Source organism: Castor canadensis, chromosome 16, assembly GCF_047511655.1.
Source record: "Castor canadensis chromosome 16, mCasCan1.hap1v2, whole genome shotgun sequence".
NCBI lineage: Eukaryota > Metazoa > Chordata > Mammalia > Rodentia > Castoridae > Castor > Castor canadensis.
In genome coordinates, this window is record NC_133401.1 from 12,822,946 (window position 1) to 12,895,034 (window position 72,089).

At 41.5% G+C, this 72,089-nt stretch overlaps 1 protein-coding gene across 1 annotated transcript; it reads left to right on the top strand.

Moving 5' to 3' along the window:
• Positions 1 to 42,080: 42,080 nt before the first annotated feature.
• Positions 42,081 to 51,459, top strand: LOC109680162 (cytochrome P450 2G1). The gene is made up of 9 exons (XM_074058855.1): positions 42,081 to 42,260; positions 42,810 to 42,972; positions 44,690 to 44,839; positions 46,356 to 46,516; positions 46,742 to 46,918; positions 48,037 to 48,178; positions 49,343 to 49,530; positions 49,641 to 49,782; positions 50,889 to 51,459. Exons 1-9 carry the CDS (start codon positions 42,081 to 42,083, stop codon positions 51,068 to 51,070), a joined length of 1,485 nt encoding a protein of 494 aa, XP_073914956.1. The 3' UTR covers positions 51,071 to 51,459.
• The last annotated feature ends 20,630 nt before the right edge of the window (positions 51,460 to 72,089 follow it).

Here is a 72,089-nt window from a genome sequence, read left to right on the forward strand (position 1 = left end):
ATAGCCAAGCCAGGGAATCTGCCTAGGTGCCTATCACTGGGTGAATGGGTACATAAAATGTATCATTCAGTCATAAAGAAGAATGAAATCATATCATTTGCAGGAAAATGGATGTAACTAGAGACCATCAAGTTAAGTGAAATAAGGCAGACTGAGAAAGACAAATATTACATGTTTCCTCTCATATGCACAACCTAGAGCTAAAAATACATATATATCATGATTAAAAAAGTGGGACTACTTAGGGAGAAAGCAGTGGGAGGAGGAAGGGGGAAAAGAGAAGGTGATGAAGGACGAATCAGGGGGCATGAGAAAGAATAACAGAGGGGGTGAATGACCAGAGTGCATTACTGAAATATCACAGTGAAACCCCTTTGTAGAATTAAAATATGCTAATAACAAAAAGAAAGGAAGGAGAAGGTGAAGAAGAAGGAGGAGGAGGACGAAGAGGAAGAGCCAATCAAAGGCTTCACCCTTGCTGTGTTAGCATTGTTTTTACAAATAAGAGATCAATCAACTTTAAGAGGAAAGGTTTATTCTGGCTCACAGTTTTGGAGCTTTCAGTCCAGGATAGATTGATAGGATCAATAGCTTTGGGGCCTGTAGTGAGTTACCACATAATGGCAGAGGAATGTAGAGTGAAGAAAACTGCTCACTTCACAGATTGGAAGCAAAAAAGAGGAAGAAGAGCCTGGGGTCCCTTCCAGGGACCACTCCTAATGACCTGAAACCTCCCACTAATCCCTACCTCTTAAAATTTCTCCCACCATCCAATATCACTCAGCTGGGGACCAAGCCTTTCACACATTAACCTTTGGGGGATACTCAATCCAAACTATAGTACCTGCCCACCTCTCCAGCCCCAACTCAGGTGAACCATCTCTCACCTGCAGTGTTGCAGCAGCCTGGAGTCTTCTAAATTAAGTTGTTGTTCAGTGATTATTTTTTGAGCGGGGGTTTTTTATTATTTTTCTTCTCCTTTTATTTGTTCTTCTCTCTTCTCTTATTATCATATTATTGTTGTACTGGGGATACATTGTGACATTTACAAAAGTTCTTACAATATATCATAGTTGAATTCACCCTCTCCATCATTCTTTATGAGATGCTTTTCAAGGAGTAAGGTCCCAGCAATAACTGAGATAGCCTGTGTCCCTATCCTCAAAGAATATGCAGTCCAGTAAGAGACAAACCTGTCCCTGAACAGTGACAGTAATGAGGAATGGAGAGGTGTAGGCAGCAGGTCAGGGACAGGCACCATTGGACAGGCCTGGGAGGCACAGGCAGAGGATGGGGGAGGGGATGGGGAGGTACAAGCAGAGGGTGGGGGGTGAATGGAGAGATGCAGGCAGAAGGTCAGGGATTGGTTGGAGAAATCGCAAGTGTTTTGATCAGGCATATCCTCTCTCTCCACCCCCCACCCTACTCTTTCCCTTCACCATTCTTTTCCTAAACTATTGACCTTACCCTGGCTTGTCTCTGTGGAAACCCCAGTAAAGTCTGTTGCTTTTCCCTTTGCCCCTTTCTGCCTCCTGAACTACATTGGTGTTTCCCTGTGGCACTGTGCATATGCCACTTCTCTCATTTCATGGGGGAATTGCAAACAGTATTAAACTTCACTGGTATTCTCATTTTTGTGCCATCACATTCACACATCACAATCTCTAGAAGCTTGTGAAGTTGATCTTGTTGTAGCCTTGAATGTGGCCCCATCATGCAAGGGCTAAGAATGGAGATTCCTCAGGGATGCACAAGTGTGAGTGACCAGCAGACCACAGTGCTGAAGAACAGGGGCCCAGCAGCCCTATGTCTGAGTTTAATTTATGACCCTGCCACTTTATATTTCTGTGAGTTTAAGTAAATTTTTAAGTTTTGTGCCTCACTTCCTCTACTTTGTTGGATCTGGGAATCCCAAGACAGAGAAATAAGTCAGTGCCCCCATCCCCCATGGGAGCACTGTGGGCCCTACATCCTGAGAAGGAGACATATGGTCTCACAAATCTGCCACAGGGTTGATAAACAAGATGCTCTTAAGATTGTTTCACCCTGATGAGGAGCAAACAGGCCAGCTCACTGGGGATTATTATGAGAGCCCACACATGCAAATCCACAACCAATGGAAAGATCCCACCTAACTCTTACCCTAACCCAGAATTAAAGCATCCATAAAAAGCTTCAATTTCCACTGCAGCAGAGAGCTATCAGTTTCCAGGCTCGACTGCACTACTTTAGCTGCAGCCTTTTCTAACCCTAATAAATCTACCTGTGTGTGCACTCTTTGTGTCTTGTGAGCTTATTCCCAAGCCCAGCAAAGACAAGAACCCTTGGAGCAACCCCCAACATTTGTGGCAACCCCAAAAAACAAAGGTTGGTACTGTAAGCGCCTAATCAGTGGGAGTCTGCTCAGGTCGCAGCCATAAGCATCCTGTGCCCCCATAGATTCCCTCATCAGACTCCCTGCACGCTTCCCCTCTCTTCTCTCCTCTCTTCCCTTCACTATTGTAGGGATTTTCCCCAACCATAGGTTGCCTCCTCTCGGTCTGAGCTCACTAAGGCTCATCAGCAAACTCTGATACATCCCTCTTTGAAGTGCAACTCATCAAGCTTGCTCGGGGTTTATATAAGACTGCCTACTGCCATGTGAGTGGCTGAGAGAGATAACTAAAAGTTGGATCTTTTAGTTGGCTGATGGGCCAATCTTTCTGTTCTCACCAGAAATGGCAGACATACTTTTGTGACATATGGACCTACTCACCTCCTCCTCCGTCCCACTATCTTATTCTCTATCTTATCTGTTGGCAATAAGAAAGAGACAGAAATAATGAAGATCCAGAAGGTAAGACAAAGGGTCATGGTCCTGCCTCAAGTCTAGCTTGAATACTCCTTCTGCCCCAACCTCCAATCAGCATGAACCATAAGATCCTAACCAATCAATCAGATCATGCTGAGTCTCACTGAGGGGTATTTAAGCCCCTGCCTCTCTCTCTCTCTCTCTCTCTCTCTCTCTCTCTCTCTCTCTCTCTCTCGGCTCTCTGCTCTCTCCCTCTCCCACCCAGCAATAAAGAATCTCTTGGCCAGATCACTCCTCTTCACGTGGTCACTTTTGGGGCCTATATTTCCTTACATTATCCACTTTCCTCTCCCTATGCTTATTGTGATCCCCGCTTCCTTTGGGGAACTCATCCCCTAGTTTCTTATAACTTCCTTGATTTACTCCCACACCTTGTTTGTCATGCTCTTTGGTCCTCATAAAGCACCAATGCAATCTTCCAGGAACAGCCAAAAGATATGGGCACTTCCATGGTCTCCAGACCTCTTATTTGGAACTTCTTAATTTTTGGCCTCAGGATAGAGAAAGTTTCCTCCAAATATGAGCACTGGTAGTCCCTCTGTGGGACTATGATGGCCCTGGGGCTCTCTGAGCACCTTTCTCTAATTTTACAGGTACTTCTCCAAGTAATCCACCCCTTTATTAAAGAGGTAGCCTTCCCAAAAAGCACATGAAAAAATCCTCACCATCTCTAGAAATAAAGGAAATGCAAATTAAAACCACACTAAGATTCCACCTCACCCCTGTTAGAATAGCCATTATTAGCAACACCACTAACAACAGGTATTGGTGAGGATGCAGGGAAAAAGGAACCCTCTTACACTGCTGGTGGCAATGTAAACTAGTACAACCACTCTGGAAAAAAATTTGTAGGCTACTTAAAAAGCTAAACATTGATCTACCATTTGATCCAGCAATACCACTCTTGGGGATATACCCAAAAGACTGTGACACAGCTTACTCCAGAGGCATCTGCACACCCATGTTTATTGCAGTACCATTCACAATAGCCAAGTTATGGAAACAGCCAAGATGCCCCACCACTGATAAATAGATTAAGAAAATGTGGTATTTATACACAATGGAATTTTATGCAGCCATGAAGAAGAACGAAATGTTATCATTCACAGGTAAATGGATGGAATTGAAGAACATCATTCTGAGTGAGGTTAGCCTGGCCCAAAAGACCAAAAATCATGTGTTCTCCCTCATATACGGACATTAGATCAAGGGCAAACACAACAAGGAGATTGGACTCTGAGCACATGATAAAGTGAGAGCACACAAGGAAGGTATGAGGATAGGTAAGACACCTAAAAAACTAGATTAGCATTTGTTGCCCTCAATGCAGAGAAACTAAAGCAGATACTTTAAAGCAACTGAGGCCAATAGGCAAAGGGGACCAGGAACTAGAGAAAAGGTTAGTTCAAGAAGAATTAACTTAGAAGGTAACACAAATGCACAGGAAATCAATGCGAGTCAACTGCCTGTATAGCTATCCTCATACCAACCAGCAAAAACCCTTGGTCCTTCCTATTATTGCTTATACTCCCTCTTCAACAAAATTAGAGATAAGGGCAGAATAGTTTCTGCCGGGAAGCAAGGGGTAAAGAGGGGTAAGGGAGGGAGTGGGGGGGGGGGTTGGAGGGGGAGGGTAAGACAGGGGACGGGGGAAAGGGGGGAGAAATGACCCAAACATTGTGTGTACATATGAATAAAATAAAAATTTTTTAAAAAAGAGGTAGCCTTCCATTTGGCTGCCTACTTTTGGTGAAGACACTTAAAAATACCTAGAATACAAGGCTAATGGGCAGGGTCTTAAATGTCCTCATCCTGTCAGTAGGTGGTCTCAGTCCAACCAATTACTTCATTTCCTTCAGTCCTGGCCACAGACAGCAGAAGGGAATCATGGGACATGGTCTTGTGATCCAAACCTTTGAATTGGCATGGAAGAATAATATCATGCTCCTATTAGACCAAACTCTTTCCTCACTAGAAAAGCAATGGGTCCTGAACCAGGCCACCCAGGTGGGAGATGATTTCCACCTATAACATGCCCTGATACCTATGGCATCAGGAAATGAAGGGATAGAAATTCCCATGCCCACAGGGGCACAAGTGGTTCCCTTGGTGGACCCCCACTGGAACAAAAATGATGGAAGAGATGAATGGATGAGATGCCACCTTATCCATCTAATAGTGAAAGGGCTAAAAATGGCCAAGGTTAAGCCTCTAAATTACTCCCAGGTAACTGCAGTACAACAAGGCCCTGATGAAACCCCCTTACCTTTCTACAGATTTTCAAGGATGCTAAAATCCTAAAACATATCACAGTGGACCCAGAGTCACAGGTGGGAGACATTCTCCTCAAGGTTAAATTTCTAACTTAGTCAGCCCCAGAAGTCTGTAGAAAACTCCAAAAGTTCGTGGCTAAAAGAGAGAAGCCATTGGACCAATTAATGCAACTAGCCAAGTCTGTATACTATAATTGGGACCTCACTAAAAAGAGAGAAAAAATGAAAAACATCATGACCTAACAGAAGCTCTCAGGGAGTACCCCACTAAATGGGGCCTTACATCCTGAGTTTGCTATCACAGGGAATGCCCAAAAGCGGGACAGCCTAAGAGACAGCCCTGGCCCCCACCAAAACTTTGCCCCATCTGCAAGGGCAACCACTGGAAGTCTAAGTGCCCCCATCACCAGGCAGAAGGTAGGATGCCACCTCTTATGTATTGATGGGTTCCAAGGCCTCCTGTCCAAACTCCACTTCTTGACATCAATATGTTGAGGAGCCTCATTTAGCTATAACAATAGAGAAATGAAAGGTTATCTTTCTCCTAGACAATGGAGCCCATTTCTCTATCTTACCATTTTCTCCTGGTCCCTGGTCCAATAACAAGGTTATCATTCAGGCCATATCTGGCCAGTCCCTAGAGTGCCATTTCACACAGCCTCTGGCCTGCTTTTGGGGAGATCTCCAATTCTGTCATTCTTTTCTTATAGTCCCTAAGACACCAGTGTCCTTGCTGGGGAGGGATTTACTATCTCCACTACAGGCTCAAATTTTATTGCCCCAGGAGGACTATCTCTGTTGCCCCCTTCTTCAGGAACAAGTAGTTCTTATGGTATGGAATGATGGAATGACTGCAGTGCAAGCAAAAATGGCCCTTCTGCTTCAGATAAGACTTAGAGATCCCTCACAGTTTCCACACCAAAAGCAGTATCCTCTAAAGCCCAAAGGGTCACAAAGCTTCTTACCCATTATTAGTTCCCTATAAAAAACAAGGATTATTAATCAGTTGCTCTAGCCCTTACAATACTCCTTGCTGCCTGAAAAGGACCAGATAAATGGAGACTTGTTCAAGATCTCTGTCTCATTAATGAAGTAATCATTCCTCTCCACCTTATGGTTCCCAATTCTTACACTCTATTGGCTCAAATACCCTCAACAGCTCAATATTATTCAGTACTAGATCTAAAAGACACTTTCTTCTGCATTCCCCTACATCCAGACAGTCAGCCTCTATTTACCTTTGAAGACCCTATGAACCTCTCACAACAACTGATCTGGACTGTTCTGCCGCAGGAGTTTAGAGACAGCCCTCATTTTGGACAGGCTCTAACTAGAGATTTATTAGACAGGCACCACCCAGAAGTCACCCTTCTTCAATATGTTGATGACCCACTTTTGTGCAAAGCCACAGAGCTCCTCATCTCCAGGGTGACAGAGTCCTTTCTGGCCTCCCAGGGACACAAAGTTTCCAAGGAAAAGGCCCAATTATGCCTTCTCCAGGTCACCTATCTGACCATGGTCTTAAAGTGACAAATTCACTCCCTGAGTCCTGGACAGATTGACCCAATTCTCCGTTACCCACTGCCCCAGACAATGAGGCAACTTAGAGCCTTTTAGGGACTTACAGGCTTTTGCAGAATCTGGATTCTTAGATATGTGGCCCTTTCCAGGCCTTTATATCAGCTCTTCAAGGATACCCAGTGGGACTCCCAATCCTTTCTTGAATGGGACCCCAAGAGTGTAAAGGCCTTCCAAACCCTCAAATAGTTGCTCCAAATGGCCCCAGCATTGATCCTGCCCACCAAAAATTGCTTTCAGTCCTATGCATATGAAAAAAATGGTGTGGCCCTTGGAGCACTAACCCAGCTCCAGGGTCCCACTCCCCAACCAGTGGGATACCTGAGCAAAGAGACAGGCAATGTAGCTAAACGATGGCTTGGATGCCTAAGGGCCTTAGCAATGACCTGCTTCTTGAGCCCAGAGCCCAAAAACTGATTCTTGGATTGTCTTCAACCACATATACACCCCATGATCTAGGAGGGCACCTAGCAGCCAAAGGAGGAATATGGTTATCAGATAGCAGGCTGCTTAAATATCAGGCTCAATTATTAGAATGCCCAGATGTGAACCTCCAAGTGTGCTCTGCCCTAAATCCAGCATCACTCCTCACCACTGAGAGGGACCCACTCATGCATTCCTGTGAGGAGGTACTAGCTGAATGTTATTTGGCTAGGCCCAAACTCCTTGACCAGCTAGCTGCTCCCAGACCCAGACCTCACTCTTTTCACAGACAGAAGTTCATTCAACCAGGAAGGAACAAAGCTAGTGGGGGTGGCTGTTGTTTCCCTCTCTGAGACCCTATGGTCTGAGCCCCTGCCTCCTTCCACAAGTGCCCAATTGGTTGGGCTGACAGATCTCACCAAAGCATTACAACTATCTCAGGAAAAAATTGTCAACATCTACACAGACCCTAAGTATGGTTTTTTGATCACACGTGCACATGCAGCTCTCTGGAAGGAATGAGGACTGTTAACAACTAAAGGGTCCCCTATTAAACACTCTCAGGAGATCTTAAGCTTTTTAGAGGCAGCTTTACTTCCAAAGCAAGTTGCAGTGATCCACTGTCCCAGTCATCAGCCATCAGAAGACTAGGTCGCTAAGGTTAACCAGAGGGCTGACATGGCAGCAAAGGAGGCTGCCCAGAGACCTGATATCCAGGTTCCCCTCTTGTGGGAACAATCTCTCCTTCCTTCTGAATACCCCCAGTACTCCCCTACTGAGTATTCACAGGCTTCAGAGTGAGGATATCACTTAGATCATAGAAGATGGTGGACAACTCCTGATGACAAATTATTTGTTCCACAGAATAGCCAATGGAAAGTTCTAAAAACCCTACATCAAACCTATCACCCAGGGGTCCATAAGACACTCTTCTTGGCAGGCCAGCTATTCGAGGGGATAAAGCTCAAAGATACCCTCCAGGATATTATTAGAGGATATGAAATCTGTTGGCACAAAAATCTCTGCAACACTGCCCTGCCTGTCCCTGGAACACAAAGGTGGGTCACATATCCAAGGGAGGATGGGCAGCTTGACTTCATCCACCTTCCAGGAAGCCCAACCGCTAGATTGCTTCTGGTTTTGGTAGATACTGTTACTGGATGGGTTAAAGCATTTCCTTGCTCCTCTGAAAAAGCCCAAGAGGTAATTAAAATTCTAATTAATGAGATTATCCCTAGATTTGGACTTCCCCCTACTCTCTAAAGTGACAATGGGCCGGCCTTCTGAGCCAAAGTCACTCAGGGAGTCTCTAAGGCTTTGGGAAACCTATACCATCTCCACTGTGCCTGGAGACCCCAATCCTCAGGTAAGGTTGAACAGGCCAATGGACTACTCAAGAGATGTTTGTCTGGGGCTCAAGAAACCCACCGCCCCTAGCAAAAATTACTACCTCTAGCCTTACTCCTACTTAGAAATACCTCAAATAAAATGGGGCTTACTCCCTTTGAAGCCTTGTATGGGAGATCCTTTCTCCAAAAAGATCTAATCTTGGATCATGAAGTAGCAAACCTGGTCTCTCATAACACTCAACTAGCCAAGTTCCAACAGGTCCTCTCTGAGGTAGGGAGGGAGGAGTCCTGGGTCTCTCCCTGGCTGCCTTCTGTCCCAAATATTTAGTCCTCATCAAGCTTCCTCATGGATCCAGCAATACCACTCTTGGGGATATACCCAAAAGACTGTTACTCCAGAGGCACCTGCACATCCATGTTTATTGCGGCACTATTCACAATAGCCAAGTTATGGAAACAGCCAAGATGCCCCACCACTGACGAATGGATTAAGAAAATGTGGTATCTATACACAATGGAATTTTATGCAGCCATGAAGAAGAACGAAATGTTATCATTCGCTGGTAAATGGATGGAATTGGAGAACATCATTCTGAGTGAGGTTAGCCTGGCTCAAAAGACCAAAAATCGTATGTTCTCCCTCATATGTGGACATTAGATCAAGGGCAAACACAACAAGGGGATTGGACTATGAGCACATGATAAAAGCGAGAGCACACAAGGGAGGGGTGAGGATAGGTAAGACACCTAAAAAACTAGCTAGCATTTGTTGCCCTTAATGCAGAGAAACTAAAGCAGATACCTTAAAGCAACTGAGGCCAATAGGAAAAGGGGACCAGGAACTAGAGAAAAGGTTAGATTAAAAAGAATTAACCTAGAAGGTAACACCCACGCACAGGAAATCAATGTGAGTCAATGCCCTGTATAGCTATCCTTATCTCAACCAGCAAAACCCCTTGTTCCTTCCTATTATTGCTTATACTCTCTCTACAACAAAATTAGAGATAAGGGCAAAATAGTTTCTGCTGGGTATTGAGGGGGGGAGCGGGAGGGGGTGGAGTGGGTGGTAAGGGAGGGGGTGGGGGCAGGGGGGAGAAATAAACCAAGCCTTGTATGCACATATGAATAATAAAAGAAAAATGAAAAAAAAAAAAAAGCTTCCTCATGATCCTCAGGGCCTCTCTGAAGCCTTTTGGGAAGAGCCATACCTGGTCTTGTTATCTACCCCCACAGGAATTAAGGTCACTGGACTCGATTCCTGGATTCACACCTCCCAAGTCAAACACTGGACACTGGATCCTGGAGAGCCCACCCCAAAACCACATCCACCTCCACCAGACTACTCCTGTGAGCCAGTGGAAGACCTCAAATATCTTTTCAAAAGGAACACATCAGAAACTTATGGCCTCTTTCTCCCTTTTTGTGGGCTGTTTATATTCTTGTCCCCTTTATCTTGAGTATTGGTTTGTGGACAACCTCTCCTCATGAGTGGACATGGCTCCGGCAAGTAGCCTTAAGTGGCAGGTATCTCATCCTGTGTGCCCTGCTTCTTGTGCTCTCCTCACTCTTATAGCCTGTGCCTTTTCTGAGGATCTCCCTTCCTGCCCCTATGATTGCATTTATACCAGTGCTATATCTGGATTTTCCATCAGAAACTCTCACTGTTTAAGGAATGGTTAACTATATGGGAAGGCCCTAGATACAGGCTTCATTGGCACATACAGCCTCTCCCAATGCCCTGGGAGAGCAGGCCAATGGGTTTGTTAGCCACAGGAGGGGATGGGGAGAAAGAATTATAAAGACAAAAGAGAGTATAATAACAAAAGTCAAAACACTAGTTGACAGGCCACCCAAGGAACATGTAAATTATGTACATAAAAGACTTCCACTTCTCACTCCCCCTCCCCAAAAGAAAAAAAAAATAAGAATCCCATGGCCTAGGCCACTCAGGGATCTAGATCCCTAGCTGTACAGGCTACTCAGTTCCACCCATCAACTTTTAAACTCTACAAATCCCACTTTAGCTGAGGATTGCTGGCTTCGTCTCTCTTCAGGCCTCCTGCAGGTATTAACTATCCCAATAGACTCACTTGAGGCATTGCCAGATAATGAATTAAACCTTCCCCTGGTGAGACCTGATATTACCAATGTAAAACTAACCCATCCTGCTCCCCAATGCCTCCAAATCTTACAGGGGTCAATTCCACTGGGGGAAATTTCTAAGAGCCTTTGTGTCAATATCACACAATCAAAGAATAACACTCAATGCCTGTCCTCTCCTGGAACTTATTTCATTTGTGGGACCACTGCCTATGCTTGCCTACCTCCCAGTTGGAAGGGAATCTGCACTAAGGCCCTCCTAACCCCACAAATTGACATCATGCCTGGTAACCAGTCTCTTCCTATTCCTCTAGCAGCCTACATTTGATCAAAGAGAGCCATTCAGATCATTCTCCTGTTAGTAGCCATGAGGATCACTACTGGAATAGGTACTGGCTTTGGGAGTATCTCCTCATCCATCCATACTTATCACACATTATCACAACAACTTTCTGATAACATAGAACAAGTCACATAGTCCTTAGAGACTTTACAAGACCAGGTAGAGTCACTCACATCAGTAGAGCTTCAAAATAGATGTGCACTTGGCCTATTAACTGCTTAAAAGGGTGTAACATGGTTTTTCCTAGATGAGCAATGTTGCTTTTATACTAACAAATCTGGGGTAGTCAGAGTCATGGCCCGACAGTTAAGAGAACACATTACAAAAAGGAGACAGAAATTAGCCAACTCATGACCCTCCTACAATGATATATGGAGCTGGGCTCCTTGGGCACTACCTCTGGCTGGCCCCTCTTTATGCTTCTTCTGGCACTCCTATTTGGGCATTGTATAATAAATGCTTTCTCCAGGTTCATATCTCAACAGGTCCAACGGATCAAATTCCAGCTCTTACTCAAAGAATACTCACATCTGCCTATACATGAGACCTCTGTCCAGTTCTATCAGGGGCCCCTGGAGACCACATGGGTCAATCCCTGAGATGAGCACCACTGCACCTACCCTTCCCCCTCCTTTGCCCCACTGTCAGCAGGAATCAGCAAGATGGGTGCTTGTCTCAGAGGAGGATCTTGTTGGATCTGGGAATCCAAAGACAGAGAAGTAAGTCAGTGCCTCCATCCCCCATGGGAGCACTGTGAGCCCTACATCCTGAGAAGGAGACATATGGTCTCACAAATCTGCCACAGGGTTGATAAACAAGATGCTCTTAAAATGTTTTGCCCCAATAAGGGACAAACAGAAAAGCTCATCGGGGGTTATTACAAGAGCCTGCATGCACAAATCCATGATCAATGGAAAGATCCCACCTAACTCTTACCCTAACCCAGAGTTAAAGCATCCATAAAAATCTTCAATTTCCACTGCAGCAGAGAGCTATCAGTTTCTGGGCTCTGTTGCACTACTTTAACTGCAGCCTTTTCTATCCCTAATAAATCTACCTGTTGTGCATTCTTTGTGTCTTGTGAGCTTATTCCCAAGCCCAGCAAAGACAAGAACCCTCTGAGTGACCCCCAGCAACCTATATTCTCTACCTTCAAGGGCTGTTGGGAGTATTAAATGGATAAATTTTCCCTAAATATGTCTGTACTTGGGTGATAAAGTTTGGTCCCATATGACCTCCATGTATGGTACTCTAGCTTCATGAATAAATCAGTTGAACTTTAACCTAAGAGTATATACTGGTAACCAAGCAACTGAGTCTCTGCCAATCCCAGTAGATGAGCTTCAGCCAATCACACACTGCCAACTGATCAGACCATGTCCTGAAGCAAATGTTGACTGCAGCCAATCAAGTTGTTCCTATACATCACTTCCTTTTCTCTGGGTGTAAATATAACCTGTAGTGGAACATTTTGAAACATCTTGAAATATTGACCTATCCTAGAAGCTGCTTTTTCTTGATGAGATAAACTTTGTTAAGTGTAACTCAGAATGCCTACTCCTTCATGGAGAACATTATATTATACATTAATCAGTTGTCATTATTGATCAACAAGGGTTTAGTGAGCCTATACTACCTATGAGTGTAGGCATAGGGACTAGAGCAAATAATAAAAAAAAAAAAAATCAAAGTCCTTCCCCTTATGAAGTTTGTAAATTCTTTTAGGAGACACAGCCTAAATACAGGTGGAATCCTGAACAAACAACATGATCTCAGCTAACTATAAGTACCATGAAGAAAGCTGAACAAAGAAACAAGATGCATACTGTCTAGAAGTAATCCTTTAAGATTTGGTGATCAGGGAGGGCTTCTTTGAGGAGGTACCTCTAAAATTGGTTGATAGATTCATTGTCTCATTTGCTTTGGTCCCTGTGGACCCTTTGTTTTTTTTACAACAGTACCTGGGAAATAGTGGTGATCACATGAATATTTATAGAATAAATAACAGCTGTACTTTTAAGGAATCTAAAGATAGTTAATTGAACACAGTTTTTTTCTAGACAGTCCGTGGGGCCCAAGTTGTATGACCATCTCAGGGACTTCACAGGTTTTTTTGGAGGATCTTTGGAGTCCAGGCAAAGAAATCTCACTGCTCTAAATTTAGAGGTCACATTTCTAAATATTTTGGCTCTCTCTCGGGACAGAAGGAGTTAATAGGCCACATTGCCTGAGTGTTGAATCCTAGCTATTATCTGGTGACTTTGAGTGGTGACTAAACCCCTCTGCTTTATTTCTGCTTTTTTATAAAATGAAGATAATAGCAAGATTTACCATGGAAAGTTTGCTGTAGGGATTAGGTGAGATATGTACAAAGTATTCAGAACACATGTGGTACATAGCCAGTGCTCCTTAATATTAGCTATAATCATTATCTTGAGGTTTGTTGTTGGGGTTAGAAGAGATTAGCTCTGTCAGGACCTGGCACATGATGTCCCAGCCACTCACAAGGCTTTTCCAGGTCAAGCTGGCAGGTCTGCATTAAGTAACTTAATCCTTTGATTGGATGGTATTTCTCCTTCCTACTGCCACTCTCTGTTTCTGCCCCAGGCATGTCTCTGTTTCTTTAATAGGATTGTTGCTGCTTTTCCTATGTTCTTTGTCCTTCTCTCTGAACTTCTAGCTCAGTCACTCTGTAGTTCTGTGACTCTCCCCTTCTCCTCCTCCTCCTTCTCTTCCTTCTCCTCCCCCTCCTTTTGTTTAGGATTCTTTAATAGTACAAGGGGGTTTCATATGAAAATTCCATATATGCATACAAGGTATGTTGAGCAAGTTTACTCACTCTGCTATATTCATTTAACCCCCACCCTCCTCCCTCTCTTTTATTTGTTTTTTTAATAAATTTTTATTAGGATATATTCATGATACAGAGGGGATTTCATACTGACAATTCCAATTAGACTAGTATTGTACCTTAGTTACACTGCCCCCATGATCTCTCCTCTTCAGCCCCCTCCCCACCCCACTTAAAGCAATTGCAAGAGGTTTTCTAGTTCTGTTTCATAGAGGTGTATGAAGTCCATCTACCATCTACCATCACCTTAATCTCCTTCCTTCACCCTCCCCCTTCCCACTAGTACCCCTCCATGTGCACACACTGTGCTTATTTTACAATCCTGGTTTTCATAATTAATATTTGTGTTGATCTTCAAAGGGGTGTGTCATTGTATGTCCTCTGTGGGTGTGCTTTACTTTGGTCTGTTCAATCCTTTTGCTTACTCTCCTTACTGCTATACCTCCCACTCCCAGTTTTTCAACAACTTTCAGTAAACATCCTTATATCCTCTACTTTCACATCTTGTGGTATGTGACATTACTGTTGTTCTATCATTCTCTTTTCCTTTATCTCTTTCCCCAAGTTCCATAAAGTAGTTCCACTATTACAAATATGTTCTACAACTGAGTTTGTATATGATCATGCTTGTTTTTGTGTATATGTTTATCTTCAGATCTATCTTCCACGTGTGAGAGAAAACATGCATCCTTTGTGTTTCTGATCCTGGCTAACTTCACTTAACATGGTGTACTCCAATTGCATCCATTTATCTTGAAACCCCATATCATTATTCCTTGAGGCTGAGTAATATTCATTGTGTATATATGCCACAATTTCAAGATCCATTCATTAGTTGTAAGGCATATGGGTTGTTTCCATAGCTTAACTATTGTGAATAGTGCTGCAATGAACATCGGTGTACAGGTGTTTCTACTGTATCCTGTTTTATGTTCTTTTAGGTAGATGCCCAGAAGCAGTATCACTGGATCATATGGCAGTTCTAGCTCTAGTTTTTTGAGGAATCTCCATACTGTTTTCCATAATGGTTGTACTAATTTGCATTGCCACCAATAGTGTATAAAGATTCCTGTTTTGCCATATCCTCGCTACCACTTGTTGTTGTTATTACCCTTGATTCTGGCCATTCTAACTGGTTGTTTTGATTTGTATCATTTATAACCAGGGAAGTTGAACACTTCTTCACATATTTCCTGGCCATTTGTACCTCTTCCTTTGAGAATTCTCTGTTTAATTCATATGCCCATTCCTCCACTGTGTGTTGATTCTTTGGGGGCTGAGGTTTTTTTCTTTATTCCTTTTATTTTGTCATTTTTACTTTTACTTACATGTGTATAATTTGTTTCTGCCACCTACCCCAACCCTACACACTTTCAGGCAGTACCTGTTCCTCCCTCTTTTTCTCCAATTTTGTTGAAGAGAAAACATTAAGAAATAATAAGAAAGACATATAGTTTTTGCTAGTTTAGGACAAAGATAGCTATATAGAGAAATTCCTAGCGTTGCTTCCATGCACTTGTATATTACAATCCACATTGGTTTGTATCCACCAGACCTCTTCACTACTTTTTGGTCCCCTTCCCATAGTGACCTCTGCTGATTTAAGATTATTTTATTCACTCCTCACCAGGAAGCACATCAACAACATTCAACTTTTAGGCTTCCTTTCCTTTCCCTATTTCTCCCATGTGTGTTCTCCCCTTAGTGTGTGACCATGTCCAATAACATTACTGCATTTGTTTTGAGTCTAATCCACATATGAGGGAGAGCATGTGATATTTGGCCTTCTGAGCCTGGCTAACTTCACTTAAGATGGAGTTCTCTAGTTCCATCCCATTTACAAAATTTCAGTCTTCTTTGTGGCTGAGTAAAATTCCATTGTATATAAATACATTTTCTTGATCCTTTCGTCGGTTGTAGGGCTGAGTTTTTTTTAGTTCCTTGTAGATTCTGGATATTAGACCCTTGTCAGATGAGTAGCTGGCAAAAATTTCTCCCATTCTGTGGGCGGTCTTTTGAGTCTGGTGACTGTTTCATTTGCTGTGCAGAAGCTCTTTTTTTTGATGCAGTCCCATTTGTTTTTTTGTTTCTCTCACATGCTGAGCATTTAGAGTTCTGTTTAGGAAGTCATTCCCTATACCTATCTGTTCTACTGTATTTCCTGCTGCTTCTTGGAGTGTTTGCAAAGTTTTAGGCCTTATATTAAGGACTTTGATCCACTTTGAATTGATTTGGGTACAGGGTGAAAGACAGTGATCTAGTTTCATTCTACATGTGGCTATCCAGTTTTACCAGCAGCATTTGTTGAAGAGGCTGTCTTTTCAACATTGTGTGTTTTGGGCTATAAATGCATGGAATTATGTCTGGATCTTCTATGCTGGTCCATTGGTCTTCCTGTCTGTTTTTGTGACAATACCCTGCTGTTTTTAATGTTATGACTCTGTAGTATGGTTTGAGGTCAGGTGTTGTGATGCCTCCAGCATTGGACTTTTGGCTCAGAATTGCTTTCACTACTCGAGGTCTTTTGTGTTTCCATATGTATTTCACAATTGCTTTTTCTATTTCTATGCAGAATGTAATTGGAATTTTGATAGGGATTGTGTTGAACATGTAGATTGCTTTTGGTATTATAGTCATTTTCACAATGTTGATTCTACAAATCCACAAGCATGGAAAGTCTTTCCAAGTTCTGAAGTTTTCTTTGATTTCTTTCTTCAGTGGTTTTCATTTAAAAAGTCTTTGGTTCCTTTTGTTAAATTTATTCTGAGGTACTTTATTGTTTGGGGGGCTATTGTAAATGGGATTGTTTACCTGATTTCTTTCTCAGTCTGTGCATTGTCGGTATATAGAAAAGCTACTGATTTCTGTATGTTAATTCTGTATCCTGCTACTTTATGATTTCTAGAGTTTATGATTTCTAGTAGTTTTTGGTAAAGTTTTTGGGGTTTCTTAGGTATAGGATCCTACCATCTGCAAATAGAGATAGTCTGACTTCTTCCTTTCCTATTTGAATCCCTTTTATTTCTTGCTCTTGTCTTATTGCTCTGGCTAAGAATTCCAAAACTATATTGAATAGAACTAGAGAAAACAGACAGCCCTGTCTCACTCCTGACTTTAAGTGGAATGGTTTCAGTTGTTCTCCATTTAGTATGATGTTGGCTGTATGTTTCTCATATATATCCTTTATTATGTTAAGGAAGGTTCCTTCTATCCCTACTTTCTTCAGAGCGTTGTCATGAAAGGGTGTTGGATTTTGTCAAAGGCTTTTTCTGCATCTATTGAGAGGATCATGTGGTTTTTGTCCTTACAACTGTTTATGTACTGTATTACATTTATGAATTTATGTATGTTGAACCATCCTTACATCCCTGGACTGAAACAAACTTGGTCATGGTGTATGATCTTTTTGACATGTTGTTAAATTCTGTCTGCCAGTATTTTGTTGAGATCTTTGCGTCTATATTCATTAAAGATATTGGTCTATAATTCTCTTCTCTGGTTACATCTTTATTGGGTTTCAGAATGAGTGTAATGCTGGTTGCATAGAATGAGTTTGATAGTGTTCCTTCACTTTCTATTTCCTGGAAAAGTTTTAGGAGCATTAGTGTTAGGTCTTCTTTAAAGGTTTGTAAAATTTGGCCATGAATCCATCAGGTCCTGGGCTCTCCTTTGTAGGGAAACTCTTTATTACTGCTTCAATTTTATTGCATGGAATAGGACTATTTGGGTAGTTAATAGCTTCTTGGTTCAATTTTGGTTGGTTGCATGCATCTAGGAATTTATCCATTTCATCTAGATTTTCCAGTTTACCTGAATGTAAGTTTTCAAAGTACTCCCTAATGATTTTCTGGATTTTGTTGGTATTTGTGGTTATGTCCCCTTTTTCATCTCTGATTTTGGGTCTTTTCCCTCTTCCATTTTGTAATGTTGTCTAAGGGTTTGTTGATCATGTTAATCTTTTCAAAGAATGAACTTTTTGTTTCATTGATTCTTTGTATAGTTTGTTTGGTTTCAATTTCATTTATCTTGGCCCTGATCTTTGCTATTTCTCTATGTCTGCTGGTTTTAGGTTTGGTTTGTTCTTGTTTTTCTAGAAGCTTAAAGTGGATCACTAGATTGTTTATTTGAGAGGTCTCTGTTTTTATAATGTTGGCACTTAAAGCTATGAACTTTCCCCTTAGCATGGCTTTTGCTATGTCCCACAGATTCTCGTATGTTGTATTTTCATTTTTATAGGATTATAGGAATTTTTTGAATGCTTCCCTTATGACTTCGGTCAACCATTGGTTTTTTAGCAGTGTGTTGTTCAGTTTCCATGTGTTTGCATATTTTCAGGCTTTCTTTTTTTGTTGATATCTAGTTTTATTCCATTGTGAGCTGATATGATGCATGGGGTTATTTTGACTTTCTTGAATTTGTTGAAACATGCTTTGTGTCCTAAAATATGATCTATTTTGGAGAAAGTTCCATGAGCTGAAGAAAAGAATGTGTGTTGCTTAGTTGTTGAGTGCAATACTCTGTAGACATCAACAATGTCTATTTGGTCTAAGTGTGGAGTATCTCAAGTTTCTTTGTTTATGTTTTGTCTGGATGATCTATCTGTTGGTGAGAGTGGTTATTCAAGTCTCCCACTATCACTGTGTTAGTGTCTGTGCTCTTAAGGCCATTAAAGTTTTTTAATGTAGATGTGTGCCCCTGTGTTTGGTGCATATATGTTAAGGATTGCTATTTCCTCTTAATGAGTTGTTCCTTTCATCAGTATGAAGTGACCTTCATGGTCTCTTCTGATTGATTTTAGTTTGAAGACTACTTTGTAAGATAGGAATGTAGCTACTCCTGCTTGTTTATGGGGTCCATCTGCTTGGAAAAATTTTTCCAGCCTTTGACTTTAATCCAGTGTTTACTTTTTTCAGTTAGATGAGTCTTTTGTAAGCAACATATGATTGGTTCTTGTTTTTTAATCCAATTGGATATTCTATATCTGTTGATTGGAGCATTGAGGCCATTTACATTCAGTGTTAGTGTTAATATTTAGAGTTGCCTGTGTTTCCAGTTATTTTTGTTTTCCTGTTGTTTAATTTTAGTTATACCTTGTTTACTGGTCTGCTTGCTCAAAAGGGTTTATTTTTTCTTGAATTTATTTGTCTCACTCTAGCTCTCCTTCTCTATGTGAAATTCCCTTTTTAAGTATCTTCTGTGGTGCTGGCAAATTCTTTTAGCTTTTCCTCGTTGTAGAAGGTTTTAGTATCTCCTGCAATCAGGAAAGATAATTTTGCCAAGTAGACTAGTCTGGGTTGACAGCTGCTTTCTTCCATGGTCTAGGTTATGGCTTTCCATGACCTTCTTACATTTAGAGTTTGAGTTGGGAAATCTGCTGTTATTCTAATGGGTTTGTCTTTATATGTGACTTGTCTTTTCTCTTGTGAAGCTTTCAGAATTCTTTCTTTGTTCTGTGTGCTAAGTGTTTTGATTATGATGTCTCTGAGGGCGTTTCTCTTTTTGTCCTGATGGTTTGGTGTTCTGTAAGCTTCAGGCACCTGGATAACTCTTTCTCACAGTTAGGGAAGTTTTCTGCTATTATTCTATTGAATAAGTTGTCAATGCCTTTAGTTTGCATCTCCTCTCCTTCTTCTACACCCATGATTCATAAGTTTGGTCTTTTCTTGGTGTCCCAGATGTCTTGCATGTTCTGTACATATTTTCTTAGCATTTTTTCATGATCTTTTCCTATTTAGTCTAATGCCTCTACTTTGTTCCTGATATTCTATTTTCAACTTGCTCTGCTCTGTTTGCCAAGCTTTCAATTGTGATATATACTTGGGATATTGAGTTGTTTATTTTGGATTAATTATTTTTCAGGGTTTCTGTATCTTTATTGATTTCCTCTTTCATATCCTGGTTAGTTTTCTTAAGTTCATTTATCTGTTTGTATTTTCTTTGATTTCATTTAATTGTTTATTCACATTCTCTTTGAAGTCAAATACTAACTTTTGTGTTTCTTTTTTGAGGTCATTAATCATTTTTACTATGGTTTTTTGGAATCCATTATTTGATAGCTCTTCCTCTATGTAGTTGTTTGGATCCTTAGTGGCAGAATTGGCTTTTGATGGAAAGTGGTGGTCTTGCTGTTTCATTTCCACATCTGGAGTTGGTTTTGGTTATGATTTTAATCTCTTGTGCCCCTGTAGTTGGGGTTTTGAGATTTTTTTTCTCCTGGAGCACCAGCAGTGTTCCTCAGGGAAGGGTATGCTGGATATGTTATCCTTTGCAGGGTCCTTGTTGTGGTGCCAATTACTTCTTTTCTCCCCTCAATGAGGGGGCTGGAGGTCCCAGTTGTTGATGGGGGCATAGGGGATCTCCTGCAGTAACAGTGGGGAGTTCTGAGTCTCTGTGCTTTCTGGGGGTAAACCTCCTAGCACCAGCAGAGTAGCAGATTGCCACTCATTGAGGAGCTGGGATTCCAGCTCTTAGGAGAGGTGTGACTCTCATCCACTTATGTGCAGTGTGAAGTGTTGGGCTTCTGTGTATCTTGGGGGAACAGGGCTTCTCTTGTCACCTGCAGAGTAGCAGGTTATAACTTTCCTCCCCTCAATGAAGAATCTGACATTCTCACTCTTTGATAGAGGAACAAGGACTCCCTTGCTGTCAGGAATGGGTGGAGTGCAGGGTCTCCTTGATCTGTGGGGAAGGAAGCTTCCTGGTGCCAGCAGAATAGCAAGGTCTGAAGCCTGGTGTTCACTTGGGTGTGTGGTGGTAGGTCCTTGGCATTGTGTAGAAAGTTGATGGCAGCAAGGCCAGCAGGTTTGAATGGTCTGGTGCCCACCAGGCAGCAGAGACCTTGGGGTCTACTTGTGTTGGGGCATGGGCTACCAGGAGCCATGGCAGCTGCTGCTGGCTTAGAACAAAGCCTATAGGCAGTGTGTGTTCCCAGCCCTGATTTCCCTACAGGCCTCAGGAAGTGCAGTTTTGTGGGACTGCAGCACACTCAGGAGAACCAAGCCTGCAGGCAATAGGTGTTCCAGGGCCTGATTTCCTACATGGGCCTCAGGGTATACTGTTCTGCGGCACTGCTGCCTGCTCAGAAGAACCAAGCCTGCAGACAGCAGTTGTTTTGGAGCCCAATTTCCTACACAGGCTTCTGGAAGTGCAGTCTTATGGCGCTGCTGCAGGCTCAGGAGAACAAAGCCTGCAAGCATCTGGAGTTCCAGAGCTGGTCTCCCACACAGGCTTCAGAGAGCTTAGTTCTGTGATGATGCTGCTGGGGGAACAGAGCCTGCTGGCTTGCACCTTCTGTTGCCCTTGGAGCAATGGGAGTCTTGGGACCTGCTTACACAGGGGTATTGGTTTCCCTGTCATTTCCTCTACTTTCCTTGAAAGTAGCAGATCATGAATTGGGGGGAGCATGGAGCTCTGAATTCCTGTGTGTGGCAGTAGCGGGACTTACTGCCAAGTAATGAAGCCTGGAGCTGCATCGCAATTCAAGGGTGGGGGATTAGGAGTGTTGAGAGGCAGGTGGTTCTTTCCTTTCTTCCTGTGGTTAGTTGTTTCTCTATTTGAGGATTTGGAGAGGGTTTTGTCTCTCGCTGGTTATGAGACCTCATGGGAGACTTTTGGGGTTCTCTGATCTTTCTTTTATGGAGTAGGTGGTTGCCACTAGGCTATAGGAATGTCAACAATCTGCCATCTTGCCCCCACTTCCCCTCTCTTTTAAAAACCATACTTAGTGCATTTCTTTATATTGTCTCCATACACACATAAGTAACATACCTTGATTCTCTTCACTCCCCTCCACCTCTCATCTCCCCTCCCCATCCTAATGCATGGTTTTAATCAAGAAAACAAACAATAATGAATGCTGGCAAAGTTTCAGGGTGGGATTATGGGTAGGGATGTAAATTAGTCCAACTACTATGGACTATGACCTTGGGCATATATCTGAAGAGGTATAAGTCAACATACAAGAAGGATACCTGCACATCCATGTTTATTCACAATAGCCAAGTGGCAGAATCAGCCTAGGTACCTAACAATTGATGAACAGATTTTAAAAATGTGATGTATACATATACATGATGGAGTATTACTCAGCCATAAAGAAGAATGAACCTCTGTTTCTTGCTTGTCTAGGTCTTTTGGTGGCTCTAAGTCTCTCAGACTTCATCTGTGTCTACACATCTCTGGGTGAGCGTCTTTTCTTGGCTGTCCATTTTTTCCTTTTTCTGTATGTGACTCTTTCCATCTCTGTCTCTCCCTTTATCTGTGTCTTATGTCCTTCTTGAATAGCCTGATTCTCTTGATCCTGGTTATTTATTCCCTCCCTCACTTTCTTACTCCTTCCCTTCTTACCTCTGTCTTATGTCTTTTAGCTTCTGAGCTAAGAATTCTTTTTGTTCTCTCCCTCTCTGTCTCTGTCTCTCTCAGCCCCTTTTTATTTTTTCCCTTTCTGTCTCCTTCAAAGTTCTTTTTCCTGTTTTCTTCTGACTTACACATTCTCTTTGCCCAGATATATTCTCTTCTGGCTTACCGCCTATGAGAAGAACGGAAGTGGAGATCATTAAGGCATTGTTAGGAATCCAGGGTTGTGGGGTAGTGAAAGATGATAAGGAGCTCATGAAGGAACATTTTCTTCTTTCCCTTCATTCTTATCCTTCCCTCTTTTCCTCAGTCTATCATCCTGACCTCATAGAACCTCCTCCAACTCTGTGCTTCCTGAATTGGGTGGAGAGATTATAATAGATACTTAAACTATTTTTGCTGAAAAGCACTGATTCCTTACTTAGACTATGAATTAACTGTAGGCAGCATAAAAGCTAAGCATCCCAACCTCCATTTTCTATCTGTATTCTTTGCTCTGCAGTCACTTTGCAATCATCTTGGAATCCAAGAAAGACAGGACTCATTGATAACATCTTTACAAGAGAGAATGAACAGCAAAACCTCCTCAGGACAGGACAGACCATCCACCAGGCAAAAATAACTTGTTTACCTTGATCATATTGTTCCCCACAAGTGATGACAGTGCTAACAACTTCTCTGGGACCCCTTCCAAAACAAGGAATGAGCTAATTGGCCAACCAGGCCACTCCTGTGACTGAGACTGTCATATTTCTCACTCCCTACCTTAATTTTTGACTATTTAAACCTAAAGTTCATGTCTGTACCCTGAAGATGGGCTGAAGTGTTTACTTTGTCTCTACTTTTGGCTGCCTGTGCCACATAATAAATCTTCTTTCTTTGCCTTGTACAATTACCTGTCTATTTTGCATGTAGGGTAAGTGGCTGGACCTGGGTTTGGGCCTGGAACCCCTGGAGTTTGGGCCTGGAGCCTAAAACCCAGGTTTCAAGGTCAGATCACTGCCTCCTTTGCCTGGGATGGTCTGAAAATGAATAATACAGGACCAGAGGGTATGAGAGGTCCAGTCTGAGAGATAGAGAGCTTCCCAGATGAGAAAAAAAGGTACCAGCTTCTTCCCCAAGCCCCCCCTTTTCCCCCCAGGAAAAAAATAAAGCAACAGAATTAAGATGTCAGTGGAGATTTTAGGGAGTCTTCAGTTGGGACAAGACCTATAGAATCCAATTTCTAAGCACCAGAAGTGATGCATTTAAGAATAGAAGGAGGAATGCCTAAGTCTGGATAAAGGCCACTGGGTGTAGGTACCTGATGAGCACATCCAGGGCTTGAATTTAGACATACATATGAGATTTTTTAACCCAGTTAGCCAATGTAAAGTCACTGAATATGGGTTCTAACTATATTTGAGTAATCATCTTCAAAGTACAAATATGGCATTTATTCCTTTCAACAAAAAGTACATTTGGGGAGTTGAGGGTCCATGTTAATTTTGGGAGAGCACTGGCTCATGTCATTCATCTCTTGTTCCTTTGTCACCCATCTCAGATTATGAGACTTTTAATAATATGTATGTAAAGATTTTTCATATTGAAATTATACAAACATTTGATAAAAAATTTTTTAAAAAGAAGGAGGAATGCCTGGCTTCCTTCTCAGCCCACTGGTTCTGGATTTTTACCAGGAAGGAAGTGCCTTGCTGCATCACTGGGAGATAGTTCCTGAACATGTAAATTGGTTACCTAATCCTAACTGTACCCCTTAAAAGTCAAGCGTTCTTGGGCAAATCTCAGTCTGTTCTTGTATAAAATGAGAATCACACACAGACAGGAGGATCTGGTCAGAATGGGAAAGTCAGGAACTTAGCACAGTGCTGGCACACACATGGGAGGCTCCAGAACTTCCCTATTCTCCTGTAGATCCAGCACTTGATTGACAGTCCATGCTGAAGACTACCCAGTACCTACCATCTACCTCAGTTCAATCTTCAGCCTTCTACTCAGCCTCATTTCTGTAGTCATTGTCCCCCACTTATCATAATTCTTCTCTGAGATTAGATTTCAAAGGGCTACAAAACTAGAGTTAAAGAATAGATTGTTAAATAATAAAAATGGCACTGCACTAATGGCTTTAAATACATTTAATTCCATGCAGCAATCTTGCACAGGAGATACTATTATTGGTACTCTCATTTTACAGAAATGGAGACTGAGGGCTCAAAGAAATTAGGTATTCCATTCAAGATCACATACACCAAGAAACTAGCAGAGGAATGACTTGATCCTACCTCCTCTTTACCCCAGAATATAACCTTAGTTATGTTCTCAGGGGACACAAAATTAGTGGGTATGAATGTGAGTGAAAAAAGGGATAAAGGGATGAAGATAAGACAATGGCTCCAAGAGCTAAGCATTCCATGGTTATGTTCAAAGGAGAGACTAGAAGTTATATAACCCCACAACCATGCAAGTTCCCTTGTGGTATCCAGTTCCTAGGACATATAATCCAAAGGTATTCTAGTTACCTGAACCCCAGGGTCATTGTAACCATGGTCCATGGCCAAGGGCACTTCCTTCTTCCTGGTTCCATGAAGATGTGAGAGCTCCTTACCCTCTTCCTGTTGATACATGATCCCTGCCATCTGAGAGCATGTGAACATAAGCAGCAAGATGTTCCAAGGCATTTATTTCTGCTGTGTCTGGGAACTGTCTTGGACTCCATTTCCCCCACTCAATTTTTCATAATTATGAGTACATCAACCCCAATCTTTTCAGATGTTTCCCTTTTTTCTTATCCATCCATCCTCTCATCCTTATAGCAAACACTGTTGATTCCCACCCTCTATATTCATTTTCCCCTTCTTTCTTTAGTAATAGAAACTCTGATTCTGAGCTGAGCTCAAGACTTTTAAAAGAAAAACTATATTTCCCAGTGTCCTTTGTAGGTAGGTATGACTTTGAGACTGTGAATGAGATTTGAGGGGAAATGATATGTGCAACCTCCAGGTTGTGCTTACATCCCTGTTCCCTATTGTCCTGTTGGTTGGAATGCAGATACAGCATGGAGATGATAAGCCATCTTCAACTGTGAAGATTAGGACAATGTCTTGAGGAATGGTGGAGAAAAGACAGAAGAAACCTACATTCTTAGGAATGGAGCTTCCTTATCAGCCTTTGATGACTTATACTCAGACTGGCACATCTGAGATAAGCTGCTAACTTGCATAACTCACTGTCATTTTCAAGTCTCTGAACTAATAAATACAACATCCTTTTCTCTTATAACTTTCTAATTGAACACCCAAAGCCAAATTTATAGGGAATCATACCTCCAGATTCAGAGAGGCTTGTGGCTGTTAAGATCCATTCATTCATCCTTATCTGCCCTTCTACCAATTTCTTGTTTCTTACTGTGGGTCTCACTATGGGTCTTTCTACGTACCCCAGGCTGGTCTTGAATACATATAACTGGTCTCAAACTTATGCTCCTCCTACATCAGCCTTCTGTCTGCTGGGATTTCAGTGTGGCCCCATGTATCAATTTGTTCACTCAGCTTTACCTTCATTAGTCTTCCTATCATCCAGGTATTCTTTCATTCATTTACATCTAGCCAAGTAATTATCTCAAATTCAAACTATACCATTCCAACATTATCCATTCTTCTATATTTGTCTTCTGATATCCTCATCCTGTATTCATCATTCCTCCCTTGTACCATTTATCCATTTAATCATCCATCCACTCTTTCTTCCATCATTTCATCTAGTTCATCAATCAGTTATTTATGCATCCAATATTCCATGCATTCGCCATTCTGTGATTCATTTATTCACATCTAATGATTTGTTTTCTTCTTTTTGTTCATTCATACAGCTACTCACTCATTCATCCTCCCATCTACTCATCCTTTGTTCCATCATTCAATCACAATCCTTCCATCTAGTCCTTGCTTTTATCTACTTCTATTAGTTTTGAACCTTTTAAGCATTCAGTAACAGAGGTTTCATCCCCTCATATTCATGTTTTCCATATTAGGAAATTTTATTCTGATTGGTCCACTTTCCTTCCTTTCATGTCTAACTATCTCAGGGATCCCTGAGCTATCTTCTGCTGTTTTTTGTTTTGTTTTGTTTTTTTGGTTTTTTTTGAGTAGAGAAGTTGGGATCTGGTATTCTTGCCCAATTTTAGAAGAAAAGAGAAAGACAAGAAAAGAACACTGAGCTAGACTTGTGGGGAGAAGACTCAGCAGAACTGGGTCAAAAACTGGGTTTCTAGACAGTTCTGGGTGATGCAGGCTGGGCTCTTTGCCATTACTCATATACCAGTCTCCTTTCAACATGTATGCTTACTAGGAAGAGCCCTAACATGATCTGGCTAATACCTTATAAGAAGAGGAAATTTGGACATAAAGACACCACATAGAGGGAAAACCATGTGAAGGCATAATGAGAAGGCAACCATTTGCAGACTAGTAAGAGAGGTCCCAAAAGAAACTTAACCTGTAAACACTTTGATCTTGGACTTCTAGTCTCCAGGACTGTGATAAAATAATTTCTTTTGTACAAGCTCAAATGGACTTAGACAGCCCTAGCACCTTGTGATGGGACCCACCCCCATCACCTTGTGTCCACCATGAACCTCAGAAGGTAAACTTATTTAAAAAATAGTGTGTTTACAGATGTAATTACTCAAGGTGAGATCATGCTGTTATCAAATGAGTGGTGTCCTTAAAATAAAAGAAATAGAAAAATAGAGAGAACACCATGTGAAGACATAGATACACAGAGAGAACAGTGCATGATTATGGAGACAGAAATCGGAGTGACATGTCTATGAACTGAGGCACATCAAGGATTGCTGGCAGCCAGCTAGGAAGAGATGAAGTTTTCATGGTCACACTGACATCTTGATTTTGGATTTCTAGCCTCAATTTGTTGCCTTCTGAGAGTCAATAAATTTATACTGCTTTAAACCATCTAGTTTGTGGTTCTTTATTATGGTACCCTTAGGAAGCTAATATGGAAATTATGGGATCAGACCTAAAATATGGAAAGGATTCCATTGAGTGTGGAGTGGGTTGGGCTCCTTGGGAAGATCCAGCTTAGGTGGTCCCAGAAATCACCAGTTTGCCCAAGCTGATTCTTCCCCCTTCCCCTTTTAAAATTAGCACATATTAATTGTACAAAGGGGTTTCATTGTGATATTTCCACACATAAATACAATTTACTTTGGCCAGACTCACCACCTATATTATTCTTTCTTATCCCCACCTTCCCATTTTAAATAATTTTAATAGGTTTCATTATTTTATTTTCATGCATACATATGAAGTACTTTGCTCATATTCACCCCCCCCCTTCACCTTCTCCTTTTGCCCTCTCCCCTCCTTGTAGTTCCCACTCCCAAATTGTTATATTGTTTTATGTTCGTGTCTGGTTTTTTTTTTTGTTTTGGTTTTGTTTTTGTTTGGTCTAGATTCTGCATATGGGGAGAACATTCGATATTTGTCTTTCCTAGTCTAGCTTATTTCATTTAACATGATGGTTTCCAGTTCCTTTCATTTTCCAGGCTGATCCTTCATAGGCAGGGTCATTAAAATTCTTCTTCTTTGGCTGGAGGATGTAGCTGACTGGTAGAGTGTTTGCTTGGCATGCAAAAGACCTGGGTTTAATCCCTAGCAAACCAAACCAAACAGACCAAAACAAACCCAAATCAAAGCAACAAACAAAATGCAAAATTTCTTGCCCAGAAGATATGACCCAGGAACTATGGCTAGAATTAGAAGGTTCTGTGGATGTCCTGAATTTATATTCAAAACCCACTATGTACAAACACTCATGCAGTCCAGTTTGGAAGTTAAGTCATATTCAGTAAAGCAGAACTCTGCTTACACAATGAATTCATAAAATTACAAACTCCTATTTGATTTGGTATTAAGGCAGTAAAAGGGGATTGTGAAAATCAGATGCCAAAAGGGCATTGTGGTAGAGTCTGACTGGGTTTTCCCTAGTCCTGCTTCTTCCTCCTGATCACACAGGAAGTTACATTTCCCAACATCCTTTGTAGCTAGGTTAGGGCCAGAAACATCACCATGCTTTTGTTTTGTTTTTTCTTTTTGAGACAGGGTCTAGCTATGTAGCCCCAGGCTGGGCTACAACTCAATATCCTTCTTCCTCCACCTCCCAAATGTTGGGATTGCAGGTGCATGCCACCATGCCCAGCTGCATGGATTTTAGGTAAGACAGACATACATCTTTCTTGAATTCAGTCAATGTGATTTGGGGGATTGTTTGTTATAGCAGCTAGCTCACAAAGTTGAAGGTGCAAGCACATAGTGCTTGGCATCTTGCTGAAATATCCTCTCCTCAACTCACCAGCCTCGTCCCCATTCCATTCCCTCACTTCCATCTCTTCATTCTTCACATTTTCTTTCATTAATCACTCCTCCTACTTGTGTTTCTTCTACATACTGCACAAATGCCTAGTATTTCAGATAGAGTGGCCTTTGGAATTATCTTTCTTTTTCTTTTTTTCTCCTTAGGTTTATTTATTTTGAGACAGCATCTCATTCTGCAGCCGGGCCTTGAACCTGTGATCCTCCTGCCTCAGCCTTCCAAGTATCAGGTTTATAGGTGGGCATCACCATGCCCAGCACCTTTAGAATTATAAGTTGACGCATGCTCTCACTGTGTCCCCTGAGTCCAAGCACTCACAACTCTGCCTTTATTACTCTACTCTCTTCCAGTCCTCCCTTCTTCCTCAGTTTTTCAAGTGGAATTGACTGTTAAATCATTCCTTTTATGTGCATCACATAACCTAGTTATGTTGCTGCATCTACCAGTGGATGTGGCTGGGAGAAGGATATTATTTAACTCTAGAAGCCATACACCCAATGACAAGCTAGAGCTGGAAGTGGGGCTCAAGTGATGGAGGCACTTACCTAGCAAGCACAAGGCCCTGAATTCAAACCCTAGCACCACTGCTGGAAGAAAAAAATACCTTTTCCAAATGATAAACTAGAGTTTCTGTTTTATGGAAGAAGGAAAAACAGATTTTAGGGACTTGTTGGTGGCCTCCATCAGAGTGTACCTATGCTTTTGTTTTAGAGATAAAATCCATGATTTTTATTAGATTTCCAAATGTGAGGGATTAAAAACTGTCTATGAGCCACTGAAACAAAGGAGCAGAGACATGGAGCTAACCCTAGACAGAGACAGAGAAAATCACAGAAGTTTCTCTAATAGGAAATTGTGATTGAGTTTGATGGAGTGGTCTTGGAACTTCCTGAAATTTTATGCAAAATGATATGAATTACATGCATTTTTACCAGGGTCCATAATCTATCAAAACTGGGTAAGAACTATAAGAGTTCATCCTGTCTCCCCATTTTGCAGATGGAAAATCTGGGGCCCTAATGGCAGAAGGTTCTTGTTCAATGTCACTAAGTCAGCAGTATAAATGGAGTCAGGATTGCAGCCTCATTTGTTTGTGTGTCTTTCAACACTTGACAGTCAAAATAATAATAGTTGAGCCTACTTGTTGAATGCATAGTCCTTGGGACAACCCTGGGGAAGGTGTGGTAATAGTTGCTTCACATCTGAAGTAATTTTGGCTGTGACACGTGAGGTGACTTGTCACCTCACAATTGGTGAGTTGATTTGGTCTTAACCACTGTGAAATGGAGATGCTTCGCACAGTGTCAGTACTTGGAAACTGTGTTCAGCATTTTTGATTTTCACCTGACCCAGTTTCAGAAGGCAGTGGAAGAGGTGGAAGGAACTTGGGGGACAGGACTCTTATGCAAATGTTTGATCTTGGGTACTTAGAAACCCCAGGGTCACGCAGATTAAATTTGAAGTCAGAAACCAGAAATGTTTGCATTCTTTCTGTCTCTGTCTCTCTGTATCTCTCTCAGTCACACACACACACACACACACACACACACACACACACACAAGCAACTTGCATAAAAACATTCACAGCTTTATTCATAGTAATCAAAAGCTAGAAAAGTCTGTTTGGTCCCAGAGGATGAATGCTGACATGGATGCAGTTGGTGGAGGAAAAAACATGATTTATTAATCAAGTGTTGAAGACCTCTCTGCAAGAGTAGATGCAGTTAAGGAAGAAAATCTGAAGCTAAAATCAGAAAAGTCAGTTCTTGGACAATATATAGAAAACCTCAACTCTACTTCTGGTATTTTTGAAATGACTGACACAAAAAGCAAAAGAAAGTAAGGGATTGATTTCCCCTCTGTTTTATGGAATCGGTGCTTTCTTTTTTTCTTTAAAACTTGGATAGATTCCACAAGTCACAGTACCTTTGTTTTGCTTGTGGCATCATTGAATATTGATGAAGATAATGTCAGATCTCAGCAAAATTAACTAATAGCAGGAGACCTTCCATAAGTTTGCGAATTATGTTAGTCTATAAAAATAAGCAAATGTATTGTATAGACCTTACAATTAGAATCACATACACTTATGAAACTTGAAGATGAATGTTTTATTGAATTTTCTTTGATATATAGATTTAGCAATGTCATTTACCATAGGCTTACTTAGTAAGACATATAAGCAAATAAACATGTTATGAAAAAGTGATCAAAACCATATATATAATGTGCCCTATCCGCCATCTTGTGCCTCTTTTCCATTTGCCTCTTCCTCCCTGTTTTGCTTCCCCTGAAGAAAAAAACAGTTCTATATTTGTAAATGTAACTGTTAATAGTTATCACCTGTGAGAGTAACCTGAACTGTAATTGTTCAAACTTAAGCAAAATAAGGTACTTTCTTAGTTAAGGCTTGTTTTTGGTATTTAGTAATAAGATAGGATTTCTGGTTTCTCTTTAATCAATTGAAAATAGATTGAGACTATCAAAAATGAAGATCTTTTCTTTGAAACTGAATTGTCAAATTGAGAAGATTTGTTAAAAACTTCCTTTTGCACAAAATAACCCACTTGGTATCTGCACAGATAGGAATTCTGCTCAAAAGTCTTTAGAAACAGAAAGTTTTGAGGAAAATAACTTGGTAAAAGTAGTCACCAAGTCCAAATGTTTTCAGTCCAGCTTTGTATGATCTCCAGCTCAGAGCAGATCTTGTGGGGAATAGATACGAAAGTGGATGGGATTTCACTGACCTTATGTGTGTTTGTATACCCACCTAATTAACTTTTGAGAACATATTGGCATCAGAACCATGAGTACATGGAAGAGTTTTATATGTTATAATAATTGCTAATCGTGTATTTTATCTATTCTCCCAGAATTTTCTGTAAGTTCAACTACTTGGTTTGAGGAATTTTAGTTATTCTTTAACAATTTTTTTTAATTTAGTTTGTAGATTCCATTTGGTAAAGCAATGTAATATTAAAATGTTATAATAGAAAAAGAGATCCACTAAGATAGCTTATGATTATTAGATCTGAGCTACTTTTAATCGTGGAATAATGATTAAAATTATTAGTGTGAGATTCGATGAATGACTTCAGCGGGATGAAGATGTTATAGTCATCCTGCAAACATTTTGCATCCCTTTTGTGACCTAATTTACAAATATTTGAAATTGTGTTGCAATTCTGCTTTGTTGCTTAACAAAAAGCTGTTTCAGGAAGAAAAAAAGCTGGAGAAGTCCAGGTGTCCATCAATAGGAAAATGGATAAGTAAACTATAGTATATTCAGACAATGGACTCAGTAACTCAGTATTCATAAATACAACATGAATAAATCTCAAGTAATTATGCCATGCTAAAATAATAATAAAAGTTGTATGTTATGCTTATACAATGGGCTGGGGATGTAGCTTGCTAGTAGATGCTTCCCTAGCATCTTAAAGACCCTGAGTTTGGTCCCTAAAACTACCTTTAAAAAGCATTATTTTTGTACCCATATTTGTAGCGGCATTATTCACAATAGCTAAAATCAGAACCAACCCAATTGTGGATGAATGGAAACACTAAAATATGGTATGTACATACAGGGGAAATTATTTAGCCCTGAAAAGATACAATGTGGATGAATCTTGAGGACGGTTGGCTGAGCAAGATAAGCCAATCACAAAATAGATAAATGCTGTATGATTTCACTTATGTGAGGTACTAGGGTAATCAAAATCAGAGACACAGAAAGAGGAATGGTGCTTTCCAGGGCTGGAGGGAGGGAGGACTGGGAAGTTATTGTTCAATGGGTACAAAATTTTAGTTTCACAAGATAAAAAGAATTATGTAGATAGATGGTGGTGATGGTTACATATCTGAATTCACTTAATGCCACTGAACTGTGTACTTAAAAATTGCTGAGATAGCAAATATTATGTAAGTTGTATTTTATTGCTGTAAAAAAAATGAGGTCTTACATAATTGGGTGTGTTCTATAGGAACCCTAATACAGGAAATTCTAGAACACACACACACAAAAAAAATCTATAGTAGGAAAGGACTTTAGAACTTCTAATACTTTAAATACTACTACTAATAAAATTATATTATTCTGACAGAAGCTCAAAAATAATTTTTCTTTTTTGCAGTGCTGGGGATCAAACCCAGTGCCTTCTGTATGCTAGGTAAGCACTCTACCACTGAGCCATATCTCCAGCTCACAAATGCCTGAAGAATCCAAGTTAAATCACAGAGTCAGCATCTATTGTTGGCAAAAGAGACTAATTTAATAATTTAGGGTTAATAAAAATAGTCACATGTTCAAAATGTTAAGCTTGATAAAGGTGTGCACTTTACTCCTCTGAACTACTCAGGTGTACTCAACAAAAAAGTTCAATGTTAATTCTGTAAAACCTTTAATATACTAAAAACTATAAACTTTTGTTTAATGAGATTGCATCATTATTCTGACAAACTTTATGTCAATAGTAATTGGGTTTTATAGTACATCAGTTTGAAGATTGCCTCAAAGATTTTTAGGTTAGAACTTTGGACTTACATTAAAATTTAATGAGTAGTCATTGGGTGCCTATGTAGTTTCTAAATAAAGCAAAATCCTGCATCAGTGATTTCTGAGCATAATTTTAAGATTTTACAAATTTTCTTCTTATTTTTATATGAAATAGACACATTCTGAAGTGAAGTCCCATTAAATGAATGTGTTCAATTTGTCACTTTAAAAAGGTGTGAGAGTGATTTGCATAGCTATAGAAGCCATTAGCTTTCTTAGTCTTCTGGATGCTGGTGTGTGCCACACAGTTCTCAACTATTGACTTGACTGCCTTTTTCTGTGAAATAGAAATTAGTGACTTTGGTTAAAAGCTATAATTACTGTAAGTGGTTCACCTTACAACAGGATTAACAATATTAGAGAAATACATTGTGTAGGCATGCTTTTTTGGAGAAAAAGAAAAGAGTAAGTTTTGTTGTAAAGCAATGGTCTTATTTTGTTTTTCTTTTTAGCCTCTTAATAAGGACCCCCAAAGAAACTTTTTTAAAATTGTGCTGAGCCTATTTATATTTATAGTATTGGATGTTGGGAATGAGAAATCATGAAAATGTTTATGGATTCATTTGAAGATGCAGTGATGAATGTATTATACTTCTACATAAGTAACATGTTGGCATTAATATGAAAATTGTTTTAACCTTGTTGGTCCCAAGAGAGATGCTGTCTTCACGCAAGGTACCAGCTTGTTCTAGAATAGAAAAGAGCAAAATGAAGGAAAAAATTGGGAAAGTGCATCTAACTTACCTCTGTTTACAGTTCCTGAGTTTGAAGAGAAGCTATGAGATATGTTGAAATGTCAGCAAAGTTTGTTCAACTTTGAAGAGCTTGCCACTTAGGCTTAATCATTAATGACTTTGTCCTCAATAGAAAGTGTTTTTCTTCACTTTATGTAATCTGCCTAAACAGCAAAGATGCTGTTTCTTACCAGAATAATTTCCTGTGCTTTATGTTGAGTTTATTACAGAAGTGATTATTTAAGGAAGAAAACAATGTTCCCCACTTATGAAAGAGCTAAGATTCTTTCTAATTGTGTTATCATTTCTGTTTATTTTTAAATGTTTTATCACTTTAACTAGGTAATCAAGTATCATTTCTCAGATATGCTTGATTCTAACTGGTATCTGACTCCCCTGATTTTTGCCATCTCCCAATAACAAAATAAAATAAAAATTAGGGATATCTTTCACATTTGAAACTACCTTTCATTACTTCTTAGTGGGCCCCTAAAAAACCCCACAGATCAGTTCTTTCGCTCTGTAAAATAGATAGTAAAAAATAATTATGTTTGTTTGAAAGCTTGCATGCGAAGATTTGCTAAGAGTAGTCTTCCTTCATTTCAGTTCCAATGGCCAAAATGTTTTCATGAGTTAAGCATTTTGAAAATGTGTGCTTTATGGGAAGTTCCTGGATATTTGTCAATGTTCTTTCTGTCTATGATATGTTTTGCTCTCAGAAGAGCTCTGATTGATGGTCTTACCAAATAACTCTGACCTGGTAGTGTGTTGCCTGATTTTAGGCAACAAGAGTGTAGAGTTGAGATAGATGCTAGGGACCTATGTCTTCCTGGGGTACTGAGGCAGGAGCTAAGCATTGTTCAAGCACTGTTAAGTACTGTTAAGTCACTATATTAAGCACCCCCTTTAAGGTTTCATTTTCTTGGGTTTTTTGTTTGTTTGTTTTTCTTTTTCTTTTTGGCAGCACTGGAGTTTGAACTCAGGGCCTCATGCTTGCTAGGCAAGCATTCTACCACTTGAGCCACTCTGCCAGCTCCCTTTTAATGTTTATTTTTCCTTTAAATATGGTAAAACATTTTGATGCCCTAATTCATAGCTGTTAGACCCTTCCCTGGGGTGTTGGCTGCGCTGAGTGAAGGACTATCAGCCATGCAGCCAGCTGGACTACCCTCATGCAAGCACTAGCTGCTTTGAACACTCCACAGACACCTTAAAGAAGGTACAAGACAACCACAACTTGCTGCCAGAGTTCCTCTTGAAGGTATTGTCCCTGCAAACAGCTTATGCCAGAGTTTTTGCCATCATGACCATTGGCAAACTCTACATTTGATCTTAGCCAAAAGGCTGAGAAGTGATGCATTGGCAAACTTCAAATGACACTGCAGCCATTTCCACCCAAGCTGAAAGGGAAACACTTCCTTTGGTGGCCCAACAGAAAACCAGTGATTAGTATAAGCATAGTCTTTCATTTACATAAGGGACATGAGGGACTGTGACATGATTGGTATAAACACAGTACTTCATTTGCATGAAGGGATGCCATGATTGGTGCAGACACCCTTGCTATACCCCCTTTCTGGCTATATAAGCAGGTATTTAGCTTATTTTATGAGTCAGCCAGCAAACATCCTCCTGTGCTGCCCCTTGGTATTGCAACATGAGGCCCAATAAAGGCTTCACTAAAGTGGCCTTTTCTTTCCCACTTCTCACTTTCATTATTAGTAGAGTGAGCTGAGCTGGTAACCTGAAGAAGGGAGAAGAGGCAATGACAGAGTGATGGTGGTGGCAGAAGCAGCTATCACTCTGGCAGAGGCTATGGCAGCAGCCACAGTAGTGGCAGTGACAGCAACAGCAGCAGAAACTGGTGCTGGTGGTTGAGGTAGCCATCTCTTTGGTGGTAGTGGTATCACTTGTGGCAGGAGTTACAGCAAAAGCAGCAGCAGAGTCAGCTGTGGTAGTAGAGGAAGGCACCACTTTGGCAATAGTAGAAGTTAATAGTAGTGGCTGTGTGACTGTGGAGAGGGTAAAAGTAAGAAGGAGCAGGAGTGATAAAGACAATGAGAATGGAAAGAGTACAGAGAGCTGAGGCTGAAGAAAGTCAGAAGGCTGTCAGGAAACAGAGAGAAGAGAGACTGTGGGCCCTGGTCAGTGGAAGTTTCAGAGAACTGTAACATTGTCACTGTCAACCAACAGCAAGGGCTGACAATCCCACCGTTCCAAGATGCTGATATCCAAGATGCCTAATGCCTGTGAGATTCACCACTGCTGCCAAGGACTGAGGATACAAACTTCTAATGCCTAAGAGTCATAATACTTGTTGCTGTGGAGGGTTGAGATCTTGACATTTGAGGCCTAAGAGTTTTAGCAGTGGCCACCATTGCCAAGGACCGAGGATTCTGACACCCAGTGCCCAAGAGTTGCAACACTAATTGTTACAGGGCCAAGGGTTCCAGCACTCAAGGCCCACACAAGAGCTGTAACAGGAGGGAACTTGTTACTGCTTACTGCTGCCTGTTTCTACCACTCACTGCTGCCAGAAGTCAAGGATTACAAAAACCGCCAAAGGCCCAGGATTACTATCACTGGAAGAACTTCTCACCTACTCACAGTTCCTATCTGCGTAGAGCAAAAAGACCCCAGCCAGCTGATTGTCAACAGAGTTCCAGTCATAATTTCTGTTAGTATATGAAACATTTGGTTGGCCACAGTCTTTCCTTTCAGTCAGAATTAGCATTTTCTAGACCACTGGTTCTCAATTGGAAATGTGTTTTGAGTGGATTCATGGAACTTGGCCTTGCTCCAGATTTACTGAATCTCTTTGATATTCTTGATATAAAAAATTATGTCTCTGGATTATCATAGTTTATATCTTAAAATAGTTTTGTTTAAAAACTTATGTCTATCCATTTTACTAAGTCAGCTATAACCTTTCCTGACTTTTAAAAACCAACTTCCACAATCTCTGTAGTGGTATTTTGTGTAAAACTTTTTAGGAAAGGTCTTTGTTATTTTTGCTTTGCAAAAATAACCAGATTGCATTATGAGTTCCATTATTCTTCGAAACCCTCATCAAACCTGTCACTTTAAAAGTTATCAGTAATAAATGAACTATCATCATTTAAAAGCATATCCTATAAAGATATGTTCTTTACATTATAAAAATACTTACCTGAAAATTGTTCTATAAGCTACAGTTAGAATTTATTTTCAACAAGGAAGAACAGTACTAGTGTTGTAGGCTCATGCATCCTCTGATCAAAATATCCCCAATTCTTTGTGTCCCACATGGAAGAATCCAGACAGGACATGTGGGTGTAGGGAAGGAGTTTCAAAACGCCATGGTGGGGCCAGATGGAAGCCAGAAGCAGAGAGCACATCTTTCTCTATTTCAGGTACTTTAAAAACCTACACTAACCTATGGGAAGGGAAGGATCTGGTGATTTCCAACCACCAATAATCAGTGAGGGGCCTGGGTGGTCCCTGGGAGGAACTGGAGGAGGTTTGAGTAGTTCCCATGTCAGGGTGTAAATAACTTACACTCACTTACAATTGAAAAGAAGGCTCAAAGAAAGAAAAGAATGTTCAATCTGAAATACAGCCTTAAATCATACATATTTCAAGAGTCCCAAACTTTATCTGTCTTAGCCTGCCTCACCAGAGGCTCATGGAAAAGGCTGACCAGGTGCTTCAATACAAAGTTGAAGTGACAATGTTCAGACAACTTTTTTAAAAAAAAATATTTTCAGTACATTAAACATACTCATAAAAAAATTCTAAAATGTACAATCCTTCCTTTTTATTACAGTACAATAAGACTCCAAAGATGGAATTCTTGAAGTTTACAATTCAAAATCAAATTAGGACAATATTAAATATTTACAAAACTATCTTTTAAAAATATAAAGTTACATACGGTTTTGTAAAGTTGACAAAAGAATGGCCCAAAAAATGGGAGAATGTTCCTTCATTTTTAAAAGAAAATAATCCCAACAGGAGGTGTGAAGGTTTTCAGTACTGGTAGCCACGCAGCTAAAAACTAACCTTTCCATGGGATGACAGAGCTGGGACTGGGGCCATTGCCCCACCTCAGGTCAGATTTTGAACACCCAAAGAATTATGAAAAAAAAAATCACAAACTTTCAGTGTTGTCGATTCACTTTGGTTTTGTTTTTTTTAATTTCAGAATTGAAACAAGGGATTTTGGACTGCCAGCTAAAAATTATAACCCCTGGGTCTGGTATAATAGCTCATACCTGTAATCCCAGATATTCAGGAAGTGGAGGTTGAGAGGATCATGATGAGACCAGCCCAAGCAAAAAGTTAGTGAGACCCCATTTCAACAAACAAGCTGAGCATGGTGGTGCATCCTTGTTATCCTGGCTATACAGGAAGTACAGATAGGAGGATCGTGGTCCAAGGCCCACCCTGGGCAAAAGAAAAGCCACTATCTAAAAAGTAAAAGGAGCTGGGGGCATAGGCCAAGTGGCAGTGCACCCACCTACCAAGCACAGGGCCCTGAATTCAAATTCCAATACAGCCAATAAATAAATAAAAATAAAATGATAACCCTGGAGTAAAATTACCTGGTTAAACAATTTTTAGATCACACCAGAGGACTAAGACTCAAGTAAGATCAGATGATTTCAATCTCAGAACAAAAATGAATCACTAAAGACTGAACTAGTAAGGACTTTTTTGTAACTTCAAAAATCTGTTTAAAAAAATTAACAACACTGTGGACTTTGAATTTACAAGTTCCTTTTCCATTGATGACCCCTTTCTTTCTTTTTGGCAGTACTGGAGTTTGAACTTAGGGCTTCACGCTTGCTAGGCAAGTGCTCAAGCACTAGAGCAACTTCACCAGTCCTGTTTGTGTTGGATATTTTCAAGATAGGTCTTGTGAACTATTTGCCCTGGCTGTCTTCAAACTGCGATCCTCCTGATCTCTGTCTCCTGAGTAGCCAGGATTATAAGAGTGAGCCACCAGCGCCTGGCAGTGTCCCCTTTCTGTTTCAGAGCCCCATCCATATATTTATTGTCATATCTACAATCTCCTTTGATCTGTGATAGTTTTTCAGCCTTTATCATTTCTCATGGCCTTGACAGTCTGGAGGGGCCCTAGTCAGGTACTCTTCAGAATGCCGCCAATTTGAGTTTGTCTGATGTTTTCCGTGGATACACTTGGTGCGCGGTTTTTTGTTTGTTTGTTTGTTTGTTTGAAAAAGTGCCAGAGATGTGAAGTGCCTTTCTCATCACATCATATCACAGTACGTTTTACTCACGTGATATCATAGGAAGCTAGCCCTCATCACTTGGGTGAGGTAATGTTTGCTAGTTACTGTTTATTCTCTACTCCTTGGAAATAAGTAATTAAGTCTAGCTCACTCTGAGGGGAGGAGAAGGGAGATTAAACTCCACTCTCTAGAGGGCAAGAATCTACCTACATTAAATGGAATTCTTCTGTAGGAAAGATGTTTTTTTCTTGCTTATTTGTTAATTTACTTAATCATCTATTTGCACTAGTGTGTACCCACATGTATTTATTTTATTCTTTGAGTTAAAATCCAGTACTATATTTAACATAGGGCTCAAATTTTTCCATCTTTGGTCATTGAGAACTTTCAGGTTAGCTCTTGGGTATATAGCTTTTAAAAATAACTGATGGCTCATACCTATAATACTAGCTACTCAGGAGGCAGCGATAAGGATCGCAGTTTGAAGCCAGCCTGGGCAAATAGTTCTCAACCCTATCTCAAAAAAAAAACACACACAAAAGGGCTGGTGGAGTGGCTGAAGGTGAAGGCCCTGAGTTCAAGCCCCAGTACCACACACACACACACACACACACACAAAAACACTTTATTGAAATATATTGAAATGTGCCTGACATAATAATATATTGATATAATGTTGGCATAAAATACCATACATATTTAATGTATACATCTTATGAGTTTAGGAATAAGTATATACCCATGAAACCGTCACAACTATCAAGGCCATGAACATGTCCGTCATTTCCCAAACTTTCTTCCCATTCCATTCATTGTTTTATTATTATTATTATAGATATGATCACTTAACATAGATCTACTCTTTTAGCAAATTTTTTTTCATTTTTTTTTTATTATTCATATGTGCATACAAGACTTGGGTCATTTCTCCCCCCTCCCCCCACCCCCTCCCTTACCACCCCCTCCACCCCCTCCCTCTCCCCCCCTCAATACCCAGCAGAAACTATTTTGCCCTTATTTCTAATTTTGTTGTAGAGAGAGTATAGGCAATAATAGGAAGGAACAAGGGGTTTTGCTGGTTGAGATAAGGATAGCTATACAGGGCATTGACTCACATTGATTTCCTGTGCATGGGTGTTACCTTCTAGGTTAATTCTTTTTGATCTAACCTTTTCTCTAGTACCTGTTCCCCTTTTCCTATTGGCCTCAGTTGCTTTAAGGTATGTGCTTTAGTTTCTCTGCGTTAAGGGCAACAAATGCTAGCTTGTTTTTTAGGTGTCTTACCTATCCTCACCCCTCCCTTGTGTGCTCTCGCTTTTATCATGTGCTCAGAGTCCAATCCCCTTGTTGTGTTTGCCCTTGATCTAATGTCCACATATGAGGGAGAACATACAATTTTTGGTTTTTTGAGCCAGGCTAACCTCACTCAGAATGATGTTCTCCAATTCCATCCATTTACCAGCGAATGATAACATTTCGTTCTTCTTCGTGGCTGCATAAAATTCCATTGTGTATAGATACCACATTTTCTTAATCCATTCGTCAGTGGTGGGGCATCTTGGCTGTTTCCATAACTTGGCTATTGTGAATAGTGCCGCAATAAACATGGATGTGCAGGTGCCTCTGGAGTAACAGTCTTTTGAGTATATCCCCAAGAGAGGTATTGCTGATCAAATGGTAGATCGATGTCCAGCTTTTTAAGTAGCCTCCAAATTTTTTTCCAGAGTGGTTGTACTAGTCTACATTCCCATCAACAGTGTAAGAGGGTTCCTTTTTCCCCGCATCCTCGCCAACACCTTCCCAGAGCTCTCACCATTTCTAGACACAGGAATACCTCTGCTCAGCTACCCAAACCCTATTCTCAAAACCTGCAGGTCACCTAAGCAAGTCAAGTTCTAAGTCTGAGAATCCAAACATATGAGAAGAACATTGGATTTTGTTTCATTTTATATATATAATATACATATATTATATATAATATATAAATATATATTTACATAGTTATATGTTATATATTATATAATTATACATTAATATATCTTAATTATATTTGTTGCTTATACATTTAAGATATATATTATCTATATAACATGATATATGATATGTAATATATATTATTCAGTTTACAAATTGTCTACATTATGTATATACATTTATATATTTTAATATATAAAACTTAGTATGTAAAACTTATATAAGTTATATCATATGCATTATATATATAATATTTAATATATGTGAGATATAATACCCAGGAATTTTGTCTCAGAACAGTCAAGAAGATTTGAAAATATTTGGTATAGAAAGGGTTGAGAATCTTTTTTTTAGACTATTAATCACTGGGTAATGTTTCTAAAAGCAATGTTCCTCTCTAGAGATGGGCTCAGAAGTGGTCTCTACATCTTAGATGTTGAACACACACACATCCCAGAAAACTTCTAATAAACCAATAGAAATAATCTATCATTATTATTTAATAAGTAAAAAAAAAACTTGTTCAAAACCTTTTCAATTAGTTTGCTTCTCTTGCTACTTTAAACTTTCACCTTTCTTTTTTAAAAAGTTTACTAGGTTCACTCCTAACTAAAGAATGAATGAAGGAGTCATTTCTGTTGTTGACAAAGACTTTCAAAATAGCCTAGGCATCCCAGGTGACAGAGAGGAAAGAAAGATGGCTCCCCAACAAAGAAAAGATTGAACTGAAACTTGAACCTAGAGTTTCTGAATTGAATTCTAAACTTAATAACCCAGACCCCACAAGGAATGTTGAACCAGGGGTTGAATTGAGTAAAAAGAATTTAGGGACTTAAAATATGAAATAAGGGGGCTGACCCCTATAAATTTCCCTGTGTGAATTTAATACACCTGTACTCATTTGGAAGATTATAGGTTATATAACCAACACCCCAAGCAATCTCTTTCCTGATGGAATCATACCCGGAAAACTTGAATCTCAGGGTAGTCATATTTCAGTATAAACTGATCATTCAAACACTATTTAGGCAGGCTCTGGAGCCCAGGACACAATCCCTCAACCTGACACCATGGAGCTGGGAGGGGCCTTCACCATCTTTCTGGCACTCTGCTTGTCTTGTCTCTTCATCCTCCTTGCCTGGAAACGAATCAACAAGGGGGGAAAGCTACCCCCAGGTCCCACACCAATACCTTTCCTGGGGAACCTACTGCAAATTCGCACTGATGCCATTTTCCAGTCTTTCATGAAGGTGAGTCTGTGTACCTCCTCTAGTAGGGCTGGAAACAACTAATCCTATAGCCAGATACATGGAGAACCTTGTGACTTCTAAAACATAGACTTTTGGAAACAGTTTTTGCGAACCTTAGAATTCTGAAATTCCGGAATCTTGGAAATATAAATTTATGGTACATGGTAATCTCAGGCCTTTGGAATCTCATATCCTTAAACAAAAAGACTCTTGTCCTCAGGTTGTCTTAGAACTTTAAGATTCAATTTTATGAAATCTTAAGATTCTAGAAATTTAGCATTTCAGAGTGAAAAGCATGAATTCCAAAGTTCATCTAATATAGGCCCATCACAGATGAAATTAAGACTTTCAGGATAGGGAGTGGTTCTTTTCCAGTCACAGAAGTCAATTTCTATGCCTTTTTTCCAATAGTTCTTCCAAACATAGGACTTACTGTTGTGTGTCGTTCCCAAATTTGTAGCCCCCTGAAATCTCCGCCTTCTAAACTTCCTGACTGGTCTACATGTCATGCTCCACTCCACCCTTTCTTCTGTCTTCCTTCACGCCCAGCTCCAGGAGAAATACGGCCCTGTGTTCACCGTGTACTTGGGTCCCCGACCAGTAGTTATTTTATGTGGACATGAGGCGGTGAAGGAGGCTCTGATAGACCAAGCAGATGACTTCAGTGGCCGGGGAGAAATGGCCACAATAGAGAGGAACTTCCAAGGTTATGGTAGGTAACAACAATAAAAAATGATTATAATACTATCAGTATGCTCCATGCTCTTTTATCAGTACTACACAGGAATTATTGCATTGACTCTTTTGAGAAAGGTATCAATATCATGCTAATTTTGCAAATGGGAAAGCAAAAGGCAAGAAAGACTAGGTAATGTCACAGTAGTGGGTAGAACCACTTTGTTTTGAACTCCACATCTGACTCTAAAGTACTTGCTGTGCCATTCATTATTTTGCTAACTTAGTAAATTAATGTGGTACTCTTTGTGTGCCCATAAAAGCATTCATATCCAAACTTTCTTATCTTCCTACACACACATATATAACACACAGGTCTCTGCTTCCTCCACTTAGGATGATTCTTTTCTAGTGTTATCTACATATCCACCTGTCTGCATCCTTCAATTCCAACCAGGCTAACCTCATTTTTTTCATCTATCTATCTGTATATCTATCTATCTGTCTATCTATCATCTATCATCTCTCTCTCTGAACCTAAACTTTTTCTTCCTTTTACCCATTGCTCCATAAATCCATCAAAACTACACTCATTAATTATTCTTTCTGTACAAACATTTTTCCATCCTGTTGTTTAAATATCTATCAATTAATTTTCCATTCATGCATTAATTCATCACTCAATCTATCCATTTACTAACCTTTTCATCAATCATATATCTATTAATCTTTCTTTTCTTGGCAAGGAGTTGAACTCAGAGCCTCAGACTTGTTAGGCAGGTAGTCTACCACTTTAGTCACACCACCAGGCCTTTTGTGTTGCTTATTATTATTATTAAATTATTTGGCTTTACTAGGATTTGAACTCGGGGCTTCGTGCTTGCCAACCAGGTGCTCTACCACTTGAGCCAGTCTACCAGTGTTGGTTATGTTTGAGATAGGGTCTCATTTTATGCCCAGGCCAACCTGGACATGACCCTATTTGTGCTTCCCCATGTAGCTAGGATGACAGGCACATACCACTGCACCCAGACATTGGTTGAGATGGGGTTTTGAAAACTTTTTGCCTGGGCTGGTCTTGAACCGTGATCCTCCTGATATCTGCTTCTTGAGTAGCCAGGATAATAGGCATGAGCCACCGTGCATGGCTTTACATCTATTAATCTATCCATCCACCCATACATCCACCATTCCAGTTATAAATTCTTCCTTCCTTTATCGACCCACCAAAATAATTTCATTAAATTTCCTAACAATTCATCAATCCATAATCTGATAATTTATAAATGACTCATACTACACCTTAAGTCCTTCTGTGCAATCTATATTGATATACAGATGTGAGCTTCTGTGTACACAATAAATGCACATCTAGAGAATCCAATGTCAGATAGAAAAACAGAACTAATACGTACACATGAGAGTAACATATGGCATTCTATTCATACCTCCTCTACCTTCCTAGGCATTAACCAAATAATTTATCCAGTTCCAGCTCTGTGTCCCATAAGAAACTATCCTTGATGTCCCCTTTTCATTCCTACCTGAATTTCCCTTCCATTCACCTCAGTACAGATGCTTTTGAGGGTCCTTCAGATGGAGAATTTTAGCTTCCTTATTGATTCTGAAGGTTGGGAGGGGCTTCCTTGAGAGCAGAGTTAAGAACTTTTGCAATATTCCCCCATCCTTGTCTACCACAGAGTTGAGCACAGGAAGGGTGGGGAGGCAGGAGCCTAACACTGAGATCTTGGTAGGTTTAGCTCTGTCCAATGGAGAACGATGGAAGACTCTCCGGCGTTTTTCCCTGACTATCCTTCGAAACTTTGGAATGGGAAAGCGGAGCATTGAGGAGCGGATCCAGGAAGAGGCTGGCTACCTACTGGAGGAATTCCGGAAGACCAAGGGTATGAAGGCCACATGGGGGAGAGGGTTATTAGATGACCGAGGGTTTATGGAAAGCTGAGTTATAAGATGGGCTTTGGTGGCAGAAAGCCCTGAAATGGGAGAGGATGGGAAATATTAAAGATTCATTGAGATTTCCAGCCAGTTTCCATGTTAAAATTAACATGGAAGACCCTTAGAGATAGATCTCTTGTCCAGAACCTTCATCAGTGGATCTCAGAGACTGTGAGTTCATCATACTGCATGTAGACTTTGGTGCTGTGTGAGTTTGTATCCTTTTCTGGAGACAGAATCAAATTTTATTATGTTTATACATTTTTATCATGGCAAAGAAAATAACAAAATTTATTTGCTTCACCATTATTAAGTGTACAGGTCAGTAATGTTAAGTATATTTACACTGCTATGTAATCTTTAGAACTTTTTCATCTTGCAAACTTGAAACTCTTTTCTTATTTCATTATATATGTATCTATATAATATAATAAATATATGACACAGCACAATGTTATATTATATATATGTGTATGTATGTATATATGTATGTTTTTTGAGACAAGGTGTCACTTTGTACCTCAGGCTGTTCTCAAACTTGTGATACTCCATCCTCAGCCTCCTGTATGCTAGGATTACAGGCGTGCACCACCACAGCCAGTCTATTTCATTCTATTTTTAAAGGAGTGCAGTTGTCACCCCAAAATAAGATCTGGAACCAAGAGAGTCTAGAAAGAAAAGACACAGGAGCTGGGAAATACATAGATAACAGATATAAATAGAGATACATTTCTTTGAACCAGAAGCTCCTCCTCTGGACTCTGGATGATTTACAGGTTCTACATAAAGGCTTTGATTGCCATGTACCCCCAGAAGTTAGTAAAATTGTACATTTGTCTGCACAGCTCTGGAGAAATTGTTCCCAAGTCTGCTTACCTAACCAGCCTCCCATTTTACAGATGGTACAGCTAAGATCTAGGGAACAATTTTCTAAATAGCCCAAATGGAATCATTGTGGACCTAGACAGAATACTAGGTTTCTTCTTTTTTAAATGTGTCTCTTACCATCACTTCCCCTTCAAATCTGTGACACTCTGCCACAAATACATTTAAGCACCAATAACAAAAAATGTTCAAGTTACTCCAAGTTTCTTTCTTTCTATTTTCTTTTCTTTCCTTTTTTTTTTTTTTTTACTTTTGAGACAGGGTCTCCCTATATAGCCCAGGTTGACCTTGGACTAGTGAACATCCTGCCTTAGTGTCCCAAATGTAGGGATTACAGCTGTGTGCCACCATGCCCTGCCACCAAAATTCCTTGAGTGCTTACTACACATCAAGCACTGTGTTAAACATTTTTACATGGATCACGAACCAATGAGATGGTGCCTCAACCAACTTGCAGATTGGGAAATCTAAACTCAAATACAAAATTGAAGTATTGTTCTGCTATTGAGCAGAACATTCAGGACTCAAACCCACCACTGAGTGATTCCACATCCCATATCTCTACTGTTTGCAACACAGGTGCCCCCATCGATCCCACCTTCTTCTTGAGCCGCACTGTGTCCAACGTCATCAGTTCTGTTGTCTTCGGAAGCCGCTTTGACTATGAGGACAAGCAGTTCCTGAGTCTTCTGCAGATGATCAATGAGAGTTTCATTGAGATGAGCGTCCCCTGGGCACAGGTGCCCACAAGTCTCTTCTATGCCCATTCCCCAATCCCAGTTAACTAACTACTTGCCTATGCCTCCCTTAATTCTTCCACTAATTCTGGGAGGCAGAATTATATGCCCAAGTTTCCAAGAAGTAAGGGCCACACCAATTCTTAACCCCAGCCTTTGACTTTGAACTCAGCCTACCTAGTCTCCAGTACCCAGTGCTGACAAATCTCCTTCACCTATTTCCCGCAGCTATATGATATGTACTCTGGAGTCATGCAGTATTTGCCAGGAAGACATAATCACCTGTACTACTTGATAGAGGATCTTAAGGACTTCATAGCATCCAGGGTCAAGGTCAATGAAGCATCCCTGGACCCCCAAAACCCTAGGGACTTCATTGACTGCTTCCTCATCAAGATGCACCAGGTACCTGCTCCCCTTCACCCAGTCTTTTATCTTCTCAAGCCCTAGTGCCTGCAAACCATCCACAAGAGTTGGGCAAAAGAGGAAGTATTATTTCACATGGCTTACTTTTATTTATAGGTGAGATATAGGAACTGTAGAAAAATAAACCCCTTATACCTTAAAAATAATAATCATATTTAAAATTAATGAAATCTAATTCATTTTCATTAACATGTATCAATTCTACATATTAATGGGGTCCAGTGTGATACTTACATATATGCAAATAGCATGCACTGATCAAACCCAATCTCCCTTTTTCCACCTCCATCTTCCCAATTTCTACTAATCACTATTCTACATTCAGATTGGCTTTTGGTTTTTTGGCTTCCACATATCAGAGAGAATATGGTGCTTGTCTTTCTGTGTCTGGCTTATTTCACTTAACATCATGTCATCCAGTTCTTTCATTTTGCTGCCAAATGACAGAATTTTGTCTTTCTTTATATATATATATATATATATAATACTCTGTATATTTATATACACATTTTCTCTAAAATAAATTGTGAATCTGCAAATTTTACTATAAAGTAACTTAAAATCTTATAACTTTATAATTACAAAAGCCATATACTTACAACTGTAGAAAAGGAGAATGGGCCTTTTGAGCCTTAGATTTGAGAAACTGAGAAGCTTAGTCTTTAGACTTGAGTTTAAAGTCACAAGTTTAATGTCTTAGAGATGTAGAAATTTAGAAATGTGACATTTCTAAATGTGACATTGTATTGCTGATTCTTAGAATTATAGAAATTCAAAGGTTTTTATCCTTATAAATTAGAACCAGATAATTTTAAGTGGTGACTAAAAATTATATACACTGATGTCCTAAGTGTTCAAATCTTACAAGACACTCCTCTTTCTTCTCCTATTCTCTTCTTTGTTCCCTACACTCAATTCACATCGGCCTCTGCCTTGCTGTTCCTCTAACACACCAGACACATTCCTGCCTCAGGTTGTTTCTTATTCCAGATTTGGTTTACCCATCTTTTCTATTTTCCAAAAATGTCTACCTTGTGCACAGGGAGAAAATAAGCAAATCTTGATATAAGAAGTTGATACTATTTATTCACTTTCAGGATAAAGACAATCCACAAACAGAATTCAACTTCAAGAACTTGGTCCTCACCGCTCTCAATCTCTTCTTTGCTGGGACGGAAACGGTGAGCTCTACGCTACGCTATGGATTCTTGCTGTTAATGAAGCATCCTGAGGTAGAAGGTGAGTATCCACTCTAAAACTGCTCATGTGGTACCCCCATTCCTAACTGAAAGGGAGGCATACTCTTTAAAACATAGACTCCCACAGTCTTAGACTGCTTGTCCTTCATAATCATAAGATGTGGAATCTTGAAATCTTTGCCTTGGAAGGTCATTAATTTAATCTTTGACTTGGTGCTTACATTTGTCTCCCATGCCTGCTGAAAATTAGTAGTTTAAAGCAACATATATTTATTGTCTTAAACTCCTAGAATTCAGGTAGCTTTCACTAGGCTAAAACTAAGGTAGAATGTGATTCCTGGCTTTTTTCAGGTTTTAGAGCTGCATTCCTGGATTTATGACTTCCCCAGCATCTTCAAAGTCAGCAGTCTAGCATGTTCAAATCCCTCTTACTTCTGTTGTCGCATCTCTTGTTCAAACTCTGATCCTCTTGCCTCTTTATTATTCAGATGCACGTGATTATATTAGGACCAATCTAGATAATCCAGGATAATCTCTTTAGCTCAAAATCCTTAATTTAATGACACCTCTAAAGTCTGCTTTTGTCTTTTTTGTTATCTTCATATACACAACATGCACAGGCTTTAGGGATTAGGATGTGGGTATCTTTGAGACCATAATTTACCACCTGCCTTGTCAAAATCAAATAGAATCCATGCCCAGTAAAATATCATCTGATCTGATTGGGTAAATCCAGTCATGGGGAATTTGTTTCTTGCTTAAGGAAAATCTCCAGTTTGGCTACTCTCTCCACTAATACAGTTTAAAACAAGCCAAAGGCCTTTTTTCATGTACACAGATCAAAGATCTGTGCATGAAAGCCCACATGGAAGCAAGATAGTGTCCTGCTCATCAACTTTCCAAGGCTCCTTGGTGTTTTCATGTAAATACCAAACATCTGAGCTGGAATTCAAGGGTATGTGCTTCCCAATGTCTGATGAATATTTTTTGATATGTCTGTTGTTAAGTAAAAAGAAGCAATTAAAACACACATGGCCTTCAACCCTCTGAGTTCAATTTTTGCTGGAGGTAGTAATAATATCAAGATCCTTAACTCAATGACATTGGTAAAGTTCAGGACATGGCCTGCCCTGGCTTCTCTAACAGAAATTCCTCCTGCCCTTTCCCATTCATCTCCTTTCCTGCTATGTTTCCTGAACTCCAGCCAAGATCCATGAAGAGATCAATCAGGTGATTGGCCCACACCGGATGCCAAGTGTAGATGACCGGGTCAAGATGCCCTACACAGATGCCGTCATCCATGAGATTCAGAGACTGACAGACATTGTGCCCATGGGTGTCCCTCACAATGTCATCCGGGACACTCATTTCCGAGGCTACTTTCTGCCCAAGGTGGGAAAGCACCCATTGTCACCTTCCCCTGCACCCCTTTCTCTTCCTGGTTCTGTATCCCTAGTGTCCAACACTGACTTCTCTTAATTATCTCGTCTTCTTCTCCCCAGGGCACAGACATATATCCACTGCTTGGCTCAGTCCTCAGAGATCCCAAATACTTCCGATACCCAGATGACTTTTATCCTCAACACTTCCTGGATGAACAGGGACGCTTCAAGAAAAATGATGCCTTCGTGGCCTTTTCCTCTGGTAGGTTTCTATGCTCTAGATTCAATTCCCCAGGTGAGTACTAAAGTCATCTCCTGAAATCCAAGTTAGAATGGGAAATTGAGGGCTATGTCATAGAATCATAAAAATCCCAGAATCCCAGAACAGGTGATAGTAGAAGCATTGACCCTATGATTAGAAAAAAATATTAGAGCCATGTATAGTGGTACATACCTGCAATCCCAGCACTTAAGAGGTCCAGAGAGGATGAGAGTTCTAGGCCAACTATAGCAAGAACCCTGTCTCAGAAAAGAAAAAGAAGAAAATGTTGTAGTTGTAATAGCACTGAAACAATCTTCTATTAAGAACCAAATAAAAATATTTTAGGTTTTGTCAGTCATAGTCTGAACTACTCATCTCTGACATTGTACTATGAAAGATGCCATCAATAACACTTCATTAAAAGGTCATGTGTGAAAGCCCAAAAAATCTTATTCATGAACATAGAAATTTATTTTCATGTATCAAAAAATATTGTTTTGATTTTTTCAGTCATTTAAAAATAGGAAAAGCATTCATAGTTTGTAGGCCATACAAATACAAGTAGCAGGACAGACTGACTTCACTGACTTGATTTGGCAACCCATGGTTGCCTATGGTATTTTAAATGGAAGCCATGTGAATCGTGGAGTCAGGCTGAATTACTTCTGTTCTCAGGGTGAATAAGTTACTTCTGTTCTCACCTGTGAAATGCAGATGAATCTTTTCACAGTTAGAGGGGTGCTCAATGAATAGTATCACCATTTGAATGTGAGCTTTCAGGTTTTTCTCTCACCAGTGTCTGACACCTCAGGTATTTGAAAAACCTTCAAGGAACTGAAATGAACAGAGCTTTGAAATTCATGGATTCTTTAAAACTATTCAATCTTGGAGTCAGTAGAATCTGAGCCATCAGAGAACTAGCTGACACCTGTTCAGTCCCACTAAGAGGCTGGTCATAGCTGAGAACTAGCAGGAGGAGCCCACACTGAGTCTTGATAACATGTGCACACAGTCATGAACTGAGACGTTGCTGAGGTTCAGTGTGGTGGTCAGGTCAGGAGCTCCCAACACCCTCATATTCCCTTCCACCTCTTCTGTGTCCACAGGAAAGCGCATCTGCGTGGGAGAGGCCCTGGCCCGCATGGAGCTCTTCCTCTACTTCACCTCCATCCTTCAGAATTTCTCCTTACGTTCACTAGTGCCACCTGCTGACATTGATGTCACTCCCAGGATCTCAGGCTTTGGCAACATTCCCCCTACTTATAATCTATGCCTGGTGGCCCGCTGAGCGCCTCCTACTGGGCCAGAAAAGAATCACTGGAGACCTAAGCTGTACTTAGGCACACCCATCAACCTCATCTCCTCAAATGCTCATTATCACCCCAAGAGAAGACACTGTCATTACTGTACTGGGACCACAGGTCAGGGAGGGCTGTCTGGTTACAGAAGGATGTTTTTCTACATCTACAGTCAGTAGAAAAACAATGCCCTGTCTCAAGATTTTGGCAAAAACTTGCAGGTTTATGCACACCCAATCACCTCTGCCTTGGTTTCTGTCTGCACCAAATGCTTGTCTTTATTTATCCTTTTGGTTTTTTTCCCTGATATTGACCAAAATGAAGTTCATAAGCCTTTCCCATTTATTTTCACCCTCATCCCCTCCCAAATAAAGCCATCAGAGAGCTCAAGACTGTTGAAGGTAGCAAGTTTATTGTGTATTGTAAGGACGCTTAGGTAAAGTATATAGAACAACTTGGAATTGAGATAAGAAAATGGAGAGGACAAGAAAGAGAAAGTGGAAAAACAAGTAAAATGTAAAAATAAGCCTTTCTGTGTTATGTTATGTTGGTTCCTGCACACAGAGCTCTTATTTCACAGAGAGACTCCATGGAGAACTGTCAACTCTGCATTCCTACACTCTAACCTCTCAAAGAAACCCCAGCGAAAACTGTAAATTCCTGGTAAGGCATCTGACCTTACATACCACAGTGCCAGTGGAGGAGTAGTAAATAATGATGGCCCCTTTAGTTTGACACACAGCATAAGGACAGAACCATCAGGTTAGACTCTAGGAATAAAAGTCAAAGTAAATAATTGAAAAGCCTGAGGGCCAGTAAAAAAAAAAAAAAAAAGTAAAAGAAAGCCAATATAGATCCAAATCTCAAAGTTAAAACCTGAAACATACATGTGTCTCAGTAAAGATAGAACAGTGTGTTTTTTTTCACACCCACATGCAATCTTTTGAGTGTGTAGTTTTCTGGCATTTAAATCTCACCTCTGACTCATCCTTAATTTTTTTTTTTTTTTTTTTTTTTTTGGTGGAGTAAAGGACCCTAGTTCACCTTGAGTAGATGTCCCCTTTCCTCTCTTGGGGACCTTGTTGGGATTGGTGGATCACAGTGACAAAATGAGCTTTTTGACTTCTTGATGATGAATTTTTCCTGCTCACTGTCAGTGATTTCTTACTGTTTGGTTCACCACTTGTGTGACCCTATTGTCACACATCTTGCTGGTTGATTTCCTTTCCCCACCATAATCTCTTCTTCTAAAGTTGCTTTCTTAGTTTTTCTTATCACAACTCCCAATTAATTCTATAAACTACTTGTCTCATTTTAAAGGTAGTTCAGTCATTCACAGTTTCTATTTTTTCTTTTCCAAACTCCATCAACTTATTCAGCTGATGAAAATTTCCCTCATATTTCATTTATTAAATCAATATTTACCAAATATCCATACTCTTCAGGGACCTAGGATCCATCAGTGAACAAACACACAAAACTCCTACCTTCATGGAGCTTACATTCCAGTGGGAAAGGTAGATAAAAAAGCATAAACTTTGGGTACTTTAAGTAGGAAATTCTGCTAGTTACTGGAAGGTGGTCAGCTCACAAATTGAATGAGAATTCTGGAAAAACAGACTAAGAATATGAATAGGAAAAAAATGAGGCTAAGATAGGGAAACAGTAGCCAAAAACATAAGAGCCTCCTGGTAGGGGTTGCTGATAACTTCACCAATCCCCTGGGCACTCAACATTATTGCCATGAAAAAATGGGACAACGACATTTCCACCATTTTTTCTCGTGAGAGCCCAGCTACCTGGCTTTCAAACCCACATCTTTAAAGCTGTGGTATGTCTTCAATAAACACAGTATTTCAGAGCTACAAATTCACTCAGCAAGTGTACAATACAATGATGATCAAATATTTGAAGCTTTCTAAATCTTTCCTCAAGTTTTCCTAACCTAACACATGAAGTAGGGAAGAGAATTACTGATCTCTTTCTAGGTAAAGCACACTGGAGTAAATCTCAAAACACTCTAAACTGCCAGGTGCCAATGACTCAAGCCTGTAATCCTACTCAGAAGGCAGAGATCAGGAGGATCACAGTTCAAGCCAGCCCAGGCAAATAATCTGTGAGACCCTATCTCAAAAAAATCCATCACATTAAAGGGCTGGTGGAGTGGCTCAAAGTGTAAGCCCTGAGTTCAAGCCCCAGTACTGCAAAAAACAAATAAACAAAAAAAGACTCCAAATTTCCACTCATAAGGAGAAATCTCCAGGGCTCTAAGGCAACCAGTTATTCAACACACAGTCCTGTTCTCTGTCTTTCATCTTGTTAAGACTGATGACATAATAGTGACCAGAGTAGACACATTTCCTGACCACCTAGATTTCATAGTTCAGGACATTAGTTACTTGTATCAAGCAAATCCCATAGCAGGTACATTTAATCTAGCAAATATAAAAACTAAATTCATGTAACAGAGAGAATACAGAAGCAAATGAAAAAAACACTGGAAAATTGATAATATTATCAATGATCCTAGAACAGTTGATCATTTCTCCCTTCTTTTTGGGTGGGCTGCTGATGTATTAGCAGATAACAGAGGCTAATTAAAGTATTGCCCTTAGGAAGCTGGATAAATTGTCTAGCTGGCTAGAAAGTCTAGAATGTCATAAGCAGAACATTATAAGCAACTCTAATGAGGGTTCAGAAGAAGACCAGAATGCTGCTACAGAAGAGGACAGTAAAGGACACATTGATGAGGTTTTGAACTAAATGTAACTGGTATTTAAACTGTTTTTTCTGAAAAGCATTGACTCCTTACTTGAGCCCATAAGTTAAGTAAAAGCAAGAGAAAAGCTTAGCATTGCTGCCTCTATTTTTTATTGTCTTTGTTCTGAGCCATTCACCTTGGAATCCAGGAAAGACAGGAATGATTGATTACATGTTTACAAGGAGGAGTAGAAAAAACTGTCCCCAAGGAAAGGAACAGCAGAAACTTCTCAGGACAGATCATGCCAGGCAACAATGTCTGGCATGTTTATCCTGACCAGATTGCTTCCCTCAAGTGATGTCAGATATATAGATAGATAGATGATAGGCAGATAGATTGATTGATCAACTTCTCTTAAGCCTTTCCCAGTACTGAAATGATCAACCCTACTACACTTTTGACCAGTGTTACCAGAAAGTTTAGTGCTGGTATATACCTTAGTTCTTGCATTCTGTGAGGAGAATTCAGGCAAGATGCAAAAACAGTGAAAATGATCGTACAGAAAGAGAGTACATTTTCTTTTCTTTTCTTTTTGAATTCAGGGCCTCATGCTTGCTAGGCAGGTGATCTTACTGCTTGAGCCACTCCACCAGCCCAGAAAAACATTTTCAATAGACTGAAAGTTGGTCATCTCTCCAATTTGAGCTACTGACAGGTAGCAGTTAGACATAAGTGGTGGCCACAAGAGAAAGATAGGAAAAAATCATTTTTATTTAACTTCCCAACTCCACTAATCTCTATTTAGGATCAGGTAGCCAGTGTCCAAGGGCTATCACAGGATGCTTTGAAATCACCCCAGGGGCCAAAATGACCCCTCCCTGTTTTAATAGCCATCTCAGTCACCCTGACTGAGATTTTTTTTTTTTACCATATGTATTCCCCAAGATCTCCAGTATAAAACTAGGAACTGGGGACTCCCATTTTGAGTTTTTGCTCCCATTTCCTGCTTGGGAAACAGGAAATGTCTCTCTCTCTTTCTCTCCCCTCTGTCCCTATTGTTCTCACTCTAGAGACAATCTACTTTCAGTCTGTTGAAAGCGTATTCCTTTCCTAATTACTGTTACTTTCACTGAATATTTGCGTCTTGGTTGAATTCTTCTCCTGCTGGACACAAGAATCTGGTAATTTTCAGGACCAATTTTTTCCAGCGGCACAACTACTGCATTTTTTGCTTTGTTTTTACTATGATTCTTACATAAAAATATCCTATCCTTATAATAGGCTATTTTAAGTTGATACCAACCTAATTTTATTTATTTATTTTTAAAATTCATATTTGCATACAATGTTTGGGTCATTTCTCTCCCCTTCCCCCACACCAACCTAATTTTAATTGTAAACAAAACTCTACATTTCACTCCCTCCCTTCCCACCTTTTGGGATTTTGATGTCAAATTTCATAATTTTTAACTTATTATCCCTTAACAATCTATTACAGCTATAGTTGTTTTTAACAGTTTTGTCTTTTAACCCCCATAGTAGGGATAAAATTGGTTCACACAACACTCATAATATTTGAATATCCTTAGAATGATTATGTGTTACTCATGTTGTTGAGTTTTTTACTTCTATATTTATTTTGTTATTAATTACCAACCTTAGATGGGTGCAGGTGTTGGAAGCCTGAGATCAGGATAATCACAGTTCCAGGGCAGCCTGGGCAAAAAAGTTTTTGAGACCCTTGCCTCCTTCCCCATCTCAATGAAAGAAAGCTGGGCGTGGTGGTGTACACCTGTCATTTCAGAGACTTCAGGAAGCATAAAATAAGAGGATTGTGGTCCAGGCTGGCCTGGGCACAAAGTGAGACCCTATCTGCAAAATAACCAGAGCTAAAAGAGCTAGAAACATGTCTCAAGTGGTAGAGTACATACCTAGCAAGTGCAAAGCCCTGAGTTCAAACTCCAGTATATCCTCCCCACCCCAAATTAATAGTCTGTTATTTTAGCTTTAAGCAACCCTTTTGTGATTCCTTCAAGCCATCACTTTTGTTTGTCTAAGGACATGTTCTTCCTCATTTCTAAAGGATGGCTTTGTCAAGTATTCCCTTTTAGCAGTTGGTTTTTTTTTTTTTCCATTAGCACATTGAATGTTTCACCTCTCTCCTAGCTCTCAGGGTTTCTGCTGAGAAATCTACTGAAAGCTATATTGAAGTTCCCTTGAATGTGATAAGTTTCTTATTCCCATCCGCTTTCAGTATTATTTTGTCTTTGATTTTTGACATTCTGATTATGACATATCTTCATCAATGTCTCTTTGGGTTGAATTTGGCAACCTCTAAGCTTCTCATATCTAGATACTGATGCTTTCCCTAGATTTGTTAAAATTTCAGTCATTATTTCCTGAAACATGCTTTCTAGACCTTTTTTCACTCTTCTTCTTAGACTCCAATTATGCGAATGTTAGTTTGCTTTATGATATTCCATAATTCCCACAGAGAATTATTTTTTTCTTTTTGCTCCTCTGATTGAATGTCTTATCTTCTAGCCCACTATTTCTTTTATCTGCTTGATCCACACTGCTTTTCAAAACTTCTAATCAACTTTTCAGTTAAGTTATTGTATTCTTTATGTTTAGGACTTCTATTTTTTGTAATTTTTATTTCTTTGTCAAACTTCCCCCACATTTTGATTAGCACATATTGATTGTACAAGGTGAAGGGTTTCACTGTGATGTTTCCATACATGGATAGAAACCATTTTGATCATACTCACCCCCTCTATTACTCTTTCTTATCCCTCTTCTCCCCATCTCTCTTTTTTTATCTTTCTAGCAATTAGAAAATGGATTTTATTACATCTTTATCAAACTTCTTATTTTGTTCATGAATTGTTTTCAAATTTTCATTTAATTTTCCATCTATATTTTCCTGAACTTCATTTGCTTTTGAGACAAAGTCTCACTAGGTAGCCTGCCCTCACCTCAAACTTTCAATCCCTTTGCCTCATTCTTCTAAGTGCTGGGATTACAGGCATGCACCACCATGTCTGGTTTCCATAAAAATCTTTAAGAATATTATCCTGAATTCTTTGTCAGTTATTTCATGGATGTCCATTTCTTCCAAGTACATTATTGGAGATTTATTATTTTCTTTTGTTGGTGTCATATTCCCTGATGTTAGCCATTCTTGTATTTTTACACTGATCCCTGCACATTTGACAACATGACCACCTCTTCTGGTCTTTTCAGATATTCTTTAGTAGTAATGAGACTGGAGTTTTGGACCCAAGACCCAAACTCCTGAGATTTCATATGCCAGGTCCAGTCACCAAACCCTAACTTCCAAATAAAGAGGCATGAAGAAGGCAGAGAAAGGAGGTTTCTTGCACTGCTAAGGACATGCTGTGGGAAGAGGCAGAGTAAGTACTCAGCTTATCACTAGCCATCTTCATGGTATAGACATAAGCAATAGGTGTAAGTAGGCAAAAGAACTAGGGGGGCAGGGGACAAAGATATGCATAGCTAAACAGTCACAGGTGTGGTTGTGACTGGCAGAGCAGTCTGGGTCAGGCAGGTGGTCTTGTGGTCTGGTCCAGTTATGAGAAATTATCACCTGAAGGGATGATCTGGCTCCTGTTTCAGAGGATTACATTGGCTCAAGATAATTGTCCTCACTGAAATGGTGGTAGCTCCAGGTGGCTCTGGTTTCTTGTCATAAAGATGTTATCAGTTCTGTCCTTTTTGGAATCCAAGGTGATTGCAAAATGACTGTAAAGAGAATGGCTTAGAGCAAAGATAGATAGAAAATGGAGACAGGGATGCCAAGCTTCTCCTGTTTTTAGTTACTTTGTGGGCCCAAGAAGAAGTCAGTGCTTTTCAGCAAAAGCAGTTTAAGTGCTCCTTACAGTAAGACAGAATTTTACCATTTAGTATAGCCTGGAATTTGGAATAGGTCAGCTTTGGTGTTAGGTTCTTTCATTGGACTGGGTTGATTCCTGTGCTCTAAGGTCAAATGATACAGTGGGCTGTGTTCCATGGTGTAGTGAGACCCCTAGCTGGACTCTACCAGCTGCTGATAGGACTCTGCAACCATATCTGATCAGGAAATGTTGCAGGTTCTCTTCTGTGACTGGGTAGTACTGTGGTTTGGAATTTATCATTGGGCAGGACCATGTGTTGGTTTTGTGATTCTGTGAGGTCTCTGGAGTTGCTGCTTAGCCATGTGGAGCATATAGGGCCAGAGGCTGAGCTCCACAGAGATACATGGAGTTGGTCTTGCCTCCCAGCCTCCAGCTTAAGAATCACACTGAGGCTTGGTGGAGTTAGTATTAGAATGAAAGAGGCATGGAAGGGCAGAAATTGGTTTAAAGGTCAGCATAGGGTTCATTATTTGGGAAGGAGCACTGTGGAGGGGTCCCTAGCAATAAAACTGGAGCCCACAGCCACCTACATACTTGGAGTTGATATAGGAGAGCAGTCTGGAGGGGAGTCAAAGATCTCTAGGACAAGCTAGAGGAGATAAGTGGTGATTAGGTAGATAAGTTGCTCAGCTCCAGACCCCCTGGCAAGGTGGCAGCTTGTCATTTACCTAAGACTAGATGTGGTCCTTGCAGTGGGTGGTGGGGTGTTAGTAAGTTGCCTGCAAGGGTGGGGGGGTTCAATCCTAATTTAACTTCTTTTTATTCACCTAACATAAATATAATCTCAAAAGGGAAAAGGGCATCAATGTTCCTCTATCCACTTCCTGCTGAATGGTGGTGTCAAGGACTCTTAAGGAGAGGGAGTATCAGCAAGGTCTTCTTGCCTTAGGCAACTGTAGCTGGCCTGTTGGTGCAATAGAACTGAGCTGATCTGCTTACTGGTAATGTCCTGGACAAAGGCCTGGAGTCTCTGGGGAAGAAAAGACACACAGTGTTTGAAAAACACGAAGTTACAATTGAAAGGAATAGGAGGTCTCAGCAGGCCCCAACCCCCTTGTTGGAGAAACCAGTACCAAACACCCTGTGTAGATAAGATAAGCAATGCGGCAGGGCGCGGTTAGGACATATAGAATGTGAGGAATGTGAGCAGGAGGTACGTGCAAGATGTGAGGTACATGCAAGATGTGAAGTACGCGCAAGATGTGCTCTGCCTGCTTGCCCAATGTTGATAACGAAAATATGCACGCCACCGCAGTCTATATAAGATTTCCCCTAAGGAGGCTCAGGGTCGTGTTTTCCTAACCGGTCCTGCGTGTCCGTGTGGGAGCTCAACCCTGGCTAGCCAGCCCAATAAACTCTGCTTTGTTGATTGCATTCACGCCTGGCTCTCTGTCTCTCGGGGGAATAGGATTCCGGGTCCTAACATTTGGAGGTCCCACTGAGATTTCATTTTCTCAAGAGACAGAACCTGCCTGCGAGAAAGCAGGGGCGATCCCAAGTCCTAGGCGTTGGGAGGGATCCCAGACCCTCATTTGGAGGAACTTGAGTGTTCCATTTGGGCCGCAGTGGGGATTCGGCCAATCCCCAGGGAGATTCATTCTGGGAATCTCGCAAGGAGGACCACAGGGTCCTATTGGGAGAGGCTTTCCTCTCATTTGGGCTCGAGCATTTTAGGAACCCTGGCGCCAGGTGAAGAACTAATTGAGCTAGTCGACCGACCACCCGTCAAGTGGATGCCTTTCGGCCTGATATCCCAGTTGGACGGTGAGGAGGTTGAATGGGGTGCGCACCAGTGTGAGAGAAGGACCGGTCCGAGCGAGTGCTGGAGAGTGTTGTGTGTGTGTGGAATTATTGTTGCCTTTACCCTTTTTGTTCTATCTCTCTTGGTGTTTGAGTCTCCTTCCACAATGGGACAGGGACAAACAACCCCAAAGTCTCTGATCCTTTCTCACTTTTCAGAAGTTAAAGAAAGGGCCTTAAATGCGGGTCTGGTCATCAAGAAAGGTAAGTTCGACACCTTTTGTTCTGCAGAGTTGCCCACCTTTGGAGTCGTTTGGCCCATTCAAGGTTCCCTCTCCCTAGACCTGATCACTAAGGTTAAAGCAGTCATTTTTCAGCCAGACAATCGAGGCCATCCAGACCAAGTTCCTTACATTTTGGTTTGGGAGGATCTGGTGAGGAACCCTCCCCCTTGGTTAACAGTTTTTCTGACCCACCCCTCCAGTTCGGCCCCCGGGGCTAAAACCCCAGTCACGCCCGCCTTGGTCATAAAGGAGGAGGAAAAACTTCCTCTTCCCACCTTGACCGGTCCTCAAATTAGGGCATCTCCTTCACCATCTCCGGTCTTACCAGAGAGTTCCCCCCTTTACCCATCCCTCGCAGGGGCAGAGGAAGATCGGCCGCCTCCATACGTGACTCCCCCTGGCCAAGCCAGTGCCCCGGAGGAGGAAATTTCCTCATCCTCCTCAACAGGACTGTCAGCAGGAGGAGGAATGGGTCGAAGACTTCGCCCCCGAGGGATCCGGGAAAGGGAGGGGGAAGACGGGCCCCCCTCATCAACACAGGGGGAGGAAACTGTCCCTACACTTCCAGTCCGGATGGTGGGCCAAGGGGGACCGGGAGGAGGGCAACAGTTTCAGTACTGGCCCTTCTCCTCCAGTGATCTATATAACTGGAGGACGCAGAACCCGCCCTTTTCTGAAGACCCCAAGTGTCTCATAGATCTCTTGGAGTCCATCATGCATACACACCGTCCCACTTGGGATGACTGTCATCAGCTGCTCAATACTCTTTTTACGACGGAGGAACGAGAGCGCATCCTCAATGAAGCGAGGAAGAACGTCTTGGGGGATAATGGGAGACCCACAACCCTCCAACCGGCCATAGATGAGGCTTTTCCCCTACGCCGCCCTGATTGGGATTTCGGGACTGCAGAAGGTAGGGAGCGTCTTCGGATCTACCGCCAGACTCTTATGGCCAGTCTCCGAGTGGCCGCTAGAAGGCCCACCAATTTTGCAAAAGTGAAAGCAGTCATTCAAAGGGAAAATGAAAGCCCGGCCGGTTTCTTAGAGCGCCTCTATGAGGCATACCTTCAGTACACCCCTATTGACCCTGAGGCAGACCTCCACCGGTCTGCTGTGGTACTCTCATTCATTAATTAGGCAGCTCCAGACATTAGGAGAAAACTCAATGAACAGGAAAACTTAGGGGAGATGACTATAAGGGAAATGCTACAGATAGCGGAAAAGGTCTTTACCGCTAGGGAAACTCCAGAAGAAAGGGAGGAAAGACAGAGAAAGGAAGACAGGGAGGCCCAGGTGAAATTGAGAAAGGAGGACCGGGAGTTCCAGGCTAAGGAAAACCGAAAGCAACAGAGAGAAATGGCTCGTATTTTCCTAGTGGGTGTCCGGGACCAACCCAGGGGAGGGGGCCACGCCAGGACCCCGGATAAGGAACACTGTTTTTACTGTAAGGAAACGGGGCATTGGAAGAGAGAATGTCCTAAGTTAAAGGGAAGAAGAGGGTTTGGAAGGAGACCGGGGGAAAACAGGGAAAGGGAACGAGCAGTAGAGCAGGCCAGAGTCCTCCTAGCCGGAGAAGAGGACTGAAGGAGACGGGGCTCGGACCCCCTCCCCGAGTCCTGGGTAACAATACATGTGGAGGGGAAGCCGATGGGGTTCATGGTGGATACCGGCGCCCAATATTCGGTTTTAAACAAGGCACATGGACCTTTGAACAAGGCACGAACAAGTGTTGTTCAGGGGGCCACCGGTACGCAGTTATGTACATGGACTACCAAAAGAAAGGTGAACTTAGGAAAACACCAGGTCACACACTCCTTCTTGGTCATCCCTGAGAGCCCCACTCCCCTGCTCGGACGGGACCTACTCACCAAAATAGGGGCCCATATCCATTTTGAACCAGATGGAATAATTGTGACTGATCGAGAAGGGAGCCCGATTCATGTCTTGTCCCTATCATTGGCTGACGAGCATTGTCTGTTTGAGAGTCAACAGGAACCAGGAGGGGACATGACTCATTGGGTAAAAAAATTTCCCACGGCCTGGGCAGAGACTGCGGGAACCGGCCTCGCCAAACACCTCCCGCCCGTAGTTATACAATTGAAGGCTTCTGCTCTCCCCATTCGGGTGAAACAGTATCCTATGCCTGAAGAGGCCCGAAGAGGCATAGCCCCTCATATTCACAGGCTAATAAAGGAAGGAGTACTGCGGCCTTGTCAGTCTGCCTGGAATACTCCTCTGCTCCCCGTCCGAAAGCCGGGAAGTGGGGACTATAGGCCTGTGCAAGACCTACAAAAGGTAAACGAGCGGACGGAGGACATTCATCCCACCGTTCCGAATCCCTATACCTTGCTCAGCCACCTACCCCCCTCGCAAGTATGGTATACAACCCTTGATTTGAAAGATGCTTTCTTCAGCATTCCATTGTCAGAAATTAGTCAGCCGCTATTTGCTTTCGAATGGCAAGAAGATGGGGGCCAATCCGGACAGCTCACTTGGACCAGACTGCCGCAAGGATTTAAAAACTCTCCCACCCTGTTTAATGAGGCCCTGAGCCAGGACCTGGAACCTTTTCGCCAGAGCCACCCATGAGTCACTCTATTACAGTATGTTGATGACTTACTGTTAGTGGCAGAAACCCGAGAGGAGTGCATCAAGGCTACTGAACACCTGCTAACGGAATTAGGTGAGCTGGGGTATCAGGCAAGTGCCAAGAAAACTCACATCTGTAAAAGGTCAGTGACATATTTGGGTTATCGGATTGCAGATGGGGCAAGATGGCTGACTGATGCCATGAAACAGACTATTCTGGCTATCCCATCCCCGACATCCACTAGGGGGGTGAGAGAATTCCTGGGCTCCGCGGGGTTCTGTAGACTCTGGATTCCAGGATTTGCGGAAATAGCCAGACCCCTATATGAGGCCACCAAAGAAGCTCCAGATTGGAGTTGGGGAGAGAGAGAACAACAGGCCTTTGATCAGCTAAAAGACGCTCTTTTGCAGGCCCCTGCCTTAGCCTTGCCAGATCCTACAAGACCATTCACTCTGTTTGTAGATGAGAAAAAGGGGGTAGCCAAAGGAGTCTTGACCCAACAGCTAGGTCCCTGGAAGAGACCAGTGGCATATTTTTCCAAGAAATTAGACGCAGTAGCGGCAGGATGGCCCCCCTGCCTCCGCATCATAGCGGCCATTGCCGTGCTGGTAAGAGAAGCTGATAAACTAACCTTTGGACAGGCCCTCTGGGTAACGGCCCCTCACCCGGTGGAGGGAATCCTTAAACAACCCCCTGGGAAATGGATGACGAATGCCAGGCTCACCCACTACCAGGGGCTCTTGTTGGATTCCCCTCAGATCACATTCACAGATCCCGTAATCCTGAACCCTGCCACCTTGTTGCCTAACCCGGAACTGCAGACACCTGTCCATAACTGCAAAGAATTCCTCTCCGAAGTTACACAGGTACGGGCTGACCTAAAGGATACCCCCCTGTCCGGCTGCAAATTAAACTGGTACACGGATGGAAGCAGTTTTTTCCAAGATGGAGCCCGAAGGGCAGGGGCAGCTGTAGTCGACCAAGAAGGAAATACGGTATGGAGCAGCACCCTCCCACCCGGAACATCAGCCCAAAAAGCGGAATTAATTGCCTTGGCAGAGGCCCTGGAGAGGGCAAAAGGAAAGCGAGTCAATATCTACACCGATAGCCGCTATGCTTTTGGTACCATCCATGTCCACGGGGCCATCTATCGCAAAAGAGGATTCCGCACAGCAGAAGGAAAACATCTAAAGAACCTAGCCGAAGTCCAGCGTCTATTAATGGCAGTGGAAAAACCGAAGGCAGTGGCAGTGATGTATGTCCCAGGCCACCAGTCTGCCAAGACGCCGGAAGCTGTCGGTAACAACAGAGCAGATCAAGAAGCAAAGAGAGTAGCAATGGTGAGTCCTCCCATGGAGACAGGGCAACCTTCCACGGTTGCGGCGATAGACGTGCCGGTCCCAGAGCTCCCTCCACTACCCCCCCGACCAGAATACTCCACAGAGGATTTCACTTGGATGAGAACCCACTCCCCCTTTAGAGAAGGGGAAGACGGATGGAAAAGCGACTTGGAAGGCAAGTTAATTCTGCCTGAAAAACTCGGACGATTCCTGTTGGCTAACTTACATAAGTCCACCCATTTGGGGCGGAGAAAATTACTAGACTTGTTGACATCTGCGCAGCTCCGATTTCCGAACCAGACCATAGCAGTCTGCCAAATTGTGGAAGATTGTGCCAGCTGCACAATCATGAAACCAGGACGAAGGGAGGGGCACCATACAGGTACTCGGGAACGGGGGAGGGCTCCAGGAAGAAGTTGGGAAGTGGATTTTACTGAGGTAAAACCGGGAAAGTTTGGGTACAAATATTTGCTGGTATTTATAGATACCTTTTCAGGCTGGGTGGAGGCTTTTCCTACAAAGAAGGAGACGAGTCAGGTAGTGGCAAAGGCTTTGCTAGAGGAAATCATACCCAGATATGGGGTGCCCGAGGCAATTGGGTCAGATAACGGTCCGGCTTTTGTTAGTAAAGTCCTGCAGGGACTAGCCCAGACTATGGGGGCCAATTGGAAGCTACATTGTGAATATAACCCCCAGAGCTCAGGGCAAGTAGAAAGGATGAATAGGACACTAAAGGAGACCTTAGCCAAATTGGCCCTGGAGACTGGCGGTGATTGGGTGATGCTCCTTCCCTTGGCCATCTTCCGAGTCCGGAACTCCCCTTATGTCCATGGGCTAACCCCCTTTGAGATCCTGTATGGGGCTCCACCCCCCATCATTCAGAGGACCTTAAGCCCGGGACTAGGTGATCTGGCCCCAAATTACCTGACCATGTTACAGGCTCTAGCTAAGGTGCAACAACGGATTTGGCCCTTAATTCAAGCATACCACGCTGTTGAGAGGGTCCCGGCTCCGGAACATGGCATAGTCCCGGGTGACATGGTATGGGTTAAAAGGCATCAGTCCAAAACCCTAGAGCCTAGATGGAAAGGACCTTATGTTGTACTGTTTACTACCCCTACCGCCCTCAAGGTTGATGGCATCGGACCTTGGATCCACTACTCCCACGTGCGTCAAGCCAATCATCAAAAACAAGAAGGGGTCAAGGAGTGGACTGTACAGCAGCACCCAGACAACCCATTAAAGCTAAAGCTTTTGTGGCCCCGGGAACATGCAGAGTCTTCAGGAGCAGCCACGGATGGGGTGGCTGATCACTCTGATCTTGCTCAATGCCCAGAGCGGGAGCCTCGCAGAAACCAACCCTCACCAGCCCTATAAGCAAACCTGGATACTCACCGATGGGGAGACTCATACCACCCTCAACAAGACTACTCACACTGCCCCCATAGGAACTTGGTGGCCGGAGCTTCAGTTCTGCTTCAGAGACATCAATCCTGCCTACAAGTCTACTGCCCCGGAGTCAGCCCAACGTTATGGGTTTTATGCCTGCCCCGGCCACAAAAAGAACCAGGAATGTGGGGGGATACAATACTCCTTCTGTAAGTCATGGGCATGTGTCACATCCAATGATAGTGAATGGAAATGGGGGATATCAAAATCAGACCTAGTCAAATTTGCCTTTGTAAATGGGATATTGAGGGGGCACAGAATTCCAATACCCACCCATAAATGCCAGCCCACGGATCTAGATAGAATCAAGGTCACTTTCACTGAAACTGGCAAGAAGGACACCCCTGGGTGGATACAAGGTAAGGTATGGGGACTTGTGTTTTATAAATATGGTGGACATGCTGGCTCGACCATAGTGGTCAGATTAAAGATTGAGCCCATAGGGCCACCATCCACAGCAGTAGGCCCTAATAAGGTACTTAGGCCGCCCAATGTAAAGCCATCTCCCCAACCTTCCACGACTCACCACCTTCCCTCAACCGTAGCTCGGGCTAATGTGACAACTCCAAGACCATCAGAAACCAGCCCTCCCTTGGTGAGACCCAGTCTCATGACCGGATCTAAAGACCCCCTCTGGGACCTAGTGGACGCTGCATTCCTGACGTTAAACCACACCAACCCTAACATGACTAACTCATGTTGGTTATGTTATGATGTGAGGCCCCCATTCTATGAGGCAATAGGGCTAAACACCACTCACAATACCTCATCTGAGGAAAACCCTACTCAATGTTCCTGGGGAGACCGTAAGAGAGGTCTGACCATACAGCAGGTAAGCGGCCAAGGAACCTGCTTAGGAAAAGTGCCAAAGAACAGACGGGACTTATGTACTGTTATTAACGCCAGTTCTACCTGGGAAAATGCTATTAAATGGGTAATTCCAAAGGACAATGGGTGGTGGCTATGCTCGTGGTCCGGACTCACCCCATGCCTATCAACTAAGGTGTTTAACAGCTCTAAAGAATTCTGTGTTATAGTGGTTGTGCTGCCCCGCATCCTCTATCATTCGGAGGAAAGTCTATATTCATACTGGAATATAGGAACAGGTGAGAGAAAGAAGAGAGAGCCTATTTCTACACTAACCATTGCTACCATACTTAGCCTAGGGGTGGCTGGGGCAGGGACCGGCATAGCCTCCCTGGCCACTCAACATAAAGGGATGTCTTCGCTGCGCGCAGCCATAGACGAAGATATAGAGAGAATAGAAACCTCCATTAGCCACCTAGAAAAATCCCTCACTTCTCTGTCTGAGGTAGTACTTCAAAACCGACGAGGTCTGGACTTGTTGTTCCTCCAAAAAGGGGGACTATGCGTTGCTCTAGGGGAAGAATGTTGTTTTTACGCTGACCATACCGGAGTTGTTTGTGACTCCATGTCTAAACTCCGAAAGAGCCTGGAACAAAGAAAACGAGAAAAAGAGGCAGGGGAAAGCTGGTTCGAGTCTTGGTTTAACCAGTCCCCATGGTTGGCTACCCTTTTATCTGCACTGGCAGGGCCAATAATAATCATCCTATTACTTGTTACCATAGGACCCTGGATTCTAAACCGACTTATGACTTTTGTCAAAAGTCGAATTAAGACTATCCAACTTCTGGTCCTCCGCCAACAATATCAGGCTCTTCATCCCCTTGAGAATGATTCCTCAATTTAGGCCGTAAGAAAAGGGGGGAATGAAAGGAATAGGAGGTCTCAGCAGGCCCCAACCCCCTTGTTGGAGAAACCAGTACCAAACACCCCGTGTAGATAAGATAAGCAATGTGGCAGGGCGCGGTTAGGACATATAGAATGTGAGGAATGTGAGCAGGAGGTACGTGCAAGATGTGAGGTACGTGCAAGATGTGAGGTACGCGCAAGATGTGCTCTGCCTGCTTGCCCAATGTTGATAACGAAAATATGCATGCCACCGCAGTCTATATAAGATTTCCCCTAAGGAGGCTCAGGGTCGTGTTTTCCTAACTGGTCCTGCGTGTCCGTGTGGGAGCTCGACCCTGGCTAGCCAGCCCAATAAACTCTGCTTTGTTGATTGCATTCACGCCTGGCTCTCTGTCTCTCAGGGGAATAGGATTCCGGGTCCTAACAACAATGAAGAAAAAATAAGGGGTCCCAGAAGAGGGAAGACCCATAGCATCCACTTAGCCCAGGAAGACCACGGTTCCCAGCTGTTCATTGTTGGAGATTGGCAGCATACTCCCAAAGTCTCTTAAGCATCACAGACAATCCTGGACTACTTGACATAGAAGTAGCATTTTTCCTGTAGAAGTGACATGGTTTTGATTGGTGACCTATATAAAGGAATTTAACCTTTAGGTGATAAAGTGAGGCATGTAGTTGAATACACATGGGCCAATGGTTATCAGCATGAGAAGGAAAACCAAGGGATCTTGGAGTACAGACATTGGCTATAGGTTTAAGTAGACAAAAGAACTGGGGGCAGGGGACAAAAGTATGTATACTTAAACTGTCCCACTCATAGGTGAGACTGAGTTGGTCATTATCTTAGTTTTTGTTTTGGGAGAGGTTCCAGAGTTGTTATCTGGAGGGTGCTCCAACCTGAGCAGAGTCTATTACTGGGGGTAGTTTTAGTTCTTTGTCCTAAAGATGTTATCAATCATTCCTGTCCTTTCTTAACTCCAAGGCAGCCAGTGATAAATACAGGAGAAGGGAACAGATAGCTGACCGCTAAATCAAAAGTACTTGTTATTTAAGTTTAAAACTAGAAACACCTTTATAAAATAAAATACAAAAATAAGTAAAAGTCAGAAGTCTCCCAGTTAAATATACTGTGTAGGGGAACTCATCTAAAAACAAATTCATGAGCATAGCAAGATATACTTGGAGCCAGCAAAAATAGTCATTTTTATCTTCACTTAAATAGAAGGCCTTGGCCAAAAATATGAGTTTGCCTTCTGTCAGAGGTGCCTGCAAGAACTTGGATGTCTAATAGCCATGCATAAGACACCTCTTTAAAAAATCTCTTGGCTTTAGTAAATTTTGTAAGGTCTGGCACAGGTGACTCCATCTGAATTGTGACAGCTTTTCCCCATTGTCTCCAAACTGTTTATCGCTGAATAGTCTCTTCTGAAGGCTTTGAAAATTAACCATTCTGGTTAATGAATACCAGCTTTTCCCCAATTTTTGGTCAGGTTTTCTGGGATTTTTTGGTTGGATCCCACACTGAAGGGGAAGCAACAAGCATTTTAGGGGTGAGACATTGCTAGTGAGCCCATTTAGCCAAATTATAAGCAACTGAGAGGTGGAGAAGAGGGGGCCCTTAGGCTGGCATCCATTTTTAATCTTTTTTTCTAATAGATGATGTCCTTGTTGGGTCTGAAGACCTAAGGTAGATGAATGGGTATCCCATCCCCCCTGGAGAGCAATATCACTCCTGCATCCTGAGGAGTTAAAGGACTGCATTCCTGAACCCTGAGAGGCAGTTGTAAATTGCATTTCTGCATTTTAAAGAAAGATACAGAGTCTGATAGATCTGCCACAGGGCTGATGAGCAAAATGCTCCCAAGATTGTTTCTTCTCCCCCAGTAAACATGAAAACCAAACCAGTTCACCTGAGAAAGCCTGGAACAGGAAAAACCCACCTAACTCAGAGCTGGGGTATCAATAAAAACCCCAGCCTTCACCTGAGCTACCGGCTTCCAGGCTCTGCTGCACTTCTCTAGCTGTAGCCTTTCCTTTCTCTCTAATAAATCCTACTTTATATACTAGCTTTGGCTCATCATTCAGCTGCCTCACAAGCCAGGGTCCTGTGAAGGCCAGGACCCTCGACCCCAGCCCACAACACTTCGACACTGGCACGTAACATCCTGACATCTTAAAGATGCTGCAGAATGTCAACAGACAACAGTTGAAAGTTTTACAAGGAAAATACAAAAAGAAGACCCAACAACAAAAGCAAATATCTGAAAGGTTAACTCAATTGAAAAACAAGTACTTACTAGAGTAATTTTTGGTATTTATTTGCAAATGCTCCAGAAAAGGACCCAGACTGCAAATGACAAGACTTAAGAGTATCCATGGTTAAAATACTGAAAAATAGTTTAGGGATTGTCAGAATATTTAATTATTTTCAGTGCAGGCAGCTTTTTAGGAAAATAATTATGACTGACAGCATTACACTAGCAACACTAAGTGCTCCTTGTTACAATTAGGAACATGTGGACACAATACACCTGCTTGGCAAAGTTTTGTTCTTGTTTTTTTGTTTTGTTTTGTTTTTCTTTCTAAACTTTGTATTTTAGAAGGCTTATATATTTGGGGAGTGCAAATACATTACAAAGAAGCTGGCAACAATTAGCATCACTGTTAGGAAAAACATGCTCACAAAGAAAGCTCACGAGAAAAGTCTCAGGTCCAAGAGCAAGGTTTAATGACAGGCTCGAACTGCCAGGCTGGCCAGGGAAAGATGGCACAGCACTGACTCTGCGCTATGTGTGGCATTTATGGAAGAGGGAGTTTGAGGAAGTTAGTGTGTGCACGGGAGTCGCCAGTCTTGGTGGTGCACACTGGTAATCAACGAGGCAAAGAAGTGAGGCCTGAGGATAAAATGGTCACCAATTCACAAAATGGCAACATTATTACTCTATCATTTCCCCCATTTTTTCTTTAATAATGATGAGGGTAGGGGCTGAGGATCGGAATTGGGGCGAAGCGTCGGTCTCTTAGCTGCTTCCTGCTGGCAGGGGGCACTGTATGGGGCAGGATCCTCAGACTCCTGTGGTGTCCTGGTGGGGGCCCTCACAGCAGTCCTCCAGACGGTTTTGGAGAGGTTGCTATCCCTGGAGGTGCAACTGGTTAAACTTTTGATTAGCACTAGCAGACATGTGTCTAAGAGAAACTTTGTGTTGTTTTATATGATATAAGGGAGGAAGCTTAAGAATAGGAGAACAAGAAACATAGGCATTAGGATGGGCATTGGCCAGGAGAACCACTGTGAGATTTTGCTCCCTAGAGGATTCCAAGAGTCCTCCAACTCCCTTCTCCATTTTTCTAACTGTTCCTTGAGAGGTGCTGCCACTTGAGGATCCCATTAAGCTTGACAGCAGTGGGTGTTGTGAGGATGACCAGATGAGGGCTGATCCACTGAAGTCCCAATGGAGAGGGTCAAAGATCCTTTAGGAGAACAAGATCTCCTGGTTTAACAGAAATTGTTACAGAGTAGGGAAGGATCTGGTCTGTATGCTCTCTGAGAAGTTCCCTGAGAAGTTTAAGATAAGGTAGATAGTCAGCCAGAGGAGCAGGGTCTGTTGGAGGCAAGTTTCCTAAGAGAAATGGGCAGCCATACATTATTTCAAAGGGGCTCAAGGAAGAAGGGCTTTGGGGAGTGGTCCAGTGTGGTGGGTTTTTCTCATTGGCTAGGGATTCATGGGCTTTCTCAGGTGAACTGATTTGGTTTCACCTTTATTGGGGAAAGGAAACAGTCTTGAGAGCATTTATTAGGTAAGACCCAAATAGGAATATTAGAGGGAGCATAAAAAAGTTTCTGCTAAGGGCTGCATATCTAGGGATCCAGATTCTGTAAAATCCTGTAACTCCCAAGAAAGCTCTAAGCTGCTTTATGGTATGGGGGAGTGGGAAACCGAGGATTGGGTCAATTCCCTCATGACTCAGGGAGTGAGCCTGTCCCTTTAAGACCACACCTAGGTAGGTGACCTGTGGAGGCAGGGGCTGACTGTCAGGATTTAGGTTAAGTGTAATACTTTTGGATAAAAGAGAGCTCTAGCTCATTTTTTATATAACTTTGAAGATATTTGTACCATATTTAGATAAAGAATAGATACAACACTGTTACAAGGTGGTCATTTAAGACACATGAGCAAATATGTAAATGAACTCTGATTTAGTAGTACTTTAAGCTTGACAAGATCAGCAGAAAACACAAATAATTTCTTTGAAAAAACCTTCTCTGTAACAGTTTTTTGTAGATGTTACTCAGAGCAGAAAAATATTAAGATAACCTTATTGTTTTATAGACATAGAGAATTTGATTTTAGTTTGACATAACTCTAAAAATCTTTTAGGCAACTCTTAGTCAATGTTAACTTTATATACACTTTTAAAACTTACTCAGACCTTCATATAACATACTAAACCCTTTGATGGCTTGTCCTAATCCTTCCTATTTGAACAAGCCCTTCTTTACAAAATCCTTTCTCATCCAAAAAAAAAAAAATTCCTTTTTTCCTTTAACTTCTTAAAAAATACATTCAATATCTATCTATATTCTTTCCAGTTCTTTACTTTGCAACTTGTATTTTAAAATTAACTTTTATAAGAATTTTAAATTTATTATAGGGGCTGGAGTAACTAATTAGTAGCCCTTGCTGTTTTAAGGAATTGATGGTAGGCACAAGGCCTCGTCATCCCTCAGGCTTGAGGGGACATTGTTTTGGGTGTGGAAACTGTGAAGGAACATTGAGTTTTATTTGAATAGAGAGGGCCAGCCTGGCTTACCCTACACTCATCTCATCAGTCCATGCTGTGGGATCTATTTTTTCCTGAAGGAGGGAGAAGCAGAAATAGCTGCCTGGGGGGGGGGAGGAGAACTTGAGCTTTTAGTTGAGATAGTAAATCCTGTCCCAGCAGGGATACTGTAGTTTCAGGAACTATGAGGAAAGAGTGACAGAAGAGGAGGTCTCCCCAAGAGCAGGCCAGAGGCCAGGTAAACTACTGCACTAGGGGCTGGCCAGATTTGCCCCAAAATATAAATTTTGTCATTGGATCAGGGACAGGGAGAGAAAGGTAAGACAAAGAAACGGGCTCCACTGTCTACCAGGAAAATGCCCTTTCATTTTTCTGCCATAATGGCTACCCCAAGGCTCCTCAACATTGATGCCAACAAGTGGAGCCATAAATCCACTTTTTTTTTTAATTTTATTATTCATATGTGCATACAAGACTTGGGTCAATTTCTTCT

Coding starts and splice junctions, on each gene's coding strand:
- LOC109680162 (XM_074058855.1), top strand. CDS start 42,081: ATGGAGCTGGGAGGGGCCTTCACCATCTTTCTGGCACTCTGCTTGTCT. Junction 44,840..46,355: donor GGAATTCCGGAAGACCAAGG/GTATGAAGGCCA, acceptor TTTGCAACACAG/GTGCCCCCATCGATCCCACC. Junction 49,783..50,888: donor CTTCGTGGCCTTTTCCTCTG/GTAGGTTTCTAT, acceptor CTGTGTCCACAG/GAAAGCGCATCTGCGTGGGA.